The following is a 72,089-nucleotide window of genomic DNA, read 5'->3' as shown; positions in this document are numbered from 1 at the left end:
AATGAGAAGGCTCTTTTCCATCAAGTTAAATAAGACGCATACGTTCTGCTCAGTTGTGTCATTGGCAGTTCTCTCCTCGTGTTCAGGAGCATGGCACTGAACAGTGTAATCATGTTGGGCTGAAGAAACCCTGTTTCCAGCAGCTCTCCGCCCTTTTCATCACAATCCCGCCTCCCCTTTCCTCTTACTTCCTTTGACCCATTGACTCATACTTGAAGTCTTTTGCATTCCCAGCAATATTTAAATACTGCAGTTCTTATTCTCTTGTACTTCCCTAAGCTACACTTCTGACAAGAGAAAGAAATTCATCAACAATTGTCATGGTGTAGGTCAAGATCAAAATGCAAAGACAAATACCCCAAAGATTCACACTCTATTAACATAAACCACAACTGTTTGTATGTGTACAAAAAAGCTGTGGTGAAGTAGAATGCCTGTGTCTGGGTTAAATGATACATCACCTTGGATGGAAAACAACAAAGACTGAATTGAATACAGTCATGATGCATGTTATAGATTCAATCAAAAGTATAATAGAACTGATGATAAAAGGTTAAAAGCAGTGAAGTAACAGTACAGGGCACTGTATGAGGAGATGAAGAACTATCTAAGGACAGTGGACATGACTCAAGACAGGGCTAAAGGCAGATGAATGAAGGCAGATGAATGAGATGTGGTTGAACCTGGTGTAGGTTTGTCCTTGCCATTGTGATTGTGTGTAAGGACAGGCCTCTTGCTGTCTGCACCAAAAAACAACTTTATTTTGCAGAGCTCCTCTTCTGAAAGTAGAAACCCATGTTTGATGTACATAATAAATGAAAACTAGGGCACTGAAGTGAAAATGTAATACTGTACAGTCTCTGTTGTGGAACACTAGGAAGGAGCCCAAAACAATACCATTTTTTGATTGTTGTTTTCTTTAGCAAAAGAAAAGATTCATGTAGAAACAAGCAATGTTTTGCATTTGGATATTTTTCCATCACCCTTTACCTTAAAGCTAAAAATGGTAAATAAAACTCACCCTTCAAAATGTTGTTTGCAGAAAGTCACTAATGAAACAAAACCTAATTGGAAAGGATTTAAGTTCTAGCAATACGCACACTATATCAAGTGTACAATTTGTGTCTTTGATTCTAATAAAATACTTTTAAAAATCCATAAACATTTCATATATTTATCTTTCTTTTGGTATATGGATCCAAAAATAAACATTTAAATCATAAAGGGGAGTTGGGGGAGAGAAATAAAAATCTAAATCTACGAATGGTTGTCCTCCTTCCCTGGAGAGATGGGGGACACTGGCCAAGCTATACAGCGCAGTATAACACCCACTTTAGCTCATTATACACGTACAGTCGTGATCAAGGCACAGGGATCTTCTATTTTTTCAATAAAGTTGTACAAAATAATACATTTTACAGTCTGTACAAGAATAATAGTTCAGCAGTAAAGTAAAGACAGACATACAAATAGCCTTGGAAGGAAGGGGTGGAGGGGGGGTTGACCACATGAGTAAAGAATAGAATCCCATTTATTATCTTCTTCCTTATTTTTTTTTTTTAATTTCAGGATTACTTTTTTCTTTAAAAACAAAACAAAGAGCATTGCCAGTAAAGTAACAGTGCAGGGTATGAGGTGAGGTTAAGAGAGTGGACAGGGAGGAGGGGTGATAAGAGAGAGAGAGGGGGGCACAATGGCACAACAGTTTACACAGACAAAACAACTGGAGACTGAAACAGGGCTGATCGGACTTCTCTTCACTTATATGGTACTGTATATGTTTTTTGCACTCCATTGAGTTCTGTGAACGTTGGCCTTTTTCCTCCCGCTGCTGTACAAACAAGGCAAAGTCATGTGACAATCCTGTGAGCGTCATGGTGTCCAAGCTCCACCAAATTGACATAGATATTCCCCTCCCCCCATGCCCTGCCCACCACGATGCTTCTCCGGTTCATTGTCAGTCATCAACGTTGCTCCTAGTAGGTATCTTGGCTGTGAAGTCATTGAAAGCACTGAGCCAGTCAATCTGTGGCTGCAGACAGTAAGCAGCTAAGACTCTGAGCTCACCCAGTCCAGGACCATGTAGTCGAGTAAAAGCGTGTTCTTTTTCAGAACAGCAAGCAGTTATCGGAGGGTACATTTGAGAGCATGTGTGTCTAAGTGTGTGTGTCTCAAAATATAAACTAATGGTGTGAAAGAGAGAGAGTTCGGTGTTATGTCAGCGTGTACACGCTTGTGTGTGTGGTGAAATGGGTTTGAGTCCTGAGCTCAGTGCTAAAGTGCAGTTCAGCTGATCTGGCTTGGATGTATTCTGTGTTTTGCAGTATTTCAATAGTCTTTCCAGGTTACTCTGTAGCTCATGTCTAGTTTGACTTCAGGAGTCCCCAAGAGTACACCGAGTTAGGAACAGGTCGACAGGGGTGGGCTTCAGGGAGAGACCGGAGGTGAAGGTTCAGAGTCTGTGTTGCAACCCCCTCCCATCACAAGAGCTCGTACTGCCGAAGGTGCATCCTCTGAATGATATCCCGACAGTCGTTGAAGACCCGGCGGATGTTTTCCGTGTCGACGGCACAGGTAAAATGGGGGTAACAATAGTGCCTGCCGTCTCCGCTGGCTGTGCTGATCCTCTGAAATCACACAGTGAAACACAATCAGACAAAGAAGAATACTACCACCATCAGGACATCATCCACTTGACTCAATAACAAATCTAACATGAAGACAATGCTAACATATCCAATACATGCAAGTCATCTCATTTGGCATCTTTGGTTTTGATTGGATCCTATTTTATAATCAATACCATAAGATTCTATATAACATTAGCAGGGGAGACATGGTATTTCTGCACTTACCAGGAACTCATCTCGTATGAAGTACTTTGCCCTCGTGACGCGTGGATCCTCCCCTGGTTCTGGTGTTGCTATAGAATAGTAAGTGACTGATGATGAGTGTTATGATTGGATTCTAGTACACCATCACACATTTTCAGTGTCACTGATCACTATGATGATGACTTATCAGCCACAGGAAAGAACATTCAAGAGCCATCTACCGTGGTTAAAAGCAGAAGCACTGTGTGTGCGTGTGTATCGCCATGTGTGTATGTGTGCGCACCGTGTGTGTGTACAGTAAACATCCAGTCAAGTGTAACAACTTCTCACCATCGTCCGGTGTGGTGTAGCGTGCAAACTCTGGGAAGTACTCTTCAATTTTTGATTTCCCAGCCAAAACCTTCTCTGCTAGCAGGTCCTGTTTGTTGAGGAATAGGATGACAGAAATGGTCCGCAGCCACCTAAAAATAGAAACCCACGCACACAGAGAGGCTAGCTAAATACACTGGTAACAACAGGCTAAATACACTGGTAACAACAGGCTAAATACACTGGTAACAACAGGCTAAATACACTGGTAACAAGCAGTCAGTGGTCATTTACAGCTAGCAAATTGTACATTATTATGATGAGAGTATTTCAATAAAACAGAGGAATAGAATAAAACTCCATTGATTCCATAAATGTTTGTGGGGAGGGGGTGTCATGGGTTGTGCTTGTGTCACCTGTTGTTCCAGATGTTCTTGAATAGATTCAGAGCCTCCTGCAAACGGTTGGTCTGATTGTCCTCCCGGATCACCATGTTGTAGCTGCTACTGGCCACCACGAAAATAATGGCTGTTACATCTGTGGGGAAGACAGAGGGAGGAGGAACTCAGACAACCTGGTTTTGTTAAGCGAAAATCAATGACACAGTCAAAAGGCAATTAGCTTTAAGGCTAAGGCCGAAACACACAGTAATGGCAGAAAAAGCAAAGGTGATAAAATACAGGAAACCTTTAGTGGAACAGGGCTACAGACTATGGAGGACCTGTCTAGAACCCCCCAAAAAGTATCAATGAGAATGAATTGTGTTTGTGAGTGATTCTCTATTGGGTTAACCAGATAAAATGTCAAAACAAATGTTACCGTTAAAGCACTGGATCCATTTCCGACGTTCATCCCTTTGACCACCAACGTCAAACATGCTGTGGAAGAGATGTCAATGCGATAAATATACCACACACACTACGACGTTGTGGCGTAGTAATGAATCACATGTAAGCTGCACTGTATGGACTCATACACGTCTAAAGGGCTGAGTTGGAGATTGATCTTCAGGTCGTTTTTTTAATCTTTATTTAACTAGGCAAGTCAGTTAAGAACAAATTCTTATTTTCAATGACGGCCTAGGAACAGTGGGTTAACTGCCTTGTTCAGGGGCAGAACGACAGATTTGTACCTTGTCAGCTCGGGGATTCGAACTTGCAACCTTTCGGTTACGCTGCCGCCCCAATATATAACCAAATCGGATGATAATCCTGGGTTATACTCACTGAAAATTGACTTTGTCCACCTGAAATCTGGTCTCAAAGATCCCAGAGGTGAGCACTCTGCATCTCAGTAGGTCCTGAGAGAAAGACGGGAGTCATTCATCTGTGTTATATTTCATCAATATTATGAAAGGAAGTTGATGGAGGACAGTAGGGATGTGTATCAAATGGAGGACTTTGGCCAAAAGTAGTGCACTATAGAGGGGATAGGGTGCCATTTGAGACGTATCCCTGGGCCTCTGATGATGGTGGCTTTGAGACCACGGAAAGTCACCTGATCAGTGGGAGTGTAGTCACTCCGTTTCACAATGTCAATCTTGTCTAGAAAGCTGAGGAGAGAAAAAAAAAACAGATTTAGAAGGATGACCAGGACAGAACAAAATGGCTGAATTCAGTCAGCAGGGGCAGAGAAAAAGCATGATGGGGAGCTTGTCTTGGTTTGTGGACAGGTAGAGACCACTGAGCTCAATATAATTATATACACCTGCGTTTGGCCAACTGTTTTGTAGCAGGGAGGGACTGACCTGTGGTAAGCCATCGCTCCTTCCTCTTTGGAGGACGACTTAGTTTCTTTCTAAGACTTGAGAACGGACTAAATCAGTGTCAGCTAACTAAATGAGCAGCCAGTTAGTAACATCCCAGGGACCAGCGTCCGTCCAGGAACAAGGCGGTTGACAGAAACACCAAACATAGACATCATTGGTACAGACACTTACAGCTGAGAGGAATAGCAATGGTTCTGGAGTCATACTGACTTTGAGACTAATGTCCAATTCCATGACATACACGGAGTATACCAAACATTAGGAACACCTTTCCTAATATTGAGTTGCACCCATGCTGACTCCAATATTTCCCAAAGTTGTGGGAAGCATTTGGCTGGATATCCTTTGGGTTGTGGACCATTCTTGATACACACAGAAAACTGTTGAGTGTGGAAAAACTCAGCACACATACAGAATCCAAGTCTCAATTGTCTCAAGGTTTAAAAAAATCCTTATTTAACCTGTCTCCTCCCCTTCATCTACACTGATAGAAGTGGATTTAACAAGTTACATCAATAAGGGATCATAGCTTTCACCTGGATTCACCTGGTCAGTCTGTCATGGAAAGAGCAGGTGTTCCTGTCTTACTCAGTGTAGTTTACAACTGTTTTACTTGGGTTTAAACAGTACCTACAGAGTGTCTAATACAACTGAATGCCACAAACTGTACCAACAGTGTGTGACAGCTGTATTCCGGTCTCCCAAGCATACTGAACACAGAGGAATGCCAAGCCTCTGGATAACCAGGAATGTGACGCGGAGGGGTGAAATGTGACAGGTCTAAGTACAGGTAAGACATGGCAGGAATGAGTCGGCACTCACTGGGAGAGACAAAGGGACTAGGAGAAACACAGAGAGATTGTGTGAGTGTGTATGTGCTCATGTGCATTTACCATTCTTTGTTATTAACTCTTACTCTTTCCTACACGTTACTGAAGAATGTTGTAAAAGTTCTAACAGTAAGCTTTCCTTCCACAAGGGTTCACACTCACAAACCTGACCTAGCCCATCAGCCTGAACCAAAACAGACATATACACATCTCTAAATTAGTCTCTGGCACAGGGAGATTGAACGAGTGTATTAGAGTGAGTGGGAAGGATAGAGAGAGAGTGGGAGGGCGATGGAGATTGAGGTAGGAAAGGCGTAGAGAGAGATGGGAGAGGGAGGGGGATAGGTAGGAAGGAAAGGGTGAGAAAGACAGAAAGTGTGTGCATATGTGTGTGAGAGAGAGAGAGGGGGAGAGAGAAAGAGTAGTCTGACATTACAGAGCAGATTCAAAAATAGCTCCCTAGTGCCCTGGCCTCCAGCATGGTTGCCATGGAGACAGAACCACAGGCTCTATAAATAGACTATCAGCTCAAAATCTTGTGTGACTGGAGTAGGGCCTGAGAGGGGGAGAAAGAAAAAGAGGGAGAGAACCAGAGAAAAAATGAGAGGGAGCAAGAGATTGAGAAAGATGGACTGGGAGAGAGGAAGTGGGAGGGAGAGAGCAGGAGAAAGGGAGTGGGAAAGAGTGAGAGAGAGGGAGGGAACAAAAGACTGGACTGGACCATCTGAACCACCTGAAGGGGTTGTCCTAGACTGTTAAGTAACACAAATCAAATAAACAGCACTCTTCAAACATTAGCTCAATATGCATTTTTTTATACAATCCCTCAAATCAAACACCACTATAACAGATTTAACTCTGAGGCTCCAGTCACTGTGTTTTACTTCCCCCCTCCTCCCCTGTTCCCCTCCACCCATCCAACCGCTGGTGAAATCTCTGTCTCTCCCTTTTATGACTCAGGACCTGCCATTTTTGGTCCCTGTTGCTGCAAATATCCTACATCACAGATGCGGAGCCACACGACAGTTGGAAAACTAAGCAGAGGAAGAGAACGTGTGTGAGAGAGAGTACGAGGGAGAGCGTGCCAGAGAGATAGAAAGAGAGCAAGAGAAAGAAAGTGAGGAGAGAGAGAGTGAGCGCGTGAAAGAGAGAGGCAGAGAGAGACACATAGCCAGAGGTGGCAGTGTTGATGCAGAAAGCTCTGGTGATGTCATACTGTGGTGTGTGCACAGACACGATGAGGAGCTGTGGAGGAAGAGTATGACTTCCATGACACAGAGCTCCACTACCACACATCATTTTCAGGCAGAATACTTGCCTGTTATCTTGCCATGTTGTCATTGAAAATCAGAACGGGTCTCTCTAGGAAATTGCTTTTTACAATAAAGTTTGGATGAAATTAAATACATTTTAGATTTGGGGTTTATAAACTTTAACTGGTATTTTATCAGCCTGCTAAACCTGAGCATGCCAGCCTTGAACTACAGTCCCATGTGTGCCCCTAATCGTTGGCTTAGAGTGTTTGTTTTCAACAACACAGGCCTGTACAAGGGCACTGTAGCTATTCAAGACAGTTGGTCCCATCTCGGCGGTGCAGTGCAGTGCATACTTACTACTGCGCACAGTCGATCAGCTGGTACTCATTGGATCTCTCAAAACACGCCCTCACGCCCTCATCCTGCCAGAGAGTCTTTGCATTTTCATAAAACTCCTGCGAGAGAGATCAATATAAGGAGAGAGAGAGAGAGAAAGAGAGAGTGAACGAAAGAAGAGGGGCAGTGGAAGAGAGAAAGATGAAGCGATTAATTCACATGGTACAATAACAATACATCGACTAAATTAAAGCAAGTAGAAAAGGAGGACACTGTCCATCATCCATGTCATGCTTGAGGGCACTGTGATGTACCACATCTTTTTTTACATTTCAACGGGGCAGCACACCTATTAGAGATCTAGCATTTATTGACAGGACAACAGGTTCTGTGGCCAGTGAGGGTAACTGCCAAGGGGAGTTTCAATATAGGAAAAACAAAGTGGCAGGTCAGGCTGTTGAAATTAAAGTATGTGCCTTTAAAAATAAAAAAAGGCATGTTTTTATAACCTTTTTCAACATTTCCTTTAAATGAGGAGAAATAAAGATTACATATGGTCGACAGGCTAGGGAGGGTCAGTTGACTCATAATCACGTCAAAATCTCATAACATTGAATGAATCATATTTCATTACATTGATTTAGCAAACAAAAGCTATGCGGGTGTAATGATTCCAGTCAACTAGCATATCTAAAGGCCAATCTGTTACTTCCTTGTTTGATATCTGTTGCATAAAGTGGGAATGTCCACATAGCTTATTAAGGACCAGAATGACGACCCCATGGACAACATTCAAAGGGCTAAAAAGCACATAGAAAGGCAGATATACTCATCTCCCTCCATCGCCTTCCATTTGGACCATGGAACAAGAAACCCTGTCATGTATAAAACAACATCTTCTGGACAACTGGACCTTTGTGGAACAATGCGTCTGCACACACTTGCATAATGTTTAGGTTTGCTGTCCGATATATTTGTCCCACCGTTCTGCTGGCTTGGGTTACTTGAAAAGTTATAAGAATCCCTGCATCCACTCCATAAAAGAGCACTCATTATGTGTCTTAGTAACAGAGTCCTCCTTTATCATCAGTCATGCGCTTAAGAGAAAAAATTAAAACTCCTCTCTAGGAACTGCTCATTGCATTACAGCAGCCGACCCAGAATCCTTTGGGGCTACAACTCAATGCTATATTGTTTCTCTCTGCTCACTGGCTTGTCTTTTCTTAGTTTTTTTCCATAATCATTTCCATTTCATCCTTTGGTATGGCCTTTTTTCAAATACACAAAGGCTTGTGTTGTTTTGCTAAGCATATCACAGGGAGTTTGATCTTGCTTTAAGTATTATTATTTTTTTTAAAGCAACTGGTTGCCTTTTCCTGGTTAATAAACAACCATCTATTACGTTCTGCACATGATCATGTGCTATGTAAAATGCATCTGAATGGGAATGTCCCCTCTGGCATTCTAACTCTATGGTCAACTCCACTACAAAAGCGTCATGTAGCCAGAGACAGGATAAGGAAGTGAGGAGCCTGGTAGCTTTGAATTTGAGAAAATTTACATTTTAGTGGCGTTAAGAAAAACAACCTATAAAGCAGAGGTCGGCAACGGGCCGAAACCATTCTAATCAGTCGATTAATCAGCAGTCTGAAAACAAGTCCCATAACACAACAACGCATTTAAACATGAAATGAACTGGACGTGAACAGCCCAGACAGTAGATATCCATACGAACGTCCCCCACCTCTAGCCACCCTCTGTTTTTTTTTCTATCTGTACTCTGAGATTAGGTGACCAGTAGAACCGGTTCCCCCTCAGCCCTGGGGGGTGCCAGAGAGGAAGGAGGGAGGGAGGGAGGCTTTGCCAACAGTATTACACTGTCTGACCTTTGAGTCATTCAACTCTCCTCCATCAGGAACGAAATCGCAGACATTCAAACACCACAGAGCAAGACAGCAGTCAATCACATCCCTTTCACACGTAGGCCTACACACCCAAACTCAGAGAGAGAGAGATGTTATGGCAGGTGTACTAGGCCCAGAAGAAGGACAAAGCAATCTTCAATGACAGACTATTGCGCAATGGTAGAGAAGAAACTATTCAACTGTAATAGTTCATTTTCTTTCAGCCAAAGACTCATAAGGGGATCTAAATTAAAGCATAATAACAGCTAAATAGATGTTTTCATTTTGTTGAGTGGCAACATGCCGTCTGTCCTAGAGATAAGTAAAACTATCTCTAGGACACTATGGGCCCTATTCAATAAAAAAAACGTTAACAAGGTTTCTGTGATCAATATAAAACAAAGTTATTGGATGCACTTATAAATCCATTATAAATTCAATGGATTATGTTTATCCAGAAACCTGGTATGCGTGAATGATAGCCTTCCAGCCAAGTACAGCTACCAGCAAGCACCCTGTTGTTTAGATGGGCATCCCAGTGTGACACAGAAACATGTGGGTACCAGAGAGAGGTATTTAGGGGTGTTACAGGCACAATCAGTGTAAACCAGTGGTACTCAGAGACCTCCAGGCCTTCCCTCAGGGCAGTCAATTAGCTAACAGGCATCGCATCGAGGCGCTACCCGCTAATTTTGTATTTTATTTTACCTTTATTTAACTAGGCAAGTCAGTTAAGAACAATTTTCAATGACGGCCTAGGAACAGTGGGTTACCTGCCTTATTCAGGGGCAGAACAACAGATTTTTACCTTGTCAGCTCGGGGATTCGATCTGCAACCTTTTGGTTACTAGTCCAACGCTCTAACCACTAGGCTACCTGCCACCCCATCAATTACTATACCACAACCCACAGAGATACCAGTACCATGAGGCTTGCACCTGCAACAGGGACTACTGAATGGGCATGCCAAAGGGAACATATACAGTACCAGTCAAAAGTTTGGACACACCTATTCATTCCAGGGTTTTCCTTTATTTTTACTATTTTCTACATTGTAGTAATAGTGAAGACATGAAATAACACACATGGAATCATGTGTGGCACCAAAAAAGTGCAAAACAAATCAAAATATATTTTATATTTGAGATTCTTCAACGTAGCCACCCTTCGCCATGATGACAGCTTTGCACACTCTTGGCATTCTCTCAACCAGCTTCATGAGGTAGTCACCTGGAATACATTTCAGTTAACAGGTGTGCCTTATTAAAAGTCAATTTGTGGAATTTCTTTCCTTCTTAATGCGTTTGAGCCAATCAGTTGTGTTATAACAGAGTAGGGGTGGGTAGTATACAGAAGAAGCCCTATTTGGAAAAAAAACAAGTCCAAATTATGGCAAGAACAGCTCAAATAAGCAGAGAAACAACAGTCCATCATTACTTAAAGACATGTAGTCAGTCAATCTGGAAAATTTAAAGAGCTTTGAAAGTTTCTTCAAGTGCAGTCGCAAAAACAATCAAGCGCTTTGATGAAACTGGCTCTCATGAGGACTGCTACAGGAAAGGAAGATCCAGAGTTACCTCTGCTGCAGAGGATAAGTTCATTAGAGTTAACTGCACCTCAGATTGTAGCTCAAATAAATGCGTCATTGAGTTCAAGTAACAGACCAATCTCAACATCAACTGTTCAGAGGAGACTGCGTGAATCAGGCCTTCATGGTCAAATTGCTGTAAAGAAACCACTACTAAAAGGACACCAATAAGAAGAAGAGACTTGCTTGGGACAAGAAACACGAGAAATGGACCATTAGACCTGTGGAAATCTGTCCTTTGGTCTGATGAGTCCAAATTTGAGATTTTTGGTTCCAACCGCTGTGTCTTTGTGAGATGCAGAGTAGTTGAACGGATGATCTCCGCATGTGTGGTTCCCACCGTGAAGCATGGAGGAGGAGGTGTGATGGTGCTTTGCTGGTGACACTGTCAGTGATTTATTTAGAATTCAAGGCACACTTAACCAGCATGGCTACCACAGCATTCTGCATCAATACACCATTCCCATCTGGTTTGCGCTTAGTGGGACTATCATTTGTTTTTCAACAGGACAATGACCAAAAACACACCTCCAGGCTGTGTAAGGGCTATTTGACCAAGGAGAGTGATGGAGTGCTGTATCAGTGTCACGTCTATTCCTGCTCCTCCCCTCCTCCGTTCGACGTCGCTGGTTTACTAACCACCAGTGCTGGAAACCATCATCACGCGCACCTGTCATTCATCATTAGGCACGCCTGGACTCCATTACCTCACTCATTACCTCCCCTTTATCTGGCACTCCCTTAGGTTTTTTCCCCAGGCAGTATTGTTTTCTGTTGTTCATGTCTAGACGTTACTCCTACGTTGTATCATTCCATGTTTCTTGTTAAATTAAATTTACCACCTTCACCTGCTTCTTGACTCCCAGCATCCACGTTACAATCAGATGACCTGGCCTCCACAATCACCCGACCTCAACCAAATTGAGATGGTTTGGGATGAGTCAGACCGCAGAGTGAAGGAAATGCAGCCAACAAGTGCTCAGCATATGTGGGAACTCCTTCAAGACTGTTGGAAATGCATTCCTCATGAAGCTGGTTGAGAGAATGCCAAGAGTTGCAAAGCTGTCATCAAGGCAAACGGTGGCTACTTTGAAGAATCTAAAATCTATTTTCATTTCTTTAACAATTTTTTGGTTACTACATGATTCCATATGTTTTGATGTCTTCAATATTATTCTACAATGTAGAAAATAGTTAAAATAAAGAAAAACTCTTGAATGAGTAGGTGTGTCCAAACTTTTTACCGGTACTGTACAAATGCTCACTCACACAGGTGTGTACATACATTAGAGCCCAACTGATATATTGGTTCACTGATATTATCGGCCTATATTGGCCTTTTAACGCCATATCAGTATCGGCCGATAATTCAACCGATATTAAATAAATATGATGAAAAAAGGGAATCGCATGCTTACCTGAGCACTTGCGGCCATTCTCAGTATGTATCATTCATTTTACAATATAAGAAATGAACATTTGAGGCATATTTTCTTGACCAATTGCTGTTTTAGATGGCAATTTCTGAGAATTCCGTGTGTAAAACTTTTACTTTTTAATTTCCCCGGCGTAAAACAGTATATTGGCAGATATCTAGTTATCGGTAAGTTTTGTCCCCTCAAATCATATTGATCGGGCTCTAACATACGTTAATGCAAAGACAATGTCTATCTATAATGATTTGTGTGTGTGGTAGAAACATTGTCATACTCACAGATGTGAATTCAAAGTCCTTCTGATTGACTAGGTTGAGGACGTATTGGATTCGGTATTGGTTGTGTTGACTGGCGAGCTGAACGGGAGGCGTCAGTGTACTCATAGCTGCTACTATGGTCTAAAGAGCGACACAAACACACACATTCAATACAAATCAAGTGACAACACAGGATTGTCTTGGGGTATCTTATATACAATGATAAAATATTCATGATTCATGCTTAGCTGTTTAGAATTTTTTATTCTACATAGTACCTACCTACAGAGACATGAACTACAAAGATTCAAACCTGAAAACTCACCTCAATAGCTTCTTTAATATTATTCTTGATATCATGAATTTTCTGCTTCTTCTCTCTGCAAAAAAACAAAAACCTCAAAACTCAATCATCCATGTTGTAAAAAAATAGAAATATCATTGTCATACACAACAGACATGCTGATAATACAGCAAACAAAAAACAAATATGTATCTAGATAATAGTCCAACAGCTGGCATACAGCACAATTTCCCAATATCATTCCTTCTGAACCTGACAATGTTTATGACTGTGACACGTACATCTTCAACTATGTGAAACTCATATCTTTAACAGGTCCCAGTCTCCCAGTGCCTACATTGGACTAATGAAAATGCTCTCCCTGCCATGATAACTACAAATGATCAGACATCAAACATCACCCCACCTTTATAGAGTGGTAACTGAGCTGCAACAACCCATCAGTAGACTACAGTATCAGCTATCAAGTCAAAAGCAATGAGTTTAACAAGCAAAGGTGGAGTGCGCCAAACTGTAGGCTATGGGAAGCAACAGTGAGGGTCCTCCAACTGTCTCCAAATCTTTTTTCTGATTCAGATGATGCAAAGAGAGATGTATTTTGTAGCGGGAAACATTTCACTAAGTTAAACACTGCCACTGATGTTTAGTTTATCCCAAGAACACAAACTGCATTTAAGTAGAGTAAGAGAGAGAATGTGTGTCAGAGAATGAGGTACATCAATAGAAAAGAGAAAGAAATGGAAAGAAAAAGAAAGACAGAATAGGAAACAGCCAGCAGGAGGGCTTGTATCCCACACAGACACGACGTCTAGTTTATTGGCTTGAGGTAGATTGAGAAGGCCCTGTTTACATTTTCAACATGATAGTCACTTTTTTTTTAAATCACATGGTTCTTACAAAGTAGTGTGTGTGCGCACTTGTATGTGACTGTGTGTGTGTGTATATATGATGTGTGTGGAGAGAGAATACGCAATAATTATATATACGGAGAAAGCATGTGTGATTATATACATCCTTTCCTATCTTTATCTAAGAAGATAAAATATACTTGGTCCAGTGTTTCACAAAGGCCTGGAACCTTATCAATGGAAGTTACTGAATGAAAAAACAACATACTTCAGGATTTAGGGAATCTACCAAAAACCTCCAGCAATTCCTTATATTCCTTTTCCTTGTACAGTATATGTTCCTCCAGTACTGACTACAAAACATTGCTGAGAAGTCACAGACACACTGCCCTGCACTGTATCCATTTGCAAATGCAATCCTTAAGTTTAAGTGATACACAGTACAGCTAAGTTATCACACAGACACAACCAACTAATCAATGAATGCCTGAAAAGTCTAGGATGTGACCAAGTGATGAACTGAGCACAGATTGCTGGACCAACACCTGATTAGAGCCTAAACCTCCAACCAACCTTCTCACCTGAGCCTAAACCTCCAACAACCAACGCACCAGGGCCTTGAAGCACCCGTCACCAAACAACGCACCAGGGCCTTGAAGCACCCGTCACCAAACAACGCACCAGGGCCTTGAAGCACCCGTCACCAAACATCGCACCAGGGCCTTGAAGCACCCGTCACCAAACATCGCACCAGGGCCTTGAAGCACCCGTCACCAAACATCGCACCAGGGCCTTGAAGCACCCGTCACCAAACAACGCACCAGGGCCTTGAAGCACCCGTCACCAAACAACGCACCAGGGCCTTGAAGCACCCGTCACCAAACATCGCACCAGGGCCTTGAAGCACCCGTCACCAAACAACGCACCAGGGCCTTGAAGCACCCGTCACCAAACAACACACCAGGGCCTTGAAGCACCCGTCACCAACCAATGGAACGGGGTTTGAACCCCTTCAGCATTTGTTTCCGAAGGAAGTTTAAGTCCTCGTCTTTACATCTATCCATGCAATCAGAATGATAATTTTTAAATCGAAATCTAAGACTTCACAGTAAAAACTAGGTGAGACACTTAAACAGTACATTATAGTGGCTATTGAACTGAGGAATACCATCAACTGTTACTAGCCTCATCATGTGCTTTGTACAGGTGAATCTAATGTGTGTTTTCTACAGTTCAGGTATTGCAAGGCCAATACTTTTTGGTTCCTTTGGGATTATCCCCCATCACTCTGCTTGTAGTCTCAAACCCTGATCTATGTTCACAGTTGTAGAGCATAGTCTGGAGAAGGAAACCATACTTACTCTGCATTGAAGCCATTCACATGGAGGATCCGCATCTGTTTCACTATGGTGCTCTTCCCTGACTCACCAGCCCCTGTGGGTGGGCGGGGTGGGGGGAGATGGTTAGAAATATTTCATAGAGTACAGAGAAATGCCCTACCCTGACAGCCAACAGAGACGGCCATTTGGAATGTGATGCTCAGAAGTCATCTTCAAAAAAACTAATTGTAAAGAGAGACACGTTCAAAGTGATAGTTCAGAACTTCAAACCTGTGAAATAAACATTAGGAAATATTCTAATTGAAATGGGTTATTATGCCACTTGACCAAGGTCTGACTCAGCACCAGTAGAGGCCAGGATTTGGAGGAAGTTGCCCTTAACCTCTGATCTAGGGTCAGATCATAGAGAATGATAAGAGGCCTCTAGTGGCCAAAAGGCCGTTTTAGCATGGGCAGCGCCATTGAGGTCTTCCACCATTTTAATATGGTCAGCTGGGTGGGACTTCCAATTTCATTGGCTGATTCCTCCTGGTGCCCCTGTTATGTGCAACCAGGTCATCAAGAGGCATGAGTTAATAGTGAAGAAGAAATTGACTACTTCTAAATGGATATAGCTTCAATGGCACTGCCCATGCCGTCAACGACGCCATAATGGCACGGATACAACGATGAGGCCTCTCTCTCTATGGGTCAGATATAGTTTTATCTTCCAGTTGGTTAAGGTCAGGATTTAGGTTTGATAAACTGATGTGGTAAGGGGCAACTTCTACCTTGAGCTTAAGACCACCTGGGTCTGAGTCAAACAACTTACAATAGTGGGAGGTTTGGTGAATCCACACATACAGTAAGATGGAAATAAATAGGTGCAATAGGTGCAATATCAACCTGTTAATCTACTAATGCAATAGTATTACCAGCTTCACTTATAACCAGGGATGTAATGGTAACACAAAGTAACATGTAAAACCTGTCGAGTCTGATTTCTTTTCGATTGGCTAGTTTAGTGCTGTGGACATCCCCATGTGAGAATAACTAAGGAAGTTCTTCATCACAGATCCACTCGAATGCCTGATTCACACTATAGGGACAACCCAAACTGGACTGTGTTGGCTCTGATATTGTCTTTTCACACCGTTCTTTCCAGCACGGTTCTCGTGGTGGATGCATAACTAGGCTAGCTCAGTACAGCTTGGTTTGAACCTATAGTGTAAATCAAGCATAAAGGTGTCAACAATACACACATCTCATTTGTCAAATCAAATAGATGACTAATGATGAAAGTGAAAATCTTCTTTCCCATAGCAGTGATCTCAAATGTTACGAGCTTATCATGGTTGGTTCATGGTCTGATGTTTCTCCATAAACACTGTCCAACAAAATTCTTACTCACAAATAGGCCAACATCTGATAACTTGCCAATGGCACACACAACAAAACTTGTCATATCATATAAAAGTGCAAAGAGCACAGTGCTATATCTAAAGCAGCTTTGTAGTAAAGCTTTTGTTATGGTTAAATGTGAGTTCTGTTCCGCTTTCTTTAGTTACCACAACTTCCTCTCCAACAGAAATACCGCTGTCATTCAATACACTAGGCATCAGGCAAATTCTAATGAGATATTATAATTAAGAGAGGACATTTTGACTGCTTTTACATGATAACAGTACCATGAGCACAGAAGTGTCAGTGGTAGAAATGTTCACCATTCATTAATTCACACATAGGCCCACCTTAGAAATACACAGGCCTATGAATTTGAAAGTTGTCAAGCAGCTAGTAGTTCTGAAAACAAACCCACAACACACATGCAGAGCCTCAACACCCATGTTTGATATAGATTAGGCACGAGCTGTTACAATCACACAGGCTCGAGACTAAATGTAGCAAATGTGAAGAAACAATAACAATGTAGCGATATGTAGACTTCAATTATGTTATTAGAGAATCAAGTCTAACTGATACCCAACTTAAACATCATACTAGCAACCATATTACATATGAAAAAGTTAAATGAGACTAGAGTGTAAGAGGAAGGCCTAGAGACAACAATATCCTATATCACAACATCAAATAGTATGCCATATAGGAATAGAAACAATGTTGCCAATGAGGCCTTGCCTACAACATCAGATTTCCTTCAACAAACTTACCCAAAAGTAGTAGCCTGTGAGTTGCTCTATATATCTGTTTGTCCTTCTGAAGTTGTTTCTCTATCTTTTTGTTTGCTTCTCTTTGTGACTTCTCCTCATTTCGCTGATCTTCAGTCTTGCTGTTGCCCAAACAACCCATCTTCCCGCAAGAAATAGGGTCCAGGGGAGGGGGAATGTGAAAAAATAAATAAACAAACTATTCTAGATCCCTCGGTTGACCCACGGAATTGAGAATAATATTAACGACATATATACAGTCTTGTTGTTTAGTGTTACGTCGAACTAATGAGTTTTAAAACGTTGACCTACCGCGCTTGTAATTATGTGTACATAATGCGTATTTTCAGTAGATCTTGCTGTCAGAGGGTAGGAGACTGTTGATGACGACACCCAGGCCGCCCTCTCACTTGGTCAATTCTGTTAGGGTTTTCCTTCTTCACATATAGTTTTTATATACCGATATTGATGACCATCCACAGATGTTAAGGTTGATTGAGGCTTTTACCACTTTCACATTCAATTGAGGAGGGGATAAATAGCCTATTTTCATCTCACGAACAGCCCGGGTCTCACGTCTCACTGTTGCCTGTGACAGGGACCCAAACTCGGCATGACACAGAAACTCGGCTGTACAATGACATGGATCTTTTTGGCAAAAGTTATAATAAACATATTTTGGGGAAAAGGCCTATTTTCTGTTTATTTCCTTAAAACGGCATTTCTCTACGCATAGCCTATAGATAAACTAGAGAAATAAAACTATATTAAGGCTACACTTAACGAACTACATGTGTAATATTTCCATTGCTTCCGTCTTCATTCAACTTCTTTTATATCCATAAAATGATCCTCGATCTAAACTGTGAGTCCGATTTTCAGTTTAGATCCCCGAAATAATTGATTTTTCCCCGTTTCTGTGATGGCTGTTCTTTGCTGTTTTTTCTCAATCCAAAGGGCCTTCTCTGTCTTTTCTTTTGTTGCTGAAATGTGTACCCCTACTCACATCAGCAAGGTTCCTAATAGCGCTTTGATAGTCCCCAACACATTCTTAAATGGGTTCTGATTCTTCTAAACATGAAGAAAATACAAAAATCCTTCGAATGTTTCCAGTTTCTTGCATATTTCTTTTGAATTCGAATGGTAGGTAGAGCTTACATGTGCATATACATTCATAAATATAACGCGGATTGTAATAACACATTCCACTATGACGGCAGTCCCCTCCTGGGCTGGTGGTGGGAGATTAAACACGGGAATAACCAATTATTGAAGGTATTATTTTCCCCTTTTTCTCCGGGAATAGCACATTGAGATAGACAGAGCAGAATAGATGGGGTGGGGCAAACAGCGCACATTGAACTCTGGGAAGGACCAGAGCTTCATCACATGATTGTACAGAACGTCAGCATGGTGAAATTCTGCGGAGAAAACGGCGCCCTCTTCAATGAAAGGATAGATTGGGACCCTCAGCACCGGCCACTCGAATAACTGGGGCCTTTCCATTTCCCGATGTTTTGACGCGCAGTGGCACTATATTACCCAATTGATTTTAGAATATATGATCCCAGTGTTTGTTATTATTATATATATAAAAAAAGAATCATCGGCAAACAGGTTCGTTTATGCTCCAGAGACATAGGACTTTAGCCTAGCCTAGTTGAGTTTGGTAGTAATTTTTGGTACTGAGTAGACCGGGGTGTTTTTTCAATTGTGAATAATAATTTATTCTTTATTACTGGACTGGAAAAGAAATAGAATGCTCTGAGCACTGATCAATCTCGTACAGTCTACATCTGTATATCCAGGGATTACATAGGCTGAGTTCTGCCACTTCAGAATGGAACTATAGAATTATAATTCTGAATTATAATCCCAATTTTATTCTAATCCCAACTGTATGCTTTGATGGAATACAGCGTAGGCTACATTTGGGAAAGAACATTTGTCCAATTTGGGTGACATTCTTACCCACACGACAAAGTCTTTCACTGACACCCTCTGCCACAATGTAAGACTTTATCATGTCAGATCTCCAAATCTGAATGTGAATCATGATTTCTATTCTGAAATTTGTATTTGGATATCCAATGGGACTCTTGTGTGTGTCACTGTCATTGTTTGGATTGTTTTATTTAATATCTTCCTGGAATTCCATTTGGACAGTTCTCTGTATATAGAATGTCATCAAATATTTCCCTGTCCATATTCTCAGTTTTGACTCAAAATCTCAGTATATAGTTTTTCATCATCCCCAGTGGTTTGAAAGGTATTTAAATGAGATCATCTAGTATGTTCTATGCTCTAGAGATGTATTGGTGTTCACATTTATCAACATCTCATGACTTCCATGCCATTGTCACCACACATTGTGATAATGTGTAGCCTAGAGATCTGTGATGGTTTTAGCCTCTGTTGCTGTCACATCTTCTGGGCACTAGAGGGCAGTAATAACTTGGCTATTAACAAGGTATAATACCATACACTACTAGATTTCACGCTTTATTGTACAAATACAGTTTCAGCATATGGTAAAACACCTTATTCTATCCTTAGAGTAATTCATGATATAATGTACAAATTCATTTGTCAGAGAGTTTATGGAAGATTTGACTATTCTATCTTAAATATGATTGAGAAACACTCAATTTATGTCTGAACATTGTAGACTTCAAATTGTAAATTCACCACATTTACCTGTATTTGTAAAGGAATTTTATCCCTCAAAAGCGTATGACTTGTAGGAGAGATTTTGACCTACGTATGTGGTTATTGTGTTGTGTTGTCAACAGTTTGTCTGCAAAAATACTTTAAAGTACAACTTAAGTCGTTTTTTGGGGTTGTCACGTGTGCGCTCTCTCCGGCCTCTAGGTCACCAGGCTCGTTATGGCGCACATCTGTCACCATCGTTACGCGCGTCAGCACATAATGACACTCACCTGGACTCCATCACCTCCTTGATTACCTTCCCTATATGTCACTCCCTTTGGTTCCTTCCCCAGGCGTCATTGTTTCTGTTTCAGTTTCATGTCTGTGCTTTGTTCGTGGTTCTTGTTTTGTATTATGTTTTCATTTATTAAATGATTCACTCCCTGAACTTGCTTCCCGACTCCCAGCGCACTCGTTACAGGGGTACCTTTACTTTACTATTTATATTTTTGCCAACTTTTACTTCACTACATTATTAATGAAAGTAACGTACTTTTTACTCCATATATTTTCCCTGACACAAAAGTACTCGTTACATTTTGAATGCTTAGCAAGACAGGAAAATGGTCCAATTCACACACTTATCAAGAGATCATCCCTACTGCCTCTGACCTGGTGGACTCACTAAACACAAATGCTTCATTTGTAAATTATGTCTGAGTGTAGTGTGCCCTTGGCTATCTGTAAATAAAAACAAGGTGCTAATTTAAGGAATTAGAAATAATTTATACTTTTGAGACATAAGTATATTTTAGCAATTACATTTCATTTTGATACTTAAGTATATTTCAAATCAAATACTTTTAGACTTTTACTCAAGTATTTTACTGGGTGACTTTTACATGAGTCATTTTCTATTTAGGTATCTTTACTTTTACTCAAGTATGACAATTGGGTACTTGTTCCACCACTGACTAGAGGACACACTTTTGGGTCATAGGTCACTGGTCATATGTATAGGCACACAGGTGATCAGGAAGTAGCGCTACACAGTCGTTACCATGTTCACCAGTAACACTTTTGGAATGCTATGCGCTTACGGTAACTACATCTGCCAGTATGGAATTATTAATGCATTTTGCTGCTAATAAATAGGTAAAAACCCAACCAAAGATCCATGTTTGGAAAGTGGTTTCTTTTGCAAGCATTTATGAACATCTGCAACCCCACCTGTGCCAAAGTGTAGAATTAGTCCTCTTGTGATACCTCCATTGGCTCCCTATTGATAGCCACTACATGCCTAAGTAACCCTACAAACATGAGCAAGTGTGGATGGACTTCTCTGGTGGTGAGTGCATGATAAGCTCCTGAGTGGACCTATACTTACTGAAAGTCCCTAAAAGCCCAGTAAGATATGGTAATCCTTTGGGCGTTAAGGTAGGCTCTGGGGCATGCTGATGCTGCTGATCTGTTCGACTTTGGGGCGTTGGGGTCAATTAGAGAAACTCTCCTAGGAACTGTGGTCCATCAGCAGAACAGATGGGAGTCCCTTTCCGTAACACTTTACCGAAAGCGTTCATATTGCTGTTTTATGGTCTTTATGGATGACATTGGATTTATGAACAGGCATAAGTACTCTATGTAAGTAGTGGTGTAAGTGAAATGATCCAGTTCATGTCATGATACATTCAACGAATGATACCACTGGCACAGACGTCAGTTCAACGCCTAGTTTTGATGGACATTTGGTTTAGTTGTCAACTAACATAAATTCAATGTGAACTCAACCAAAAATGTCACCATGCGATTGGATTTAAGTTAAAACTTGGGTGAAAAAAATAAGAAATTCCTTCACATTGATTACTTTTTGCAAATCCAATCAGTTTTCCACATTGATTCAATTTCATCACCTTGAATGTTTGGGTTGAAATGGTGTGGAAACAACGTTGGTTGAACCAGTTTTTGCCCAGTGGGATTAGTGCCAACCTAAATCACACTGTGTCCTGTGAACTAACTTTGAAGTTTTACTTACTACTACTATTTTCCCCTCAGACATAGAAACCCCTTCATGTCTTCACCTGAGAAAATTTGCAATGGGTAGCCAATGGAGATATCAAATGGCGACCAAGCCATTAACAAAGGTAAAAGTGTAATATCACTTTCTCCAGGGTTGTAGTTGAAAGTCAAAGTATTCCTCCATTATAGCACTTCATGACAGCCCGCTTGGAGTTTGCCAAAAGGTACCACCTAAAGGACTCTCAGACCATGAGAAACAAGATTCTCTGGTCTGATGAAACCAAGATTTACCACTTTGGCTTGAATGCTAAGAGTCATGTCTGGAGGAAACCAGGCACCGCTCATCACCTGGCCAATACCATCCCTATGGTGAAGCATGGTGGTGACAGCACCATACTGTGTGGAACTGGGAGACTAGTCAGGATCAAGGGAAAGATGAACGGTGCAAAGTACAGAGAGATCCTTGATGAAAACCTGCTCCAGAGTGCTCAGGACCTCAGACTGAGTGGCCCAGCCAGAGCCACATCTCTGGAGAGACCTGAAAATAGCTGTGCAGCGACACTCCCCATCCAACCTGACAGAACTTGAGAGGATCTGCAGAGAATAATAGGAGAAACTCCCCAAATACAGCTATGCCAAGCTTGTAGCTTCATACCGAAGAAGACTCAAGGCTGTAATCACTGCCAAAGGTGCTACAAACAAAGTACTGAGCAAAGGATCTGAATACTTATATAAATGTAATATTTCAGTTTTTTATTTGTAATAAATTAGCAAAAATTTCTAAAAACCTTTTTTTTGCTTTGTCGTTATGGGGTATTGTGTGTAGATTGATGAGGGGAAAAAAATATTTAATACATTTTAGAATAAGGCTGAAACGTAACAAAATATGCAAAAAGTGAAGGGGTCTGAATACTTTCCGAATGCACTGTGTATAATACATTGGAAGAGGCACTGTAAATAATGTGTACATAATACCTTGTTCATTTCCCTTTCCATTTAAATAATTGTTTAATGATACGATTCTGTCTAAGAGGCAAGGCTACTTACTCTTACTTGGACAAGACTACTTACTCTTACTTTTTACTTATGCCTAAGAGTGACTATTGTGTCCCAGAGACAGTTCCCAACAGTCCTATAGTAACCCAGGCATCTGCTTGGCCCGTTGGCCTCCTGCTTCCTTCCACATATACTAATAGTTCTCTCAGTCTACTCACAGCACTTTTAACTGCACTGTCAATTAAATATTAGTTGCATGCTCAGCACTCATTGGCGTAATCAATTTAAATCTTCCTCGGAGAGTAATTGAGTGGATTTCTCCTTGGTTAAAGACTTTACCTCCGGGCCTTGTTCTGATCCGGAGCGGCCACTCAAACACAGTTGATTATGTTACCCCGTAGTTTGGTTTATAACATGATTACTATTTCAGCATGTAGTTAAGTTCACGGTAAGTGAATAACTCTAAATCTTGATAAGGTACAATATCTCTAGACTGAATAATTGATAAAGACGCTACAGTTTGCTTACTATATAGCAAAATGCATGTAAGTGATAAATAAAAACCTTACTTTAAATGGGAAACTACCTAAAATAGTAGGATTCTATGGGAGATGAAAGCAAGCTATGAAACAAGAACGACATTTCGGTGTAGATATTGGGGGGGATGAACATTTTAAAACACATTTCCTTCAATTCACAGTTCAACATTGCGTATTATGCTTCTTTTGAGAGGTATTTTTAGGGATATTTGAAGGGGTATTATGAAAAAACAATAATTGGAAGGATAAGTGGAAGGCCTCCCACCCCCATTTTGCCATGGGGCAGAGAGAAAAATGTGCTGTTTTATAGATCTCATGCTATTCTTCACAGTTTGCCATGAGAATGAGAGAACATTTTGCAGTTTTAATGCTAATTTCCTGCTACTCTACACATTTTGCCATGAGGCCGAGATAACATTTTGCTGTTTTAAAGTAACTATCCAGTGAAAATGGATATGCTGTTAACTCATACCCAAATAATATTGTTGACTCATCCTATATTCCTATTGGTGGCCAAAGCATAAATTAAAGAAAAAACACTTCAAAAACCTGACCTCAAACTTGTATCTCAAACAGACCATTTCAAAAATGCTTGCTATGTCCTTATAGAGGATGATGTCATCCGCCTCAGGAGGATGAGCTGGCCAATCAGCGGTATACTCGCCTGAATATTTTTTATTACCGATATAAGCCCACACCATTCCAACACAGAAGAGCTGTTTTATTTTTTTATGTTCGGAAACAAAACTATTTCACTCATATTGTAACTAATTATAGGTCATATTTCAAAGAAATCTGGAAATCTGGAAATCAAATCAAACTTTATTTGTCACATGCGCCGAATAAAACATGTGTAGACCTTACTGTGAAATGCTTACATACAAGCCCTTAACCAACAATGCACTTCAAGAATGTGTTAAGAAAATATTTACCAAATAAACAAAAGTAAAAAATTATATAAGTAACACAATAAAATAACAATAACGAGGCTAAATACAGTACCGAGTCAATGTGCGGGGGTGCAGGTTAGTTGAGGTAATTTGTACATGTAGGTAGGGGTAAAGTGACTATGCATAGATAATAAACAGCGAATAGCAACAATGTAAAAAACAAATGGGGGGGGGTCAATGTATATTGTCCGGGTGGCCATTTGATTAATTGTTCAGCAGTCTTATGGCTTCGGTGTAGAAGGTTTTTAAGGAGCCTTTTGGTCCTAGACTTGGCGCTCCGGTACCGCTTGCCATGCGGTAGCAGAGAGAACTTGTGTGACTGAAGTCTTTGACAATTTTTTGGGCTTTCCTCTGACACCGCCTAGCATATAGGTCCTGGATGGCAGGAAGCTTGGCCCCAGGATGTAATGGGCCGTGTGCACTACATTCTGTAGCGCCTTACGGTCAGATGCCGAGCAGTTGCCATACCAGGTGGTGATGCAACCGGTCAGGATGCTCTCGATGTTGCAGCTGTTGAACTTTTTCAGGATCTGGGGACCCATGCCAAATATTTTCAGTCTCCTGAGGGGGAAAAGGTGTTGTTGTGCGCTCTTCACGACTGTCTTGGTGTGTTTGGACCATGATAGTTCGTTGGTGATGTGGACACCAAGGAACTTGAAACTCTCGACCCGCTCCACTACAGCCCTGTCGATGTTAATGGGGGCCTGTTCGGCCCGCCTTTTCCTGTAGTCCACGATCAGCTCCTTTGTCTTGCTCACATTGAGGGAGAGGTTGTTGTCCTGGCACCACACTGCAGGTCTCTGACCTCCTCCCTATAGGCTGTCTCTTCATTGTCAGTAATCAGGCCTACCACTGTTGTGTTGTCAGAAAACGTAATGATGGTGTTGGAGTCATGTTTGGCCACGCAGTCGTGGGTGAACAGGGAGTACAGGAGGGGACTAAGCACGTGTTGAGAATCAGAGTGGCAGACGTGTTGTTGCCTACCCTTGCCACCTGGGGGTGGCTCGTCAGGAAGTCCAGGATCCAGCTGCAGAGGGAGGTGTTTAGTCCCAGGGTCCTTAGCTTAGTGATGAGCTTTGTGGGCATTATGGTGTTGAACACTGAGCTGTAGTCAATAAACAGCATTCTCACATAGGTGCTTCTTTTGTCCAGGTGGGAAACAGCAGTGTGGAGTCCGATTAAGATTGCGTCATCTGTGGATCTGTTGGTGCGGTATGGAAATTGGAGTGGGTCTAGGTTATCTGGGATGATGCTGTTGATGTGAGTCAGGACCAGCCTTTCAAAGAACTGCATGGCTACCGACGTGAGTGCTACGGGGCGGTAATCATTTAGGCAGGTTACCTTCGCTTCCTTGGGCACAGGGACTATGGTGGTCTGCTTGAAACATGTAGTTATTACAGACTCAGTTAGGAAGAGGTTGAAAATGTTAATGAAGACACTTGCAAGTTGGTCAGCGCATGCTTTGAGTACAAGTCCTGGTAATCCGTTTGGCCCCACAGCTTTGTGAATGTTGACCTGTTTAAAGGTCTTGCTCACATCGGCTATGGAGAGCGTGATCACACAGCCATCCGGATCAGCTTGTGCTCTCATGCATGCTTCAGTGTTGCTTGCCTCGAAGCGAGCATAAAAGGCATTTAGCTTGTCTGGTAGGCTCGCGTCACTGGCAGCTCGCGGCTGAGTTTTCCTTTGTAGTCCGTAATAGTTCAAGCCCTGCCACATCCGACAAGTGTCAGAGCTAGTGTAGTAGGATTCAATCTTAATCCTTTATTGGCGCTTTGCCTGTTTGATGGTTCGTCTGAGGACGTGGCAGGATTTCTTATAAGCGTCCGGATTAGTATCCCGCTCATTGAAAGCGGCAGCTCTAGCTTTAAGCTCGATGAAGACGTTGCCTGTAATCCATGGCATCTGGTTTGGTTATGTATGTACGGTCATTGTGGGGATGACGTCGTCGATGCACTTATTGCATTCCACACTGCCCTTTCCCACCTGGACAAAAGGAACACCTACAGTATACATGTGTCACGACTTCCGCCGAAGTCGGGTCCTCTCCTTGTTCGGGCGGCGCTCGGCGGTCGGCGTCACCGGTCTTCTAGCCATCGTCGATCCACTTTTCATTTTCCATGTGTTTTGTCTTGTTTTCCCCCACACCTGGTTTCAATTCCCTCATTTACTTGTTGTGTATTTAACCCTCTGTTCCCCCCATGTCTTTGTGTGGGATTGTTTATTGTAGTGCTTGTGCACGTTCCCCGTGAGCGCGCGACAGGTTATCTTCGTGCCCATTTATCTTGTTGTTCTGGATGCCGTTGGTTTTTGCTTAATAAATCTCCGGTTAATACCCAGTTATGCTCTCCTGCACCTGACTTCTCTGCCTCCAATTACGCACACAGCTACAGAATCCCACACCAAACATATGGAGTCAGCAGTAGCAGGTGCCCCTGGAATAGGGGTGGAGGAGTGCATCCGGGAGCACGCGGCGATGCTCCACCATCTCGGCACTGCCATGGACCGCGTTGTCCAAACTATGGACCGGTGGGAGAGACGGGGAGTTCCTCCAGCGCCTCCACCAGCACAACCAGGGTCTCCACTACTCGCCCCCCCCTTCACCCGGTCCCAGTGGGATTCGTCTCGCCCTTCCCCGGGAGTACGACTGGACGGCTGCACGCTGCCAGGGTTTCCTGTTGCAGCTCGACCTCTACCTGGCAACCGTCCACCCGGCTCCTTCAGGCTGTGAGAAGGTGTCCGCCCTCGTCTCGTGCCTCTCTGGGAAAGCCTTGGAGTGGGGAGAAGGAGATGCGGCGCTGGACCATTTCGAGGATTTCACCCGCCTCTTCCGGGCAGTCTTCGACCACCCACCCGAGGGTAGAGCGGCGGGTGAACGTCTCTTCCATCTGAGGCAAGGGACGAGGAGCAACCAGGAGTTCGCCATGGATTTTCGGACCCTGGCCGCCGGCACGGGATGGAACGATAGGGCCCTGATCGACCACTATCGCTGCAGTTTGCGCGAGGACGTCCGTTGGGAGTTGGCCTGCAGGGACACCACCCTCACTTTCGACCAGCTGGTGGACCTGTCCATTCGGCTGGATAATCTGCTGGCTACCCGCGGATGTCCAGATCGGGTTCTATCGGTTCCATCCCCCAGCACCGACGCTCTGGTACCCATGGAGCTGGGAGGTGCATAGGGAGAATGGAGGAGGTTCCGTCTCGTGCACCATCTGTGGCCGCAGAGGTCACACTGCCGGGCGGTGCCGGGTTGGTTCTTCTGGGGATCGAGGCAGCAGGCAGGGCACTCTGGCGCCATGCCAGGTGAGCCGGCACCATTCTCACCCAGAGCCCTCTGTTGTCCACATGTTTTTGTATCTTACTTTTCCTGATTTTTCCCCGCATTCTCAGCATAAGGCGCTCGTCGATTTAGGCGCGGCTGGGAATTTTATAGACAGATCGTTCGCCCTTAGTTTAAGGATCCCCATTGTTCTCGTGAGTGTGTCCTTCCCCGTTCACGCCTTAGACAGTCGACCATTAGGGTCAGGGTTGATTAGGGAGGCCACCGCTCCTCTGGGTATGGTGACGCAGCGGGGTCCCAAGGAGAGAATCAGTCTCTTCCTCATTGACTCTCCAGCATTTCCTGTGGTGCTAGGCCTACCCTGGTTAGCTTGTCATGACCCCATTGTTTCTTGGCAATGGAGGGCTCTCACAGGGTGGTCGCGAGAGTGCTCGGGGAGGTGTTTTGGGGTTTCCGTGGGTGCTACTACAGTGGAAAGTCCAGACCAGGTCTCCACCGTGCGCATTCCCCCTGAATATGCCGATTTGGCTCTCGCCTTCTCCAAAAAGAAGGCGACTCAATTACCACGCCATCGACGGGGCGATTGTGCGATAAATCTCCTGGTAGACGCTGCACCTCCCAGGAGTCACGTGTATCCCTGTCACAGGCGGAGACGGTGGCTATGGAAACATATGTCTCCGAATCCCTGCATCAGGGGTACATTCGGTCCTCCATTCACCCGCCTCCGCGAGTTTCTTTTTTGTGACTATCGAGGTCTAAACCAGATCACGGTGAGGTACAGTTACCCGCTACCGCTTATCGCCACAGCGATTGAGTCAATGCACGAGGCGCGCTTCTTCACCAAACTAGATCTCAGGAGCGCTTACAACCTGGTGCGTATCCGGGAGGGAGACGAGTGGAAGACGGCATTCAGTACGACCTCAGGGCATTATGATTACCTCGTCATGCCGTACGGGTTGATGAATGCTCCATCAGTCTTCCAATCCTTTGTAGACGAGATTTTCAGGGACCTGCACGGGCAGGGTGTAGTGGTGTATATAGATGACATTCTGATATACTCCCACTACACTCGCCGAACATGTGTCCCTGGTGCGCAGGGTGCTTGGTCGACTATTGGAGCATGACCTGTACGTCAAGGCTGAGAAATGCCTATTCTTCCAGCAGTCCGTCTCCTTCCTAGGGTACCGCATTTCCACCTCGGGGTGGAGATAGAGAGTGACCGCATTTCAGCTGTGCGTAATTGGCTGATTCCCACCACGGTAAAGGAAGTGCAGCGGTTCCTAGGGTTTGTCAATTACTACCGGAGGTTTATGCGGGGTTTTGGTCAGGTAGCGGCTCCCATTACCTCACTGCTAAAGGGGGGCCGGTTGTTTTCAGTGGTCGGCTGAGGCGGACAGGGCTTTTGGTCACCTGAGGGCTCTGTTTACTTCGGCTCCTCCACTGGCCCATCCGGATCCCACTTTGGCATTCATAGTGGAGGTGGACGCATCCGAGGCTGGGATAGGAGCCGTGCTCTCTCAGCGCTCGGGTACGCCACCGAAGCTCCACTCCCTGTGCCTTCTTCTCGAAGAAGCTCAGCCCGGTGGAGCGAAACTATGACGTGGGGGACCGGGAGCTGTTGGCTGTCGTCAATGCTCTGAAGGCATGGAGACATTGGCTTGAGGGGGCTAAACACCCTTTCTCATCTGGACTGACCACCGCAATCTGGAGTACATCCGGGCAGCGAGGAGACTGAACCCTCGCCAGGCAAGGTGGGCCATGTTTTTCACCCGTTTAGTTTTTTCCTTTTCCTACAGACCATGTTCCCAGAACGTGAAGGCAGACGCAGTGTCCCAACTGTATGACACAGAGGAGCGGCCCATGGATCCCACTCCCATACTCCCGGCCTCCTGCTTGGTGGCGCTGGTAGTGTGGGAGCTGGACGCGGACATTGAGCAGGCGTTACGTGCAGAGCCCGCTCCCCTCCAGTGTTCCTGCTGGGCGTCTGTACGTGCCGTCTGCTGTCCGTGAACGGTTGATCTATTGGGCCCACACGTCACCTTCCTCTGGTCATCCTGGGATCGGTCGGACGGTGTGCTGTTTGGTTGGGAAGTACTGGTGGCCTACCTTGGCCAAGGACGTGAGGGTTTATGTTTCCTCCTGCTCGGTGTGCGCTCAGTGTAAGGCTCCTAGGCACCTGCCCAGAGGGAAGCTACACCCCTTACCCGTTCCACAGTGGCCTTGGTCGCACCTGTCGGTGGATTTTCTTACCGATCTCCCCCTCACAGGGAAACACCACGATCCTGGTCGTTGTGGATCGGTTCTCGAAGTCCTGCTGTCTCCTCCCTCTGCCCAGTCTCCTCCCTCTGCCCGGTCTCCCTACGGCCCTACAGACTGCGGAGGCCTTGTTTACGCACGTCTTCCGGCACAACGGGGTGCCTGAGATATAGTGTCTGATCGAGGTCCCCAGTTTACTTCGAGGGTCTGGAAGGCGTTCATGGAACATCTGGGGGTCTCGATCAGCCTTACCTCGGGGTTTCATCCGGAGAGTAATGGGCAGTGGAGAGAGTGAACCAGGATGTGGGCAGGTTTCTGCGGTCGGGGGTGTGGGCAGCGTTTGTGCCCTGGGCCGAGATGGCTCAGAACTCGCTCTGCCACTCCTCCACTAACCTCTCCCCCTTCCAGTGTATACTGGGGTACCAGCTGGTTCTGGCGCCTTGGCATCAGAGTCAGACCGAGGCTCCTGCGGTGGACGACTGGTTCAGGCACGCTGAGGAGACATGGGACGCTGCCCATGGTCACCTCCAGCGGGCCGTGCTGCGCCAGAAAGCCAGCGCAGACCGTCACCGCAGTGAGGCCCCGGTGTTCGCACCGGGGGACCAGGTCTGGCTCTCGACCCGAAACCTGCCCCTCCGCCTGCCCTGCTGGGCCCGCGGTTTGTGGGGCCATTTAAAGTCCTGAGTAGAGTGAACGAGGTTTGTTATAGGTTACAGCTTCTCCCCCATTACCGTATTAACCCCTCGTTCCATGTGTCTCTCCTCAGGCCGGTGGTGGTTAGCCTGCTCCAGGAGTCTGAGGTGCAGGAGGTTCCTCTGCCCCCTCTGGACATCGAGGGGGCCCCGGTGTACGCCGTTCGATCTATACTGGATTCGAGGCGTCGGGCGAGGGGCCTTCAGTACCTCGTGGAGTGGGAGGGGTACGGTCCGGAAGGAGAGGTGCTGGGTTCCGGTGGAGGACGTGTTGGACCCTTCAATGCTGCGGGACTTCCACCGTCTCCATCCGGATCGCCCTGCGCCTCGCCCTCCGGGTCGTCCCCGAGCCCGGTGTCAGCACGCTGCTAGAGCCGCGCGTCAAGGGGGGGTACTGTCATGACTTCCGCTGAAGTCGGGTCCTCTCCTTGTTCGGGCGGCGCTCGGCGTCGCCGGTCTTCTTGCCATCGTTGACCCACTTTTAATTTTCCATGTGTTTTGTCTTGTTTTCCCCCACACCTGGTTTCAATTCCCTCATTTACTTGTTGTGTATTTAACCCTCTGTTACCCCCATGTCTTTGTGTGGGATTGTTTATTGTAGTGCTTGTGCACGTTTCCCGTGAGCCCACGATGGGTTATCTTTGTGCCAATTTATCTTGTTGTTCTGGATGCTGTTGGTTTTTGCTTAATAAATCTCCGGTTAATACCCAGTTCTGCTCTCCTGCGCATGACTTCTCTGCCGCCAATTACGCACCCTGCTACAAGATGTAGGATCTTAATCTGATCACTCTTTTGTTGCTGATCATTTTTGCTGCACTGCACAGCAGCAAATGCAAACTTGTAGTGTATTTGAGTTTTAAAAAGGCTTCTAAAGTTTGTAATTTCTACTTTGAAAATTCAGACTTCTTTTGCCCTAATGAAAAATGTATCAACCTCTACAAAAATGTTTGTTAATTATAATCCACATAATAATTCACATCTCCTGTTGCTTCAGGATTATTTTCCTGCTGTAGCAAACTGGCTCATATTAAATTCCTACAGCTGTATACACCCTGCTATAGCTTGATAAATATCCCTGCGATAACTGCAATTCTTCCTTATTGCTCCGATCATTGACTAACGGTGAAATGTTTCCCCTCAGAGCTTCACATGTGCTTACAGTATCAACACCATGCTTGATTTACTTTGAAGGGACTCTAGACCTGCTCTATTATTGAGTCAGGGACAGACTAGGACCAGAAATCGGCCCGGGCAGGCCCACTGGGCTAAAGATGGACCCGTCCATCTGGCATTTGCCAGAATTGGCAGTCTGCCCCTTCAGTGAGTTCTCTTCATATTCATGAAATTCCATGATCTCAGTGTTGATCTCAGATTGGATTAGTTTAGAACTCCAATATTTGAAGGTGCACGTTAATTGAATTGGATGACCTGATTAATAAATGTCCCTAGTAAAAAAATAAAAACACAGGATGTGTAGCCTAGTTTCTCCACTGAAAGACAATTTGTTGTGTTCACCATGCGCTGCTGCTGCAGTCACTGGCTCTTAATGGCCTTACGTCCATGAATTTTAGATACACTTCCACTCGCCAGCAAAAAATTATGATGAGAAGCAATAAAATACATGGGCCAGTCAAGAGCTTAAAAGACAATGTGTGAAAAACACATCAATGTCCCGTATTTTATTTGTATTGTATAGCTTGACAATACCAACAAATGGCCACAAAGTGAAGTAGTCTAGCCACATCTATGACTAAGTGTATGATTTTGCTCTGCCTAATGAATACTCAGAGAGAGAGAGAGAGATGGAAAAAGAGGGGTTCAAAATGAGACAGAGGAAAGGAGTCACACATCTGCATCTAAAACCAACAAAACACCATTTAGTTCTTGCTCCTCTTGTCTTGGAACTTCCTATCATTTTGACTGAAGCTCCTCTAATTCAGGACCGCTGAGTGGGATCATTCTTCCAGTGTATCACTGTGCCTGGTCTTTCCAGTCCTGTCTGTCTGTGTGCTCAGGTCTGGGATTCTACTGTTCAAGCCAGTGTGTCTGCAGTAGGGAAATGTGTCAGAGGATGGGAGTTACCTGTAGCCACAGGCAGCCCAGGGAGTAGTCTGATCAGAGAGCTGGGTGTCTCTCACACGTTAAGGAGACATGGCGGGGGATATTGTGGTGGGGATACTCTATAATCTAGTACTACCTCTTCTTCTGCTTGCAGGTAAGTTGGGTTTGGAAGAATGTAAGGTAACAATTCAAGTGTCAGGTAATAATACAGCAGGATGGTGGACTTGTTAGTTATTGAGGTCATAGCAGTGGTTTTTCCAGTTCTATTGAGAGATTTTGCTTTTATAACGTGCTTAAAGAATATTGTTAGAAACAGAATTTTGGATGCTTTACAGAAAGCACAAATAATGTATGTGAGACATGTTGTCTGGGGGAATGTGCAGATTAATCAATTAATTCTTGATTCCCCTGATGGTAATGCTTTGAGTGGACACAGAAACATTGTAATAATGTAATCGTGTAGTCATTGAGTAAATTGTGCCGTAAAACTGTAATGGGAAATAAAATGTTTTAGTTGTTGAATAGTGTGTTTATTGTATTGTTCTGTTCTCAACAGTACAATATTGAGCATATGAGTTCAGAGTTGTGTGTAATTGTGCACTAAAATCAGATAACTTTGAACTTTTCAGATTGTGGAATTTTCACTTTGCCCTCAAATGACATAATTTCCGAGTATTCCAAAGGAGCATGTTGACAACTGGCCATGCCTCTCTTAATGTTATATCAAATAGACAAAATCAGCTCTGACCAAAATATTATTGCAGATCATTTTATGATGTATTTAGCTTTTGTATAAGAAAGGAAAAATAAACAAATAGGGAAACTTTTGCCTGTCACTTTTAAGACACATTTTCCACGTTAATTAATAGTATTTTTTTAAGTGTATTTTCTACCTCACCATCAAGTAAAGCAAATCAAGATTCCAAGTAATTTCAATAAGAAATAAATATAATACTTATTAAATTATACTTTCCTTCATTTGAGTGTTCTGTATTATTAAAAGTTTTAAGTTATAACTAGGATCCATGATTTTGTTGTCAGTGTGTGACCAGTAAGCAGCATTGTTTTTTAGCTAGCTACTTGTTTACTGTGTGATGGGGCTTTGTTCAGTCCAACACGTATGTATTTTGTACTAGTAGGTGCAATGCATAAGAGAATTCTATTACCAATGCCTTTTCTCTTTGATGGATAAAACAGTAGGCTATTTGTTTCTAGCAGTTGTTGATTAATTATTGGTTTCTGTTTCAACTGTGCTTATTTGAATTTTCCGTAAGATGGACTCAACATAATGAACAATCACATAAAATATAGCACCCAATACAAAAATTACAGTATATACCTAGATATTATATTATACATACAAATAAACATCCATGTAAAATCTTTGTTATCTCTCCATAGCGTCATCCTTCCGGTACAATGGTCTGTCTGTGGTGTATTTCCTTTTCCTGCTCACCCTTCCCCTGCTGCCAAACCCCTCTCTCACCTCCATGCAAGGTAAGACCTCAGATGAACACCACTGGGTCTGAAATGGAACCTCAAGTTCTAGACTATAAACAATAAGGCACATTTATTCCAAGTTACACTGTATTTTATTTATGCTACAGGGTCCTCTATACGTTTTAATGTTTGCTAATAAACACCATGTTTGATCAATGTGGCCTTTGGGAGACAAATCATTTTAATGTTCATGTTTATTGTGCTGCCTGTCTATTATTTCCAGAATAGTGTTAAATTTCACTCATATAGGGTTCTTCGGTTTGTCCACATTGGGGAACCCTTTTTGGTGCCAGGTAGAACCCTTTGCAAAGGTTCCTACCTAGAACCCTCTATGTAGGTTTCTTCATAGAACCCCCTGTATAAGGTTCTGCCTGGAACCCTCTATGAAAGGTTCTACCAAGAACCATTTTATAATCTAAAGATTCTTACTAGAACCATCTATGAAGGGTTCTACCCGATAACCCTTTTATCTTTGGAGGGTTCTTCCTAGAACCGTCTATGAATGGTTGCACCAGCTTCATTAGCCTTTAAAATAAAATTCTTTATAACAATAATTACATATATCAAAATGCCTTTATTTGAAGGCCTGCTTATACCCTAACACGTCAGGCTTGGAAGTCACATTATGCTGGTTTGCAAATAGATGTGTAATTCCTACTGGAATCTTGCCAGAGTTAGGATATTCAACAAGTGGATTTTTTTTATCACCTGCAACCTGCATTCAGAATGACTGCCAGGGTAGGGGGGATTGAATATTGAGACTACCTCAATCATCTAAACTGGAACTACATTCCCAGTAACGGGCATAATAAGTTGTGTGTAATAATTACTAACAGATTGGATTAGTTTAAAAAAAAGCTTATTTATCTTTGTGTAGCATAAAATGTATCAACCAATGCAAAACACAGATATTAAAACAAACAATTCTGAAAATAACCCACAATAGAGCATGCTGGGAAATATGGCTCCATGCAGAACCCTTCTTGCCTTCCAAAGAACCCTTCATCCCTTTCAAATCATCATAGGATGTTAAAGGTTCTAGGTAGGACCCTTTGCCTTAGAAAGAACCCTTGTCTTCCAAAAAGGGTTCTTCAGATAAAAACAGTTCTAAGTAGAACCCTATCCCTCCACAAAGAACCCTTTTGGAACCTTTTTTTCTAAGAGTGTTGCAGTGTGTGTGTGTGTGTGTGTGTGTGTGTGTGTGTGTGTGTGTGTATGTTGTGTGTGCAAGTTTGTGTGATTCCTCAACTCATATTGACCAACAAACAAACATGTGTGTGCATTCTATTGTATGTTTATCAATAAAGTTGATGAATTAAAAGATTGGCCATGTACTTTGTAAATGGATGTAGCCAGTATGGCCTGATCTATTATGTATAACCTAGTAATTACATACTGTAGTGGAATGAAATGTTGTGGTGTCAGCGTTTGCGAGATGGTGGCTTGCTGGACTGTTAGCCTTTTTCTCTTTAAAAGCTTTGTTGATCATTTTTCAATCTTTGTCTCGCTAATATGACACCACCCCTGGGTTGAGTGGTCAGGGGTGGGGTGCAGAGATTAAACACATCATACTGAAGCAGAATTGACCGGCCTTCACTTAGTAGAGCAGAAATGAAACAAAGCTTTTAGTAAAAACCCGGGCATCGGAAGCCCATTTGCTGGCTCAGCTAATGCTGCACCATTCCACCAGGCCTCGTTTTCACTCTGCTCTCTTAATTATAGGGGTCAGCCTCTGTTAATATGCCACTGATGTCTTACTGCTCTGTTCTGTTCAGTTATTGCCTACAAAGGTAATTGTTGGCTTTTGTTGGAGTTGAATATTTTAACATTTCAAGAACACCCCCTTAATATAAAAAGACATACAAATTTCAAAGAACATTATAAATCTTTGTCTTCATAGATACGGTATCTATTCGATGTACACACACAATTAAACTGAAACCAAATGTCTTTGTTAAGTACAACTGTTATCTTTTTTTGATTGAATTTGTTCTGCTGTTCAGGGGAATCCAGATCCATGAAGCCTACTTTATTAAACTATCAATCACAGAAACTGCTCTTAAGACACAGAATGACTCCGTGGTTTAAATAGTGCTGTTAGGCATCCTATGGGAAGGCAGAATGTGACCATCCTCGTTTAGTAAGCACAGCTCACTATGTATCTGTAAGTACAGAGACCGATAGTATCTGCATTCCCACAGTAGACTCTACCACTATCCTCAGGCATTAAGATGGGGGAAAATGGAGTAAAAAAAGGCTATTTAAAGTAACAACCTAATTACATGCAGTTTAATTTTGTAATTAAAAAAAATACAAAATTTAACCGGGCAAGTCAGTTAAGAATAAATTCTTATTTTCAATGTTGGCCTAGGAACAGTGGGTTAACTGCCTCGTTCAGGGGCAGAATGACAGATTTTTACCTTGTCAGCTCGGGGATTCAATCTCGCAACCTTTTGATTATTAGTCCAACGCTCTAACCACCTGCTGTCCCAGTGACCCCCCTACGGATGATAACAGAATACCGACTGGCTGATCTGAATACCTTGTATGTGTCTTGGAGGGGTATGGAATACGAAGAAAGACATTATTTGTCACAAAAATTGAAAGTAAAGTTTCCATTCTATTCTATTCTCCCCCCAGTAATCTGTGTCTCTGGTCTTCTATTTCTGAAGGAAAAACAGGGACGTTCCTGCTGCTCATCTGTTCTACCAGCGTGACGTTTCTGGCTCTCCAGTGTTTCATGCAGATCACTTTTGCCTACGTGCCTCAGTATGGTAAGATAACACCAGCCTCTATCAGCTCACTGAGCTACTAACAACAAATACTCAGAGATGCTGCTGGACAGCAACCAAAAGAGAGACAGATGTTTGTTTTAGCCTTTTAATGCACAGAGAGCATAATGAACTTACTCATTCAAGAAAACATTTATGAGGGTGGATGTTGCTTTGGAATTTTGCTGATAAGACGAGACTTGATTTCTATCTGTTGTTCAACAGAGAACGAATATTGGGAGAATATTCTCTACCATCTGGGCATTGTACGGTAGGGCAACATTTTCTTTACTTTTTAAAAACTAACTGGTGTTATTTCTAATGTGGGTGTTGTTAATCACTTGATGTGTGTTGTGTCCCTAGGTTCAGTTTGGTGGATGCAGGGAACATTGTGCGTCTCTTAGCCCCTGATCTGGGGCTATTCCTGTCAGGCCTCTTCATACTGCGCCTGGTCAGGAAGCTGCTGCGCCCCAAGCCCCAACTTAAACAGAACTGTATCGCACCCTCTGACCCTGAGGTATGCACATGGCCAATTTCATCTGCCTCTTTTGTTCAATTCACAGTACTCAGAAGTTTAACCATTATTGTTTTAAATGAGAGCGTTAGAAATGTAGATCATACATGCCAATATGTTGTAAAGAAATTGAAGGTGAGGCGCATCACTTTGTCATGCAGTATTTCAGCACTTCTTCTCTAGTGGTTTGAACATGGAACTCCTTTAGATTAAATCTGTTACAAAGTAAAATGGTGTTATGTCTGTCAAACTAGTGCTCTTTTGACAAGCAGGATGTGGAGATGTCCGACTCAGAGTCTGAGGTTGGCAGTGAAGTCACAGACGGCTCGTCTTATGACAGCTCAGATGAAAGCATAGCGGTGCCCGCAGCCCTTCCTCAGTTTGTCCAGAAGTTCATTGCATTTTCCCTTGGACTGCGCCTCTTGCTGTCCACCATCATGAACACAGCAGGGAAAGTAGTTGTCACCATACTACTAGGGCTGGCAGGTACATCTCAAAAGGATTTCCTTTCCTTGCTGTGGATTGTAATCTAATTCATTGCATTCAAAGAAGTCACTTTGGACTCTTATGTACTATTCTTGCGAGCCAAACTCAAAGTCTTGCATTGGCTCAGCCTTCTCCGCTGTGTAGCCCAGCCAAATTAAGACAACTCATTTACTATCTGCTCCACCACAATACTATAATCTTCTCCTTTCTCCCCTTGACTGGTGCTTATCCCCATGTACCAGGCATTGCTCTGCCCTCCCTGACCTCAGTGGTGTATTTCGGGACGTTCCTGGGCCTGGTGTGGTGGTGGGTTTTTCTCCACTCCTTCAGCTTGCTGCTCTTCGGTACCCTCTGTGTGATGATGGCTATATTCAGCGCCGGTCACCTGTTGAGCCTCTACCTGTACCAGCTCCCCCTGGCCCAACAGATCATACCCCCACAGGACATCTACGCCAGGTAGGGCCATGGGACCAGGATGTAGCATCACAGGATACTGGTTGGACACTGACTGTACAGATACACACAGTCCTTTTTACCATATTGGTTTGCTGGCTGAAACCCAGCCACTGAAAAACCTATTGTATTTATTCATATTGTTGAAATAGAAAATAATTACACACTCTACTACACTGGACACAGACATACACAAATCCCTGTTAAATTTCATAAACTGATACATGCCATCTATCCACTGTGAATATTGTTTGTTAACCGATCTGGTGTATCTCTCTCTGATTTTGTTCAGGCTGTTTGGTATAACAGCGATCATCCAAACCAATGAGACTGAGCCATACAGTCTGGGTCTACAGCCAGACATCAGCTGGCCTGTCTTCACCAACCCCATGGTACTGCTGCTCCTTTATTACACACTGGTGGCTCTGCTGCACAAGTGGGTCAACATCACCGAGGAAGAGGAGGTACTTTAACTAAGACTAAGGCGCCAATGCAACTAAGAGGCCTAAGTTATTGATTGCGTCCGAAATGGCACCCTATTCCCTATATAGTGCACAACTATATGACTAGGGCTCTATATAGTGAATAGGGTGCCATTTCATATGCAGCCAATGACTTGTTGATGAAAGAAAAATGGGGTTGAAGCTGCTGGCTTATGCTTTATTGGAGGTGTTCATTGTGTGTCAGCCATTTCATGGTGCTGTCTGTGTATTTCTGCCAGGATACTCTGGAGAAGTCTGAGAGTCCAGTAGAAGCCCTTGAGGATCCCCCCAGCTTCTCCAAGATCTTATTCATCTCAGGAGACAGACTGGAGGTGTTAAAACCTTCTACATTTCCAAATCTAGCCTCTTGAAGTGTTACCAACATGATTTTCTACAGATTTCTTGAACAGTTGTCTTTCTTTGTCTATCACAGCTACTGACCAGTACGGATGATGAAGCGTACATGCCAGATGAGGAGGTACATGAACTATATTCTGCTCTCCCAATGTGCCCCAAAGTGTTGTTGTTATAACTACTTTAAAGAGACTTTAAATGTCTGGTTAGACACTGTAAATTTGATGTGCATCACTTTTCTTCAAAGACAAAATTCATAGTAAACAGTTTTTCCTCTGCAGCCAATGGTTTTACTGATGAGCAGATCATGGCATGATCTGAGAGAACAGGAGATGGGGTCACTGATGGGAGGGCCAGCGGCAGGATATACAAACTGCTACGCTCCACCACAATATGAAGGAATAGACTTGGCACCCTCACAAGGTAGATGACGTATGGGAAGTATTATTGGTCACATTTTATTTGGATAGTCCGGAATGCTCATATGTAGATGCATAACTATCTGTTGACAAGCAACTGCTTGCTAATGTTATGGTTAGGGTTATGGTTAGGTTAAGAATAAGGGTACGGGTTAAGGTTAGGGCTAGTTTTAGGGTAAGGGTTAAGTTTAGGGTTAGATTAAAGGTTAAGGTTAGGGTTAGAGCTAGGGTTAGGATTAGTAAATAGTTGAAATGTTACTGTAGAGAATCTACAGATGGACTATCCAAATAAAGTGTTACCGTATTATTTATATCCACCTGAATATTTTGATCTTACCCAGTCATGAATAAATGGTAGTAAACTGATAGTGAATAAATATCCCTCACTAGTGTAGAAACTGACACGGCACAGTTTTAAAATATGGCAATTATATGGAATAGAAACTCTTCTAAACTCCTTCCTCCAGCTGTTTCTCCTCTCTCAGAGTCAGAGGAGTTGAAAGAGATGAGTGAGGAAGAGAAGGAGAGGAGTGAGGTGTCGATGAGTGATACAGAGACTGTTCCCACCTCTCCTGGCCCCAGTGGACTGGTTGTGTTCGGCTTGTTCATCATGAAGCACAGCTACGTCAGCGCACTCATCATCATGATGGTAAACCACTTTAGTCACTGAACAATTCACTTTCTGAAAACAATTCCTTTAAAAGTCAAACTGAATAGAGATGAATTACCTTCACATCTCTGTAACATAAACATGGTTATATAACTATACTAGGAAAAAAAGTGCTGCCTAAAAGGGTTCTTCAGATGCCCCCATAGCAAAACCCTTTGAAGAACCCTTTTTGGTTCCAGGTAGAATTGTTTCGGGTTCCATATAGAACCCATTCCTCAAAGGGTTCTACATGGCACCCAAAAGGGTTCTCCTGTGGGGACAGCTGAAGAACCCTTTTGGAACCCATTTTTCTAAGAGTGTATTTAAGATGTGTATAGTGTCAGCGGCAGGTAGCCAAGTGGTTAGAGCATTGGGCCAGTAACCGAAAGGTTGCTGGATGGAATCCTCGAGCTGACAAGGTAAAAATCTGTCGTTTTGCCCCTGAGCAAGGCGGTTAACCCACTGTTCCCCGGGCGTTGAAGATGTGGGTGTCGATTAAGGCAGCCCCCTCACCTCTCTGATTCATTCTGTTGGATAACTGACTAGGTATCCCTGTCTGCTGTGTTCCTTCAACCCCTCAGGTGTGGAGCATCACCTATAACAGCTGGCTGACGTTTGCCCTGCTGGTGTGGTCCTGTCTGATCTGGATAATGCGTGACCGTCGGCGCTATGCCATGATGAGTGCTCCCTTCCTGGCAGTGTACGGCACCGTGCTGCTACTGCTTGCCTTCCTGAGCAGTCTGAGGCTGCGGCGGGACGAGCTTTACCCTGACCTAGCCCACGCCGTGCTGGTAGACTTTGACATGGCCACTTACCCAGCACCCTGCATCCACCTGGGAGCCAAGGTGTTCTACGCCTTTAGCTTCTTGCTTCTGTTCCGTCAACAACTGAAGGAGAAACAGGAAGAGCAGGATCTGAAGGAGTCAGAAGAGTCTCTGGATGAAGTCAAAGTGCTACCACGTCTGGACTCTTCTCCTTTTATGCATACTTTATGGATTCAAACTGATAAAGTCACATTCTCTAATACAGTAACACATGCATTAGAAATGAAAATGATATTGTACCCAGGTGTCTGTAACATTCTTCACTTAACAGTGCTCTAACCCACAGAGGTGTTTGACCCTTTGAACCAGGTCTACATTGTGTTTGACCCTTTGAACCAGTTCTATGTTGTGTTCCTCCTCTCCCTTAGCGGATGAAGGTGACACCTCCCTCATAATGGAGATGCTGGGTTCAGCGGTCAAGGGAACCCTGGTGAAGTACTGGATCCTGTTCTGCTGCTCCATGTTCTTTGTGGTCAGCTTCTCCGGGAAGGTGATGGTCTACAAGATCCTCTACATCGTGCTGTTCCTCTTCTGTGTCGTCCTCTATCAGGTGGGCCTCATACTTACTTCTAGATAATGTTAAACCAATGTTGTTGTGTATACTACATAGGAAATACCATATGGATTGTGCTATATAAATAAAGTTTATATTATATAAGATTCTATATACAATGTTATTAAAAAGAGAAGGGAATTAACAAACTGAGTGAAAGATTGTGTCAAATGAAAAGGAAAACGGCTGGGAAATTGTTTGATTTAAGAGCCATATAATCTAGTTGACCAAAAAGTTAATTTCAGACCCTGGCTCTGTAAATACGGAACCTTATCACTGACCCCACTCACCCTTACACAGTATGATTGTCTCACACCCTAGTGACGCTACTGATATGGTAATTAACTAACTAACTAATAGTCATCATTAGCTGTTTACGGCACTTAAGAAGCGAAGAGGGTCAACAAAACATTATGACACATTTACTGCCCTTTGCGTCCAATACTTCAACGACAGCTCGAGACTCTCATCAATACAGATCCGGTTATGAATATTGATCCTACTTCGTAAACACAGACACAAAACATTTATGCTGCTGTTTTCCTGGTTTCCCTCCCCATCTTGTATTTCTGCTGACCTTTTAGCTCTGAGCACTTACAGAAGCTTAATGGCTTAACTACTACCTCACACCACACATACTGTAAGGAAGCCAAGATGACCCTTTTGTTTATCATTGCCAGCAGCATCGATGTTTCACATACAGTCTGACTGAGGGGAAATATATATTGCGTATATTGCTGCATTACATTTAATAATTTAGTTATTATTATATAATTAAATTGTGAATGCGTAATTAACATATGAAGACAGGGGACACATTCTTTTCACACCACTTTGATACAGCTACAACTGGGAGTGATTTTCATAGCAGGTTAGGAGAGCATTTTCGCTAACCCTAATCCTTTTCCTAGCCTAACCTAATTCTCCTAACCTGCTAAGTTAATTCTCCCAACCTACTGCGTAAGTTTTCCTAGCCTGATAAAAAAGTAACTTCCGGTCGTACACTCTTAGAAAAAAATGGGCTAAGTAGAACCATAAGGGGTTCTTCGGTTTGTCCCCGTAGGGGAACCTTTTTTAATGCTGTGTAGAACCCTTTGCAGAGGGTTCTATCTAGAACCCTCTATGTAGGGTTCTTCAAAGAACCCCCTGTATATGGTTCTACCTAGAACCCTCAATGAAGGGTTCTGCCTAGAACCCATTATAAATCGGTTATCATCGAAAGGTTCTTCCTAGAACTGTCTGTGAAGGGTTCTACCGAGAACCCTTTTATCTTTGGAGGGTTCTTCCTATGAGCGGTTCCAACAGCCTTATTAACCTTTACAATTGCATTATTTATGATAATACATTACATATATCATAAGGCCTTTATTTGAGGGGCTAATAATACCCTAACATAGTGATGTTGCCATATCAGGCCTGCAAGTCACATTATGCTAGCTTGCAAAGTGATGTGTAATTCCTATTGGAATCCAGAGTTAGGAATTGTTAACTTCTACGGGGGCTAATGTGATTAGCATGTCAACATGGGGTTGTAAGTAACAAAACATTTTCCCAGGACATAGACATCTGATATGGGCAGAAAGCTTAATTTCTTATTAATCTAACCGCGCTGTCCAATTTACAGTAGCTATTACAGTGAAAGAATACCATGCTATTGTTTGAGGAGAGTGCACAATTATGAACTTGAAAATGTATTAATAAACCAATTAGGCACATTTGGGCAGTCTTGATACAACATTTTGAACAGATATGCAATGGTTCATTGGATCAGTGTAAACCTTTGCACATACACTGCTGCCATCTAGTGGCCAAAATTTAAATTGTGCCTGGGCTGGAATACATTATGGCCTTTCTTTTGCATTTCAAAGATGATGGTACAGAAATAAACCTCATGTTTTTTTCTTTGTATTATCTTTTACCAGATCTAGTGTGTTATATTCTCCTACATTAATTTCACATTTCCACAAACTTCAAAGTGTTTCCTTTAAAATGGTATATCCTTGCATCAGGTCCTGAGCTACAGGCAGTTAGATTTGTGTATGTCATTTTAGGCGAAAATTGAAAAAAAGGGTTGGATCCTTACCTGCAACCTGCATTCAGCTCCGTGTAACATGGAACCCAAACCGTCTGAGCGCGTGCGCCATCGTGCATACATTTATTTTGTCCCCCCACACCAAACACGATCACGACACGCAGGTTAAAATATCAAAACAAACTCTGAACCAATTACATTAATTTGGGGACAGATCGAAAAGCATTTAACATGTATGGCAATTTAGCTAGCTAGCTAATTTGTCCTACTTAGCTAGCTTGCTGTTGCTAGCTAATTTGTCCTAGGATATAAACATTGAGTTGTTATTTTACCTGAAATGCACAAGGTCCTCTACTCCGACAATTAATCCACACATAAAACGGTCAACCGAATCGTTTCTAGTCATCTCTCCTCCTTCCAGGCTTTTTCATCTTTGAACTTATATGGTGATTGGCATCTAAACTTTCATAGTACTACCACGACGACCGGCAACAAAGTTGTCTTTCAATCACCCACGTGGGTATAACCAATGAGGAGATGGCACGTGACTTCTATTTTAGCCCTTGGCAAAGCAGATGCTCGTTGACTCGCGCGAGCAGTCTGGGCGCAATAATTGAATAACGTAGATTTCAAAATTTATTTTGCAACGCCTGCGCACGCGATGCTCCCGGTGTGGTCAGCCTATTAAAGGTTTACTGTCTTCTAAAAAGGGTTCTTCAGATCAAAACAGTTCTTGGTAGAACCCTATCCCCCTGCAAATAACCTTTTATTCTAAGAGTGTAGCTGTATCGAAGTGGTGTGAAAAGACTGTTTCTCTCGAAGACTGAGATGATAAATGGGTTTGAAAAGGCAACTTGTTTTGTGGACGCCTGTTGTCATGAAATGTGGGTAGTAATTGAGGGAAATCAGAGCGCTTGAATGATCTTTCTAAAATAACATATTTTACTGTTAACATTGCTCCCTGTGATTAGTATTTGTAGAGTGATTTGACCTTGATTATCATGGTATTGATGTTACCGTTCCTCAGATCCGTTATGACGTATGGAGGCGAGTGCTAAAGTACTTCTGGGCGGTGGTGGTGGGCTACTCCATGGTCGTCCTGATAGCCATCTACATGTACCAGTTTAAGACAGTGTCTGGCCTGTTCAGACAGATCATGGGCATGTCTGAGGAAGGGTGAGTGTGTATGGTGGCACTGTGGCCAACCCTATACATTCACAGTGCTTCTTATGCCTCCATATTGTTGTAGTCACCCCAAGACTTTAAAGTGCTACAGTGTTAATTGATTCATTGGCCAGAAATTCCTCATATCTTGTATTCTGTGTCTGAAAGTCTCCCTGACGATCCATGACTAATAACATACTGTAGACATCCCAGGAGGTTGCTGGCACCTTAATTGGGGAGCACGAGCTCTTGGTAACGGCTGGAGCGGAATCAGTGGAATGGTATAAAATACATCAAACACATGGTTCCCATGTGTTTGATGTCATTCCATTAGCACCGTTAGCACCACTGGTAGATGTTATATGCTCAGTGCTGTCCCTGTCCTCTGTCCTCTAGTCTGCGTGATCTGGGGTTGGAGCAGTACAACACTGTGGAGCTGTTTGCTCGGATCCTCCTCCCTGCAGCCTTCCTATTGGCCTGCATCCTGCAGCTGCACTATTTCAACCAGGAGTTCCTGGAGCTCACCAACCTGGACAACATACCTGTCCGCCAGGGACAAACCAGGTGGGACAGCTAACCTGATCACAACCCCTGGGATACTTAAACAATAAGACCCGTGGGTTGTGGTATATGGTCAATATAACACGGCTAAGGGCTGTTCTTACGCACAATGCAATGTGGAGTGCCTGGATACAGCCCTTAGCTGTGGTATATTTGCCATATACCACAAACCCCGGAGGTGCCTTATTGCTATTATAAACTGGTTACCAACATAATTAGAAGAGTAAAAATAAATGTTTTGTCATACAACGTATACGGTCTGATATACCATGGCATTCAGCCAATCAGCATTCAGGGCTCGAACCACCCAGGTTATAATGTGCTTTATATCAGGGAGGAGGGAACTGTTACTAGTCCATCAAAGTGGTCCTTTCATGTCATTTTCATGTCAACTGGTATTTTTAGAGGCATTTTCTTAAAGGTCCAATGCAGCTGTTTTCATCTCAATGTCAAATAATTTTTGTGTAACAATTAAGTACCTTTTTTCCAATGAAAATGGTCAACAAGAAACAAAAAAAGCTTCTTAGCAAAGAACAATTTCTCAAACAATAATTTTGCTAGGACTGTCTGGGAGTGGTCTGAGTGGGGAGGTGAAAACAGAAAACAAGCTGTTATTGGCAGAGAGGTTTGGAACTCTCTTTCTTATTGGTCTATTTACTAATTTACCATCTAGTGATGTCTTCCCACCAAAACAGGTTGAAATTTCAGGTGGTCTTCTCAAACAGCTCTTACACTAAATGGGCATTATCATAATTTTCACAATTTCATGCTATTATTCCAACCTCATATTGTGGAAATATATTTAATAATGTTTTGACTGCACTGAGCCTTTAATTTAAAAAAAGATGTACAATGTATCAGTATAATCTAAAAATTGAAAACGGAGTAAATTAATGTAATGATCTGATTGCTCCAATTATGTTTAATTCTTTGGGAAAAACATGCTGTCATTCTTCACTCATCTCTATGTTGTGTCTCATCTATTCTGTCCATCTTTCTTCATCCAGAGAGGAAGAGCTGAGAAAATCAGTCAATGTGATAGCTGACATGTAAGAGCTGCATTTCTGTCTCCGTGAATGGCATGCTTCACACACCGGGGTTTGCCTAGTGTTTCAGAAATCTTAAACACCCTTAGTCAGGCAAACTTAAAGTATAAAAGGAGTCAAGCTCATGCTTTGATAATGCGTTGCAGTAATATACAGAGAAGGCAACCCCATTTTATTGGTCAAAAATATATTTGGGTGATATCATTTCATTCCATCAGTCCATTACGAATTCTTAAAAATGGTAATGTAATATTTTTCAGATAATTTAAAAGAATGTTTGCATTCTAAGTATAGTGTTTAACTGATTTGTATCTTTCCTCAGAATTAAAGAAAACATTGAAAAGTTACAGAAACGGTACATTTTTCCATACATTTCCTTCCTTTACATGTATTGTATCATTATTATACAGTATGTACTGTATATGGTGTATTACTTATTATATGACTTGCCTATCGTCTCCCTGCTAGGATGGCGAAGGAGCAGAGTAAGCAGATGAGTGGGGAGTCAGGACGTGTGGGGAGTCAGCACACGTTGGACAGTGACGGACTGTCTGCCTCATCAGAGAAGATATCTGAGGAGGAGCGGGAGGGAACAGGTGTGTGCCACTGAGATTCAGATTCTAATTTACTGTACCAAAAGTAAGCTAATTTTAACAGCACATAGACAATACAAACAAATATGCCACATAAACGAAACAGTCTGCGAAATATCACATCTTTTATCTGACCCTGAGTCTGGTGTCCTTGTTGTGTCCGGTCGGCGCCCCAGAGGAGCGTCTGACACAGTGGGGGTTGTTGGTGGACCGGGCCGGCCTGCTGCTGCTCCAGGCTCTGGCTGTCTTCCAGAGGGCTCAAGAGATAAGTTGGAGGCTGCTAGAGCTCCACAGCCTCAAGATCGTCTCTACCGGCATCATCTGGGTGTCCCTGCAAGAGGTCAGAGGTCTTTATGTGACCCTGAAACTCCATGTTGTCATTGTACCTTTACCCCATTTAGAGTACATTTTATGGTGCATCTACTGCATTTCACTGCACTGATTTCACCACAAACGCTGTGTAGGGGGTCTGCACTAAACATGTGCTTTCATGCTTTGCGTTCCTTTGCCCAAGGTGTCTCTGATGAACTTCTTGTTTCTGGTACTGTGGGCCTTTGCCCTGCCCTTCCCCCGGGTCCGCCCCATCGCCTCCAGTGTGTCCTCAGTCTGGGCCTGTGTCATGGTGGTGTGTAAGATGCTGTACCAGCTCAAGGTCATCAAACCTCTGGAGTACTCCTCCAACTGTACCACTGTGAGTTTACTTACCGCTAGAATGCAAAACACTGACCAAATACTGAAAATTAATTATTCTGTAGCATCAATATCTACTTGGCAATGGTTGGCTCCCAAGGGAATTATGTCATGTTTGCGTGCATGTGTGTGTGTGTGACTATCTACATTTACAGTAGTATGCATCTCTGTTTGTGCAGAGCCTGGTGTCAGTTAATGGGACAGGGCTGGAGCTGGAGGGGAACATGGCAGAGCTGCTGAGGAGGTCTGTACTTTATGTGAAGCCTGTTGACCCAGCCATATGGTGTGGAGAGCTGCGCAAGTGTGAAGACAGGATCCTGCCCTGTCTCAGGGTAAGACAAGCTTTTTGCTCAGTGTCTGTGGTTATTTAGTAATATTGTAATAATGTCATTTGTCAGTCATGCCATGCACTGTATGGCCATGAAAACCATTGAAAGAGAGATATTGAGATGTATGCATTTTAATAACAGATTAATACATAATGGTAAGTATGGTACATAGAAATGAATATCCTATTATTAGTGTGGTAGCTTCATTAATCTGTGGTTCTATCGTCTGAGTGTTCTTTGGTTGTGTTTTTTTTCTTGTCAGAACCACCTGATGGTGCTGGGGCTGCTGGTGTTTGAGGTGACGGTCCATAGACACCAGCTCTACTATCGCCTCCACAATGACCTCAAGGTCCCCACCTTCAGCATCATCTTCCAAGGCATCACACGCCAGCACCTGGACCAAGGCATCCTGCCCTGCATCAAGTACTTCATCAACTACTTCTTCTACAAGTTTGGCCTGGAGGTACAGTAGCTACAACCAATATAGCTCTTTTACTGTAGCTTCTATTTGAGATTTTGTGCTGTTAATCTATATGTTTTCATTTTGAAGGATCATCATGTCACAGTGGTTGCATAGCTCTTTGAGATGGTCTTCCTGTCCCTCAGGTGTGCTTTGTGGTGGCGGTGAATGTGATTGGCCAACGGATGGATTTCTACGCGCTGCTGCACTCCTGTGCTCTGATGGCTGTTCTGTCACGACGACGCAGGAAGGCCATAGGGGAGGTGTGGCCTAAGTACTGCTGCTTCACTGCAGGACTCATGGTGCTGCAGTACCTGCTCTGTATCGGCATCCCTCCCGCTCTCTGTGTCGGTAAGGAGAGATATCTGGAGATTACAATGTACTACAGTAGTAACTACACAATAATTGATGTGTGATTAGGATTTGAGTCACACGATTGCATATTACATAGGCCTCATTCTGGAGTTACTGCCATTAAAAACATGTGTAGTTACCCTGTGATAGAATAGTAAATAGTTTCTATCACTGCTTTCTTAATTTTCTCCTCTATGTGTCAGATTATCCATGGAGGACCTCAAGTCAGGCCCTGACCTCTAACCTCATCAAGTGGCTTTATCTGCCTGACTTCGCCATGCGTCCTGCCCCTTACTTCATTTTCTGTGAGTCTCTCTGTCTTCATCCCAGCCATTTCCAATTTCAGTAATTTGGGGGAAATCTCCTATTGACATTCTTTCTTGATTTACATGAAAGTATGAATGCATATCTCAAGGATTCAGGCCATTGACTACTATACAGTGCATTTGGAAAGTATTCTGTCCCCTTCCCTTTTTCCACACTTTGTTACTTTACAGCCTCATTTTAAAATGGATTAAATTTTTCAAAAGTCCTGATCAATCTACACACCATACCCCATAATAACAAAGCGAAAACAATGTATTTTTATTTCAGCAAATGTATTACAAATAAAAAATAAAAATACCTTATTACATAAGTATTCAGACCCTTGCTATGAGACTCTAAATTGAGCTCAGGTGCATCCTGTTACCACTGATCATCCTTGAGATGTTTCTACAACTTGATTGGAGTCCACGTGTGGTAAATTCAATTGATTGGACATGATTTGGAAAGGCACACACCTGTCTATATAAGGTCCCACAGTTGACAGTGCATGTCAGAGAAAAAACCAAGCCATGAGGTGGAAGGAATTGTCCGTAGAGCTCCAAGACAGGATTGTGTCGAGGCACAGATCTGGGGAAGGGTACCAAATAATGTCTGCAGCATTGAAGGTCCCCAAAAACACAGTGGCCTCCATCATTCTTAAATGAAAGAAGATTGAAACCACCAAGACTCTTCCTAGAGCTGGCCGTCCGGCCAAACTGAGCAATTGGGGGAGAAGGGCCTTGGTCAAGGACCAAGATCCTGATGGAGATGGGAGAACCTTCCAGAAAGACAACCATCTCTGTACCACTTCACCAATCAGGCCTTTATGGTAGGGTGGCCAGACGGAAGCCACTCCTCAGTAAAAGGCACATGACAGCCATCTTGGAGTTTGCCAAAAGGCACCTAAAGGACTCTCAGACCATGAGAAACAAGATTCTCTGGTCTGATGAAACCAAGATTGAACTCTTTGGCCTGAATGCCAAGCGTCTTAACTGTTCTTAATGGACTTAAATAAAGGTTAAATAAATGATGGTGGCGGCATCATGCTGTGGGGATGTTGTTCAGCAGCAGGGACTGGGAGACTAGTCAGGATCAAGGGAAAGATGAACGGAGCAAAGTACATAGAGATACTTGATGAAAACCTGCTCCAGAGCACTCAGGACCTCAGACTGGGGCGAAGGTTCACCTTCCAATAGGACAACAACCCTAAGCACACTGCCAAAACAATGCAGGAGTGGCTTCGGGACAAGTCTCTGAATCTCCTTGAGTGGCCCAGCCAGAGCCCGGACTTGAACCAGACTTACCCGAGAGACCTGAGAGACCTGAAAATAGCTGTGCAGCAACGCTCCCCATCCAACCCGACAGAACTTGAGAGGATCTGCAGAGAAGAATGGGAGAAACTCCCCAATAACAGGTGTGCCAATCTTGTAGCATCATACTCAAGAAGACTCACGGCTGTAATCGCTGCAAAAAATGTGATTCAACAAAGTACTGAGTAAAGGGTCTGAATACTTATGTAAATGTAATAGTATAGTTTTTAGTTTTTATGAATTTGCAAAAAATTCTACAAACCTGTTTTTGCTTTGTCATTTTGGGGTATTGTGTGTGAGAAAAAAAACATGTGGTGAGAAAAAAAAAATTTTAGTAAATTTTAGAATAAGGCTGTAACGTAACAAAAAAAAAGTCAAGTGGTCTGAATACTTTCCGAATGCCCTGTATATAGTGTGTAATGTAAATCCCTTCATACAACATCAATTTGTATCTCCTACATACACTATATATATTAGTGGATTCGGCTATTTCAGCCAGACCCGTTGCTGACAGCCATGCAATCTCCACAGACAAACATTGGCAGTAGAATGACCTTATTGAAGAGCTCTGTGACTTTTAACTTGGCACCGTCATAGGATGCCACTTTTCAACAAGTCAGTTCGTAAAATTTCTGCCCCGGTCAACTGTAAGTGCTGTTATTGTGAAGTGGAAATGTCTAAGAGCAACAAGACCACAGAACGGGACCGCCGAGTGCATAGTGCATCAAAAGATTGTCTGTCCTCAGTTGCAACACTCACTACTGAGTTCTAATCTGCCTCTGAAAGCAACGTCAGCACAATAACTGTTCATCGGGAGATTCATGAAAGGGGTTTCCATGGCCGAGCAGCCGCAGACAAGCCTAAGATCACCATGAGCAATGCCAATTGTCAGCTGGAGTGGTGCAAAGTTCACCGCACGCTTCACCATCTGGCAGTCTGATTGACGAATCTGGGTTTGGCGGATGCCAGGAAAACGCTACCTGCCCCAAAGTTTGGTGGAGGAGGAATAATGGTCTGCAGCTGTTTTTCATAGTTCGGGCTAGGCCCCTTAGATCCAGTGAAGGGAATTCTTAACGCTAGAGCATACAAGAGTGCTTCCAACTTTGTGGCTATAGTTTGGGGAAGACCTTTTCCTGTTTCAGCATGACAATGCACAAAGTGAGGTCCATACAGAAATGGTTTGTCAAGATTGGTGTGGAGGAACTTGACTGGCCTGCACAGAACCCTGACCTCAACCCCATCGAACACCTTTGGGATGAATTGGAACTGGCCAGGCCTAATCGCCCAACATCAGTGCCCGACCTCATTAATGCTCGTGGCTGAATGGAAGCAAGTCCTCGTAGCAATGTTCCACCATCTAGTGGAAAGCCTTCCCAGAAGAGTGGAGGCTGTTATAGCAGCAAAGGAGGGACCAACTCCATATTATTGCACATGATTTTGGAATGAGATGTTTGACGAGCAGGTTTTCCACATACTTCTGGTATTGTAGTGTAAGTGATCAAGGCAGCCATTTTGTTTTTCTGTGTGTCCAGACGACCACCTCCTGCTCCTATGCTCCTCGCTGCAGTGGAAGGTGTTTGAGGAGGAGAACCGTGCCGCGGTGCGCCTTATGGGGGGGGAGAACGTGGAGATCAGCCGCAGCTTGGACCCACGCTCCTTCAACCAGTACATCCCTGTCAACAACTTCCTCCACTGCAGGTCAGAGGACTCTCTAAGCTAGTGTGGTCGCAGACCTGTAAGTGCTTTAGACAACTCTTTTATAGTTTTCATGAAACAACTTACAGCCTACAACTAGGGCCCAGAGTTTTTTCCAGTCTGGTCACATGGTATAGAAAAATTCCTGCACCTACTCAATTGGTAATATGGATGTGTCTCTCCTTCCCTCAGGTCCTACCTGGACATGGTCAAGGTGTTTGTGTTCAGCTACTTCTTCTGGCTGGTGCTGTGCCTCATCTTCATCACAGGCACCACCCGCATTAACATCTTCTGCCTGGGCTACCTGCTAGCCTGCTTCTACTTCATGCTGTTCGGGGGCAGCCTGCTCATGCAGCCTGTACGATACATCCTCAGGCTCTGGGACTGGCTCATCGGATACACCTGTTTCGTTATCGGCATGAAGAACCTGTTATCTGTATGTTAGCTCGATAATCACTCACTGTCTCAGCTAGCCTATCCTCAAACCTAGCCTATCCTCGTTGCTGAAAGGGATTTTTCATTCATATACTATGTGTACCACATTGTATTATGCTAATAACACAGTCGGTTTTAATCACTCATCAATGCTAACAGCCTGTTCTGTGTTACTGCACTAATCTAGTCTTCATTCTTTGATGCTAATGTAACAGCTTCACTTACTGACTATCACTGTCTCATGTCCCGTCTTATGTCTCCTCTGAGCTATCTGTCTTGCTGTATGTGTGTGTCCACAGCTTGGCTCATGTGCTTATCTGGACAGCCTGTTGAAGAATGGTTGCTGGCTCATTCAGGCCTTCAGCATGGTCTGTACAATCAAAGGCTATGATCTCCGTAAGTGTGACTGATAATCACATTAACACACTGTGTGTGTGTTGTTGTGCATTTATGTAGCCTGTTCTATCTGTGTCTGTGTGTGTTTAGCTACGTGCACACCTGCGTGTGTGCTTACATATGTGTATATGTGTGTGTGTTCCCAGCTGCTCCTGATGATGAGTGTGAGCTGCCGGAGGGGGAGGCGGGTATCGTGTGGGATGCGATCTGCTTCACCGTGCTCCTGGCTCAGAGGAGGGTTTTCCTCAGCTACTACTTCCTGTATGTGGTGTCTGACCTCAAGGCCTCCAAGATCCTGGCCTCCAGGTTAGAGTTATCTAGTTACTGACCTGACCACTTCCTTACCAGTAAAGTTTTGAGATGACGGTTTATTCATCTATTGAATGAAACCAGCTGAATGTATGACCACATAGGTTGTTTTTCTTTCATATTTCAAGGGGTGCTGAGCTCTTTGAAGCCAAAGTGAAGAAACTGGTTGCTGCAAGACTGGAGATGGAGAAGAAGTCTGTGGAGACGCTGAAGAAGCAGTAAGACTTATGCCACAGCAGTTTGTTTGTTCTCATCTAGTGTTCAGTCAAAGTGGTTTGCTATTGTTGCATTGTTTTAATTCACTGTGCTGAACCCTTTCTCTAGGATGGAGAAGATCAAATCCAAACAGAAGAGTAAACCTGGCCAAGGAGACGTAGCAGCGCCCCCTACTGATATAGTGCCAAAGGGTGAGCGTCATGGAGCTAGTAGAAGTTGTCCATAACCACTGACGAAGGGTCCGTTCTTAAACGTATACTCTGATATTTGTATTTACCCCTACTAGAATTGGGAGGTAAGATAGTTTGATCCTAGCTCTGTGGTTAGGGGCAATGTTTACCTCCAGCTTTAATATTAGATTCAATAGCACTAGACTATTAAAACTGCTCAAATCGCTTTACATTCTAAGGTGGGGGGAGACTCAACTCATTCTTCTCATTCTCACTGAATGAAAGGATACATTTACGATGGAGGGATGGGATGAATGGGTGAATATATTTTCCAGGTGAAACTGAGAAGGCAGAGAATGATCAGGAGAAATGGTGGAAACCATGGGTCTCACGGCCTGGTGGTAAGTGTTCCATAAACCTAAGTAATAAGATTCAGATTTGTTCAGTTACAAACAGAACTTCAATAGGGGGAAATGGTTCAATCATTTTCATTTAATCTCATTATGAATTGTCATTTTTTAAATTCAAATTCAAGTAATTTTAAGTGATCAAAACAGTTCACATACTGCAATAGTATAAAGTAGAATGAGCAGGAGTTCATGTCTTTGTTGTTTTACACTTCTGTCTTTCCTCCAGTTGAGAACAACTGTGGCTACCATCTATTTGAGAGTGACAGTGAAGAGGAAGAGGAGGAAGTCCAGGAAAAGAAAGAGGAAGAGACACTAACAAAGAAGAAATCTGCTTTTCAGGTGAGGGACATAGAAGACAAACTACAAAGAGTTGTAAAATAGTCGTAGGGTACGTTGTTGAATGTGCCTCCTTTCTCCACAGTTAGCCTATGAGGCATGGGTCACAAGCTCCAAAGCAGCCCTAAATCTGCACAAAAAAGAAGAGTCGAAGATGAAAAAAGAGGAGAAGAGGAGGGCAAAGAGACAGCTGCAGAGACAGCAAGGTAAGAGGGTCTGGTATGTATGGGACAGTTTGCATAATTTTGTCATAGAGACAGAATAACTAAAATGTTATTTTGTGTCATCATGATTTTAATTGTCTGATCCAAGGCATTGAGAGGGTCGAGTCCAGTGAGGATGAGTTGGAAGAGGAAAATGAAGCGGAGGAGAAAGGTCAACATTCCACCTCAACAGACCCTTCATGAATATACAGTAGAATAACTCTAGAAGTCTGTGAACTGCCACTAACCTGATACAATGTTTCTGTCTTCTCACAGAAAATATATTTCAGAGGATTATCGACTCGCTCAAGTTTTTATGGGTGTTTATCCTGTCCCTTCTGGATGACCTCACTGAGGGCCTGAACTCCTTCTGCAAAGATGGCCTGGACATCTCCAAAGTGCTACGTTTTGAAAGGGCTCTTCTAGGCCAGCAACAGAAGAAGGTGAAGTAACATTCATCCACAAGGGATACGTCATTTGACTTGTAAAACTCTGTTTTAAGTTATGTCCTCCCTGCAGTGTTGACAAAAATAAAATGTTCCTTTTACAGGGGAAAGAGGTGTCACAGGAGAGCGTGAAGCGATTCTATAAGAACTGGATGTCCAGACAGAACACCCTGTCCTCCCTGGAAGACCCGGAAGACATAGTTCCCCCTGTCTCCTCCCCTCCACCTGTACCGTCATCAGCGCGAGGTTACTCCAAGCTGAAACACACCCACTCCAAAATATCCTGGGGTAGCAGCTTGTCCAGGTCAGCATTGATGTAACACCTATAGAGTCTTGATTCGTTAATTCATGAAATTCGTTACCTATTCCATTAGCAGGCTGCATGTATTATACAGAACCGATCAGTTTTAAGTGTATTATTGATTATTTCTACTATTATGCTATTCTGCATTATAACCTCTTTTTGGAGGCTTTATGAATGGCTTCATAGGACCAGGATGGTCAACATGTTTCCCTGTCATCATGTCTTAGCTGCATGACGGATGAGACCCTGCTGGGGTCTCGTCAGCCCACTCTGGATGAGCTGGATGACCCTCCTATACTCCAGGCCGCTGCTGACCAACTCAGACGGAAACTACTGAAAACTACCAACCTGGACCTTGACTCATTTGACACTGAAGACCCTCCACTAAGGTAATGGTGACACGTATGCACTTATGGTTTCCTCTGCTCTTTATACCGTACACCATTATTCAAGATGGCACCAATAGAGAAGGTGGCCGTTTTGCCAGCTCCTCCTCAACAAATAAACTCTTATTTTATTTGACTTACTGTATATTTGGTTTCATATCTACTAACTCTCTATACCACTCTATGAACTCATAGTTTGTTTGACTCCATCTTATATCCATCTTTCTTTCTGAATTACATTTTTCATCAGCCATGATGATACTGTTCCCAATAAGGAGGACAGTAAAGAAGGAGAGGATGCATATGAAGAAGAGGAGGGGAAATATAAAGTGGAGGAGGAGTATAGAATGGAGAAGGAGGAATGGAGGGAGGAAGAAGAGGAGAGGGAAAAAGCTGTGATGCTTTCAGGATCCATCTCCCTGGACTATCTGGAGTGTGATGAGAATAGCGAAGATTTCCCAGACTCCTCCAGGCCTCTTAGTGAGACCAGGAACCTCACGGCCAGCGAGCTACTGCTCAACAAGTCAGTCATGGGAGATTGGGACTTGGTTTTTCTTGTTACAATCGTGGTATAGTCAAGTGTACCCATTCAGTTGTATCACAGTACCTTATAGTAAAGTTGAGTATCACAAAAAAAAAAAAAATTCTCACGTACTGTGATTCTCCTCTATTGCAGCATGTTTGGTAACGAGGAAATTGAAGAGTCTGATCAGTTCTTCCAGTCTCTCCCGAGACACCTGAGACTGGTGTTTGCCCTGTACAACACCATGGTGTCTAAGTCAGAGATGCTGTGCTACTTTGTGATCATCCTGAACCACATGGTGTCGGCTTCACTGCTCAGTCTGATCCTGCCCATCCTTATCTTCCTCTGGGCCATGCTGTCTGTGCCACGCCCAACCAAGCGCTTCTGGATGGCTGCCATCATCTACACAGAGGTACGCACAGCAGGCACCCCCAACGGAGTGATATGTTGATTGATTGGTTGGCTGGATGATTATTTAGATTGATGGTTAATTATATATAATATACACTATAAATACAAAGGTATGTGAACACCTCTTCAAATGAGTGGATTTGGCTATTTCAGCCATACCATTGCTGACAGGTGTATAAAATCAAGGACACAGACATGCAATATCTATAGACAAACATTGGCCTTACTGAAGAACCCAGTGACTTTCAAGGTGGCACCGTCAGAGGATGTCCCTTTCCAACAAGTCAGTTAGTCAAAAAGCTGCGAAGTAGTAGGCCACACAAGCTCACAGAATGGGACTGCCGAGTGCTGAAGCGCATTGTGTGTAAAAATCGTCTGTCCTCGGTTGCAACACTCACTACCAAGTTCCAAACTGCCTCTGGAAGCAACATCTGCACTTGAACTGTTCGTCGAGAGCTTCATCAAATGGGTTTCCATGGCCGAGCAGCCACAGACAAGCCTAAGATCACCATGCGCAATGCCAAGCGTCGGCTGGAGTGGTGTAAAGCTTGCCGCCACTGGACTCTAGAGGAGCGGAAACGCGTTCTCTGGAGGGATGAATCAAGCTTCCCCATCTGGCAGTCTGACAGACGAATCTGGGTTTGGCGGCTGCCAGGAGAACACTACCTGCCCGAATGCATTGTGCCAACTGTAAAGTTTGGTGGAGGAGGAATAATGGTCTGGGGCTGTTTTACATGGTTCGGTTTAGGCCCCTTTGTTCCAGTGAAGGGAAATCATAACACTACAACATACAATGACATTCTACGATTCTGTGCTTCCAACTTTGTGGGAACAGTTTAGGGAAGGCCATTTCCTGTTTCAGCATGACAATGCCCCTGTCCAGAAAGTGTGGTTCATACAGAAATGGTTTGTCGAGATCGGTGTGGAAAAACTTGACTGGCCTGCACAGAGCCTTGACCTCAACCCCATCGAACAATTTTGGGATGAATTGGAACACCGACTGCGAGCCAAGCCTAATCGCCCAACATCAGTGCCCGACCTCACTAATGCTCTTGTAGCTGAATTGAAAGTCCCCGCAGAAATGTTCCAACATCCAGTGGAAAGCCTTCCCAGAAGACTGGAGGCTGTTATAGTAGCAAAGGGTGATCAACTCCATATTAATGTCCATGCTTTAGGAATGAGATGTTGAACGAGCAGGTGTCCACATACTTTTGGTAATGTAGTGTGTATATCTATATATAATGATATAATAATATATCCCATTTAGCAGACGCATTTATCCAAAGTGACTTACAGTCATGCGTGCATACATTTTATGTATGGGTGATTGATGATTCCTATCTCTTCCAGCTGATTGTGGTGGTCAAGTATTTTTTCCAGTTTGGCTTTTTCCCCTGGACCACCTCGGCCTACCGAGGCATCAATGCGGACCGGCCCTTTGCTCTACCCAACATCATTGGGGTGGAGAAGAAAGATGGCTACGTTCTCTTTGACTTGATACAACTCCTGGCTCTGTTCTTCCATCGCTCCATTCTAAAGGTACTGACGGGAATGCTGGTTTTTGTGTTACATCACATAAAAGATAATAAAGCACAATTTTGCTAAACTTCTTCTTCTCTCCGTAGTGTCACGGTCTTTGGGATAACAAAGAGGTTGAGATGCCGGACTTCTTCAAGAAGTTAAAGAAGAAGACTGAGAAGAAGAAGATGAGTGGAGGAGACAAAGCAGGGGATCAGACAAAACTAAGACTGCCCTTCCTTCCTCTACAGGCCTCAACTGCATCCTTGTTTTGCAGACGGGGAAAAGCCAACTCCACTGAGACAAACGGTACATACATTCAGTAGCCTAAACAGTGCTGAACTATTCAGTTTGTTTGAGAGTGTATTATAGTTGAAATGGGGTGTTGCCTGAACAGATGGGAAATGTTACCCAACCTGAATATACTAATGTATCTTGATGTAAATGGGATATTCTTGCAGATGATATGCAGCTCAAAAAGCGCCACTTGAAGAAGAGGCACCACAATAAAGTTCCCCTGACCAGGAAGGAAAGGATCAAGAAGCTGATCAGAGAAAGGATGCTAGAGGCTAAAGCTGCTATCATAGAAGTGTGAGCATTTAGCACTCTATATTTACGGATATTCATTGTAGGTGTATTCTGTTACTTTCATTCCATATCCCCGGTGACAACTGGCAGTTTACAAACAAATCCTGGAGGCAGATCTTTTGACGGGACATGAATGCATCTTTATGTACTGGTTTAAAAATGAATGGACATTTTCAGCCATGGTCCTCTTTTGTCTTCGCAGTGCCCTGCACATATACCTACCTATCAGGCAGTTCTTCTATGACATCATTCACCCAGAGTACAGCCCAGTGTGTGACGTCTACGCTCTCATGTTTCTGATTGACGTGGTCAACTTCGTTGTCATCATATTTGGATACTGGGCTTTTGGGGTGAGAAAAGAGAAAAAAGAGAATACCTGTCTTGAGTCACAATTGAATTTGGAAAGCTATTTGGCCTACTTGTTTCAAGTGGATTTCTTCCACTGTTTTCTTTTTGTGTCGGAACAGAAACACAGTGCTGCTGCTGACATCACAGATGCTATTGGGGAGGACCAGGTCCCATCGGCCTTCCTGGTCATGCTGCTTATCCAGTTTGGGACCATGATAGTGGACCGCGCTCTCTATCTCCGCAAAACCCTCGTGGGAAAATGTGTCTTCCAAGTGGTGCTGGTGTTTGGTATCCACTTCTGGATGTTTTTCATACTCCCTGGGGTGACTGAGAGGTCAGAGTTAATGTTCATTAATTTACAGTTTAATTACAGTGTGAATAAATGTGTAACCATGAAAAAAGGAGCTGCTTATTGACCTTTTTCATGGTCATTCTCTTGTGTTCTAGGAGGTTCAACATGAACCAGGTGGCACAGTTGTGGTACTTTGTGAAGTGCATCTACTTTGGCCTCTCAGCCTACCAGATCAAGTGTGGCTACCCAAATCGTGTGCTGGGAAACTTCCTGACCAAGAACTATAACTACCTCAACCTATTCCTCTTTCAAGGGTACAGTCAATGCTCTATGATAGATTAACAAAGGCCAGAACATCCCATAATACCAGAGTTGTCCCACAGAGATAGTGAGGACTCTAGGGCCCAGTTTTAACATGGGCATCGCCATTAAGGACTTCCACTATTTTGAAGTAGTCAACTGAAGTAGTCAAGGATCACATCATGATCGCACACACACACACACCCACACACACACACACACACACACACACACACACACACACACACACACACACACACACACACACACACACACACACACACACACACACACACACACACACACACATACACACACACATACACACACACTACATGTTCATGTTTTTAAATGTACAGTTGAAATCGGAAGTCTACATACACCTTAGCCAAATACATTTCAACTCAGTTTTTCACAATTCCTGACATTTAATCCGAGTAAAAACTCCCTGTCTTAGGTCAGTTAGGATCACCACTTTATTTTAAGAATGTGAAATGTCAGAATAATAGTATAGAGAATGATTTATTTCAGCTTTTATTTCTTTCATCACATTCCCTGTGGGTCAGAAGTTTACATACACTCAATTAGTATTTGGTAGCATTGCCTTAAAATTGTTTAACTTGGGTCATACGTTTCGGGTAGCCTTCCACAAGCTTCCCACAATAAGTTGGGTGAATTTTGGTCCATTCCTCCTGACAGAGCTGGTGTAACTGAGTCAGGTTTGCGGGCCTCCTTGCTCGCACAAGCTTTTTCAGTTCTGCCCATACATTTTCTATTGGATTGAGGTCAGGGCTTTCCAATACCTTGACTTTGTTGTCCTTAAGCCATTTTGCCACAAGTAGGGTCAATGTCCATTTGGAAGACCCATTTGTGACCAAACTGTAACTTCCTGACTGATGTCTTGAGATGTTGCTTCAATATATCCACATAATTTCCCTTCCTCATGATGTCATCTATTTTGTGAAGTGCACCAGTCCCTCCTGTAGCAAAGCACCACCACAACACAATGCCGGCACCCCCGTGCTTCATGGTTGGGATGGTGTTCTTCGGCTTGCAAGCCTCCCCCTTTTCCTCCAAACATAACGATGGTCATTATGGCCAAACAGTTCTAGTTTTGTTTCATCAGACCAGAGGACATTTCTCCAAAAAGTACGATCTTTGTCCCCATATGCAGTTGCAAACCGTAGTCGGGCTTTTTTATGGCGGTTTTGGAGCAGTGGCTTCTTCCTTGCTGAGCGGCCTTTCAGGTTATGTCAATATAGGACTTGTTTTACCGTAGATATAGATACTTTTGTACCTGTTTCCTCCAGCATCTTCACAAGTTCCTTTGCTGATGTGCTGGGATTGATTTGCACTTTTCGCACCAAAGTACATTCATCTCTAGGAGACAGAATGCGTCTCCTTCCTGAGCGGTATGATGGCTGCATGGTCCCATGGTGTTTATACTTGGGTACTATTGTTAGTACAGATGAACGTGGTACCTTCCGGCATTTGGAAATTGCTCCCAAGGATGAACCAGACTTGTGGAGGTCTACAATTTTTTTCTGAGGTCTTGGCTGATTTCTTTTGATTTCCCCATGATGTCAAGCAAAGAGGCACTGAGTTTGAAGGTAGGCCTTGAAATACATCCACAGGTACACCTCCAATTGACTCAAATGCCATCCGTTTTGTCACCAAAGCTCCATATACCACCCACCACTGCGACCTGTATGCTCTCGTCACCAGACCCACTGGCTCCAGGTCATCTATAAGTCTTTGCTTGGTAAAGCTCTGCCTTATCTCAGCTCACTAGTCACGATAAGAACACCCACCCGTAGCACGCGCTCCAGCAGATATATCTCACTGGTCATCCCAAAAGCCAACACCTAATTTGGCCGCCTTTCCTTACAGTTCTCTGCTGCCAATAACTGGAACAAATTGCAAAAATCGCTGAAGTTGGAGACTTATATCTCCCTCACTAACTTCAAACATCAGCTATCTCAGAAGCTAACCGATCACTGCAGCTGTACATAGCCCATCTGTAAATAGCCCATCCAATCTACCTACCTCATCCCCATATTGTTTTTTTTACTCTTTTGCACACCAGTATTTCTGCTTGCACATCATCATCTGCACATCTATCACTCCAGTGTTAATTTGCTAAATTGCAATTACTTCACTACTATGGCCTATTTATTGCCTTACCTCCTCACGCCATTTGCACACACTGTATATAGACTTTTTTTTCTATTGTGTTATTGACTGTATGTTTGTTTATTCCATGTGTAACTCTGCGTTGTTGTTTGTGTCGCACTGCTTTGCTTTATCTTGGCCAGGTCGCAGTTGTAAATGAGAACTTGTTCTCAACTGGCCTACCTGGTTAAATAAAGGTGAAATAAAAAATAAAAAAATAAAAAATGATGTTAATTAGCCTATCAGAAGCTTCTAAAGCCATGACATAATTTTGGGTAATTTTCCAAGCTGTTTAAAGTCACAGTCAACTTAGGGTATGTAAACTTCTGACCCACTGGAATTGTGATACAGTGAATTATAAGTGAAATAATCTGTCTGTAAACAATTGTTGGAAAAATTGCTTGTGTCATGCACAAAGTAGACGTCCTAACCGACTTGCCAAAACTATAGTTTGTTAACAAGAAATTTGTGGAGTGGTTGAAAAACGAGTTTTAATTACTCCAACCTAAGTGTATGTAAACTTCCGACTTCAACTGTATGTAAATTGTAAAGTCTTTTGTCTCTTTCTTTTTTGTTACGTGTCGGACCCCTATAAGACTAGCTGTCACCATTGGCGTAGGCTAATGGGCTCCTAATAAAAAATCCAGGTCATCAGGAGGGATCAGCCAATTAATTATACTTGTGAGAAAACATTCCATAATTGCAGGTGGCAGAAAATCACCAACCTTGGCTTTATACCTCTAGGTGGCAGTATACAACCTTTCAGTTTGTTTTCCAACTCATAGTTGTGAATAATAAAATGGACTACTTTAAAACGAAGATGGCCTCAATGGCGCTGCCATGCTCTCATAGACGCCATAATGGGACATATACAAGGTTGTGTCCTCTAACTATCTCTATGGGTTGTCCCTGTATCCTCCTCAGGTTCCGCCTGGTTCCGTTCCTTATAGAGCTGCGTGCCGTGATGGACTGGGTCTGGACCGACACCACCCTCAGCCTGGGCAGCTGGATCTGTGTCGAGGACATTTATGCCAACATTTTCATACTCAAGTGCTGGAGGGAGTCGGAGAAGGTAACTGAGATGCCGAACTGCCAATAGGCTGGTAGTAGTTGTCAGTCTCAAACTCACCTCCATAGAGAGTAGATCTGACTGATAGTTGATGGTGAATCACTGTAGAATTAAAGGGGTTTTATCTGTCTTCATGTATATTTTATATATATCTATGAACACTAGACTAAGAATTATTGTATCAAGAACAATTGTGGGCTAATAATTACAACTTGAACTGACCGAAATTGTGTTGAACTATGAATCATATGTCTCTTTAATTTGTACAGAAATACCCACACACCCCAGGGCAGAAGAAGAAAATGGTGGTGAAGTATGGAATGGGCGGCTTCATCATATTCTTCCTCATCAGCGTAATTTGGTTCCCCCTCCTCTTCATGTCATTGGTCAAGTCAGTGGCTGGGGTGACCAATCAGCCTCTAGATGTCTCCATTCAGCTCAGCATAGCAGGATATGAGGTATAGATGACCCCAGAAACTCGCAATCTTTCTATTTTGGTCAAATGTTCTCCTTCTGTGAGACTGTTTCTGATGTTTTCTGTGTACGTTTTATACAGCCACTGTTCACAATGAGTGCCCAGGAGCAGAACCTGATGCCATACTCAGAGGCAGGCCTCAACCGGCTCACCAACCTCTATGCCACTCACCCGGTAAGAGGATCTTGTTACAACAAGTTGCAAGTTTGAGGGACTGTGGAATTGACCCTAAGGACCTCTGACATACTCCTCTTTCTAACTCTCTCAGTCAGCCATGCAGTTCCTTGTGAACTACATGGCCGAGGACATTGTCATTGCAAAGATCAAGAGTGATGCCAGTCTACTGTGGAGCATCAGCCCTGCCAGCCGTGATGCTATGATCCATGAACTCAGCAACTCCACCCACATCTACATCACCCTGCGATGGGTACTACTCAGGTACAATGTAGCAGGGTTGGATAGGGCTCTAGGTTGGAGACATGTGAAAGGGGTATATAACGCCGTTAAGGCTTGAGGTTTGACTTTTCAACCTTGTGTCAAAGCTAAGATTGTATGGTTTGTGCTATGAACATATGCCATATGATACATCCATAATGAACAACTTAACCAGTTAGTGATAGGAGTAGTGATTTCACTCTGTGTATGTGTGTGTACGTGTGCCCCTCCTCCCCAGAAATGCATCTCTGTCGATGAATGTGGAGACTGTGGGGGAACACACTGTCAAGTATGAGGACAGGGCCTTGAGGGACCAGATAGTTCAGATGCTCAAAGGGACACGCAGTGACTCTGTGTGAGTCTCATCATCACAGCACTCTCACTACATCATCAACTGTTACTAGAATTTACAGCCACAGTCAACATGACATAACTGTCAATAAAATAACCTACACTCTGAAAGCTAGTTGTAGAGGAACCTATTACATTCAAAAGAACTCCACATACAAAATATATGATCACAATGGTAATAGAATGTAATAGAATGTTATGCTGTCATTCATTCTCTCTGCTAGGGTCATTGAGTCTCTCCTACCCAAGTTCATCAGAGGTCCCGGAGGACTGGAGTCCAAGATGGCCACCCGTCTGGAAGTAGGTAAGTAACCCTCTATCCAACCATCATACTGGTCAGAGAATACATTTAACAAATGCAGATGCATGAATAACCATGGATCTTAACCAGTCAACTGAAGGTCATGGTCTCTGCTTCTCATTTATTCAAATCTTCCCTGTCCCATCTCCAACACCCCAGAACACTCAGATAGGCCTGAGGACCTGCAGATGTTGGCCTTCTACCGGCCCCTGTCCATCAAACTACAGCGGGCAGAAGACAGTGGAAGTGCAGAGGGGGGTCAGTGGTGGATGGTGGAGGAATGCACTCCTGGACAAGGGCACGTCCAGAGCAGCTGTCACAGCATTGAGATAGTAGTGTTTAACGACAAAGTCAGCCCCTCCAGCCTGGGTGCTCTAGCAGGACAGGGGTAGGTAAAGAAAAACACTCAATGCTTCCCCAGGAGCTATTTACATTTTAAGAGAACTATCCCTTCAAAGTGACAATCAGCAGTTGATACAGCCAGTTTTGGACTTATAAATTAATACTGTATGTACCCATTGACTCTTGAAGAATATAACTTAGAAATGCCTTATGAGCTTAGTTCAACTGTCGTTCCCCATCAGAACCCAAAATATAAGCTTGTTTTACTAAACAAAATGTAAACAAACACTATATAGCCTCAAAGCATGGTTAGAACTATAATTTTGATATCGTAGATGATCAGTCCTTGCGTCCATAGCTTTGTCTATGAATTTCAGTGGTTACATTTCTCCAGCCCCATCACTCAGCTTTTTACCAAACCCGGGGCAGGGCGATTGATTTGTTATTGTTTCTACTGGTGATTGACGCTTTGACTTGTTCTCACTGCTAAATAAACTCTTTGTCCTCTTTTCCATGAAATCCCATATGCTTATGTTGCTTGTCTGACCTCGACCTGCAACCTGATACCACCTCCTGTGCCATTCCACCTTGCTACGGTAGAATCGTGGGCCTGTACATGTCTGTGGTGCTGGTCGTTGGAAAGTTTGTCAGGGAATTCTTCAACGGGATATCCCGCTCCATCATGTTTGAGGAGCTGCCGTGTGTGGATCGGGTGTTGAAGCTCTGCACGGACATCTTTGTTGTGCGAGAGACTGGTGAGATGGAGCTGGAGGAAACACTTTTTGAGAAGCTCATTTTCCTGTATCGCTCACCGGAGACCATGATCAAGATGACCAGAGAGAAGAGAGACTAGAGAGCACAATGACATTTTAGTTACGAAAAGGACGATTTGTTTGTTTGTGTTCCTACTGTACAATGCATGCATTTTGAATCACTGACTACTTTTAAATGATTCAAATTTTTACAAAGGAAGACCGTAGGCCATAATCATAGAAATGTGCTCCAAGTGTGAAACTATTTAATTGAAGTTGAGATGCAACATTATGCAGTTTTAGATACAAATGGCTTGTATCGAGCTTACAGATGCACGTCTGCTCTACAGAATGTATTGATCTCAACATTCTGCAACTTTACACATCCCACTGAACACGACCCCGTTTCATTGCACTGAAAAGCTCATCTAGAAGTATTCACTCTCATTTCACACTGCACGTCTATGTACAGCATTTAATTAAATGAATAAAATACAATTCAGAGATTATATCCTACTTTTACATAAGACTCCTGAAGTGTTAATTTATGAAGATCCACTCACAGTCCATGTTGCCAGGTAAAGTACAGTGCTTTGCAAAAGTATTCATCCTACTTGGCGTTTTTCCTATTTTATTACATTACAAACTGTAATTTATTTTTATTTGGATTTAATGTAATGGACATACACAAAATAGTCCAAATTGGTGAAGTGAAAAAAAGAACTTGTTTAAAAAAATAAATTAAAAATTAAAATAGAAGTGGTGAGTGCATATGTATTCACCCCCTTTGCTATGAAGCCCCTAAATAAGATTTGATGCAACCAATTCCCTTCAGAAGTCACATAATTAGCTAAATAAAGTCCACCTGTGTGCAATCTAAGTGTCACATGATCTGTCAAATGATCTCAGTATATGTACACACACCTGTTCTGAAAGGCCCCAGAGTCTGCAACGCCATTAAGCAAGTGGCACCATGAAGACCAAGGAGCTCTCCAAACAGGTCAGGGGCAAAGTTGGAGAAGTACAGATCAGGGTTGGGTTATAAAAAAAAAAATCAAAAACTTTGAACATCCCATGGAGCACCATTAAATCAATTATTAAAAAATTGAAAGAATATGGCACCACAACAAATCTGCCAAGAGGGAAGGTGAACTAAAACTCACAGACCAGGCAAGGAGGGCATTAATCAGAGGCAACAAAGAGACCAAAGATAACCCTGAAGGAGCTGCAAAGCTCCACAGCGGAGATTGGAGTATCTGTCCATATGACCACTTCAAGCCTTACACTCCAAAGAGCTTTACAGAAGAGTGGCCAGAAAAAAGCCATTGGTTAAAAAAAGAAAAAAAAAAAGGAAACATGTTTGGTGTTTGTCAAAAGGCTTGTGTGAGACTCTCCAAACATATGAAGGTACCCTGGTCAGATGAAACAAAAATGTAGCCTTTTGGCCATCAAGGAAAACACTATCTGGCACAAACCCAACACCTCCATCACCATGGTGGTGGCAGCATTATGCTGTGGGGATGTTTTTCCATAGGCAGGGACTGGGAACCTGGTCAGAATTGAATGAATGATGGATGCCGCTAAATACAGGGAAATTCTTGAGGGAAACCTGTTTCAGTCTGCTAGAGATTTAAGACCGAGACGGAGGTTCACCTTCCAGCAGGACAATGACCCTAAGCATACTGCTAAAGCAACACTTGAGTGGTTTAATGGGAAACATTTAAAATGTCTTGGAATGGCCTAGTCAAAGCCCAGACCTTAATCCAATTGAGGATTTGTGGTATGATTTAAAGATTGCTGTATACCAGCAGAACCCATCCAACTTGAAGCTGGAGCAGTTTTGCCTTGAAGAATGGGCAAAAATCCCAGTGGCTAGATGTGCCAAGTTTATAGAGACATACCAAGAGACTTGTAGCTATAATTGCTGCAAAAGGTGGCTCTACAAAGTATTGACTTTGGGGGGGTGAATAGTTATGCATGCTCAAGTTCTGTTTTTTGTCTTTGTTTGTTTCACAAAATATTTTGCATCTTGTGGTAGGCATGTTCTGTAAATCAAATGATACAAACCCCCCCAAAAAATATATATTTGAATTGCAGGTTGTAAGGCAACAAAATAGGAAAAATGCAAAGGGCGAATACTTTCGCAAGCCACTGTATGCCTTTACAAAACAGGGGCAAACAAGAGTCATGGATGCAAACTTAAGTAATCCAGCAGACAACTTTTAGATAGGAGTTTTAATTCATTTTCTTAATTACAAATTAAAGGAAAAACAACATTTCCATTCTGTTAAGTCCCCCGTCTATCCACAAATCTAGATTTAACCCTTGCATTTTCATCCATTCACAAAGACAGACATGTTGGCCGGGACTTTGAAAAATCCTCTTGGCCCCGAAGAACATCCACCACATGTATTCAGATCCTGCAACATAAAGAGAGGAAAACATGTCAAGTTAGACTGATCTTAGAAACGTTGAACTATTGATGTTATCTAGCTACTTGTTCTAGTTGCTTGAGAACTACAGATTATGAAAAGAGTAATGCCCGTAGACAATAAAACCATATATAATTTATGGTGATTACTGTCTGTTGATAATCTGCAGTGTTCTACATCTATGATAATGACAAATAGTTGACTTGCCTAATACATCAGACTGATTTAGTAGGCAAATACTTGACATGCTTACTTGGCAGCTGCAGTAAATAGAACCAATATAAATCAGGTGTGATAGCCCAAGCAGCAAGAGTACATGATGCAATATTGTGTGATGGTTAGGAGGTGGTAGATGGATACAATTATTATAAAAAAATATTGTAGTGATTTGTCCTTTCAATACTCACATGCTATAGCCTTTGGGACGTAGACTTTGACGCTGGATTCTGCAACTTTCATTGCCTCGACTTTGAACTGTGGTTTCAGTGCCGCTCGCACTGCACTCGCACAAATCGCAGAGAAGCGAATGTAGCTGCAGTGGACACAGAAAGAAACAAAATAGAAGAAAAAAAACTGGTCAGGTGTATTCTGGATGGTTTGGACATTAAATTAACACTCAATTCTACAACTTTGTAACAGATTTTTGGAGGGGATGAAATTAAAGTTCTTAGCTGGTTTGACACTTTATTCAGACAGTAATGAAATGTGATAGGGAAATGGGAGAAACAGTGGGAAGGTTGGAAGCAGGGATTGATTACTGTTCTCAGGTGGAAAGTTGTATATGACAAGTGCCCGGGGAGTGTTAGCACTACACCAAGGCTCTGCACAGGAAATATTCATGGTTGATGACAGTGGGTAACCAAATCATAGATTGCAGTCTCCTTGTCAAGAGACTCCTTTCAAGGTAAGGACAAACATGTTGTATCTTTCAAATAGGACTGAAAGAAAATCCTTCTTGCTCTCCAGGAAGGTTGGCCACCCCTGATCGGTTTCCCAAGCACTGGGTGTTTGAAAATGTTCTTGCTATAACAATTAATTTCTCAAAATCACCCAACCTTTAAGAAAATCTAATGAATATCAACATTCAGGTAGTTTATGCCTACTAGTGGAAGATCCTTGCCATTATCTTACTCTACATTGGATGTGTTTACAAGTTGTGAGTCCCCCTACCATCACTGCCTAGCATGTACAAAATACTACAATGTCAGATTATATTTGATTCTTGGAGCATTTAATATCCCATGCTTATTTATATAACTGATTCAAAACTGTCCATGAATGGCTGCAAAAATATATAGCCTCAATTCATTTTCAAAGCCAAGTAGGCATATCAGTTTTCAAACACTGAAAAAATTGAAGAAGCCAAATAAAATAAGGGTGGGGAATAACAGTAGTGATCTTGCAGACAAATCAGTAATTACTCTATTTTAGCCCCTTGTTAAGAATGAGAATTGTTCCACTCAGACAAAGTAAATAGATAAAATCTCCTGAAGTCAAGATGACATCAATTAGCCCCTACACCCTAACCAAATTTGTCGACGTATTGTTCCCCCTCTAGAATCCTAACGTACAATTCTGGGTTCACAATCTGTTTGACAGTATTTTTTTTTTTTTTCATAGTTACAAATCAGGTCACCCTACCAAACTTCCCTGCTTACATACTGCAGGTCTCTGCTGCCTTTTCGTTGTCACAGCCTAAATTTCAATCACCAAACAAGGGAACTAATGCTAGTATGGATTAAATCGACTTTAGAACAAGCTGTCAAAGGCTGCATTCTGCAATAGGGACGGGAGTAAGAGCAACCTCATTTTGCTCACCACATTGTACATAAAACAGCGCTACCATGCGGCTCTTTTTACAGTTTATTAACAGCGGATAACGTTCTGGCTCTCCATTCTGCGCCACTCTAATCCTGAGGGGTGTTTCTTTTTAAAAAATGCATCCAATCCCCTTGATCCCTTACGTAACTAGACCAATCATATGCTTCAATGTGGAGCGGTTCACAGTGTTGAGGCAAGCCAGGACAATGATAGACGTTCCGCTTATGATGTTAAATTGCAATCGCAGATGCTCCGACTTCAACACGATTTGGAGCAGTTGAAAAGTTAACGCACTGACTATACAATGGCTAATTAGAAATATAACTGCAGTACTTTTCAATGCGTTAGACATGAGCCGTGCGCCATGAGCGTTCAAGATGCGTGTCACGGCCAACACCTGAGTTGCCAGCTCTGCATTAAACAGACTGAGGATAGCATTTCGATTATACAAATTTCTATGAATTTTGGACCTAAAAATAACGGCGATACGTATGAGAGAGTGATATCACAGTTAGTCACACCAATTATATGAGCAATTTGATTATAACTCACGGGAAACACGCTATATTAGCTAACTTGTCAAGTTCGTTGAACGTTTATAATTTCGTCTAACTAGCCGCTAGCCGGATATCAATCACACCAGAGCTCTCAAGCAAATATGCAACTTAGTAGCTACATCGTTTAAGTGCATGACCTTACAATCGGAATACAGTCAAAATGTGACGTTGTTCAATATTGAATAAATTTACCTAAGGCCCGCTTGTCTCCAGTATGCAACCATTTTGCCAGTGATGTTCCGCTCAAGGACAACTCGGATATGTGTATAATAACAGAGCGGAAGAGGCGAGAATGACGTCGCTAGGGTTGACACGCTTCCTGGGGCGGGACTTTTAGTCTGCGCTTTGTGATCGACAGCATGTGAAATCTGATAAGTAACGTTTTTTACGTTATGTTGCTAAGGGTATTTGAGTTCTTATTTATGCCACATTTGGCTTTGTTCGAAATAAGGTGCACTCTCTCCTCTGAAATACGCGTCAGGAATATTCCAGACATTTCAATGGATGTTATTAGGTAATTTTTCACTCTGAAGGACCAGGGAGGGTCGGACGTAGTGATGGGCATTCCGGCTCTTTTCAGTGAGCCGGCTCGTTCGACTCCCAAACGGCTCTTTAAAAAAAATATGTTTTGTATTTTTTCAAGTCAAACAGTTTGCGATAGTTTGACTATGATTGGTGTTAAAATAATTATAATTAAATGATTACATTAAATCATACTCTACCTTAACCACAATGTATTTAAAAATGTATTGGTTTGTTATGAAAAAGAATGCTATATAGTATAACTTTTTAATGTATATAAACAAAGTGCATATAAATCTAACCATTCAAAACGAATAGAATCTGAACAACATAATAATAGAATATTGCACCATATCAAAGAAAAATAAATAACAATGTGCAAAACTGCAGCATCCCACTTAAAACATTAAACTGGTCCCTCTTTTCTCTCTCTTCTTTATTGCCATGTTATAACCAGCAGCACACAGCAATGCTGACCATATTTTGCATTCAGATTTGCATTCAGAAATGCAAGCTGCCTCACTTTCGAGGGGCTGATGCGGTTTCTTCTCTCAGTAATTATTTGTCCCGTTTTCAAGAAGACCCTTTCAGAGGGAACGGATATGGCCACTATGCAGAGTCTCCCTGTCATGACTTTAGTAAGCCGTGGGTAAACAGAGGCCTTGTTCTTCCACCAGCTCAGAGGATCTGCAGATGTTTGCAGGGGCTCCTCTAAATAGGATCGGACCTACATTATGGCATCTGCTGAGGGATTCCTTCGTGCTGCATCCCCAGTTGCTCTCTTGTCAAACAGCATCCAAACAGCAGACGTTTGTGGCACTACTGCTGGTGCTTTTGCTCCATCTGATCCCTCTTCTTCCTGTTGCCCTGGTGTCTGAGCCAGCTGACTGCTGGGGCTGTCCCTCCCTGCTGCTGAGGTTATTCTTTGAAGGGTAACTTCTTAAACATGGGGTCAAGTGCAGTGGTTTCTGATAGCACGTGATTATATTCCATTCTGTGGAACTTTCTGTCCATTGATGAACATAGGGTGTCCAACTCTGTCACATGTCCTGTGGTTCCATTTGCGTCTCTCTGGCAGCTGGCTGTGATTCGCTGCAGACCCTTACACAGGAGTATCATTTTTGAGGC

At 43.0% G+C, this 72,089-nt stretch overlaps 2 protein-coding genes across 2 annotated transcripts; one reads left to right on the top strand and one right to left on the bottom strand.

Moving 5' to 3' along the window:
• Nucleotides 1-736: 736 nt before the first annotated feature.
• Nucleotides 737-18,508, bottom strand: LOC106566693 (guanine nucleotide-binding protein G(s) subunit alpha). Its single transcript, XM_014134981.2, has 13 exons — nt 17,470-18,508; nt 17,161-17,299; nt 15,032-15,104; nt 12,844-12,898; nt 12,540-12,659; nt 7,355-7,452; nt 4,641-4,695; nt 4,370-4,443; nt 3,963-4,021; nt 3,560-3,680; nt 3,165-3,295; nt 2,856-2,923; nt 737-2,627 (listed from the first exon to the last, which is right to left on the bottom strand). Exons 2-13 carry the CDS (start codon nt 17,297-17,299, stop codon nt 2,481-2,483), a joined length of 1,140 nt encoding a protein of 379 aa, XP_013990456.1. The 5' UTR covers nt 17,470-18,508; the 3' UTR covers nt 737-2,480.
• Nucleotides 18,509-37,662: 19,154 nt separating this feature from the next.
• LOC106566694 (piezo-type mechanosensitive ion channel component 2-like) lies at nt 37,663-66,145 on the top strand. Its single transcript, XM_045692730.1, has 46 exons — nt 37,663-37,867; nt 38,110-38,323; nt 38,613-38,784; nt 39,042-39,134; nt 39,236-39,245; nt 40,061-40,224; nt 40,806-41,320; nt 41,388-41,598; nt 44,661-44,809; nt 45,194-45,361; nt 46,873-47,000; nt 47,174-47,337; nt 47,512-47,688; nt 47,867-48,019; nt 48,279-48,479; nt 48,623-48,827; nt 49,034-49,135; nt 51,979-52,144; nt 52,334-52,577; nt 52,876-52,972; nt 53,119-53,278; nt 53,410-53,499; nt 53,606-53,688; nt 53,784-53,792; nt 54,304-54,416; nt 54,499-54,619; nt 54,726-54,788; nt 54,893-55,059; nt 55,167-55,366; nt 55,594-55,755; nt 56,003-56,275; nt 56,429-56,687; nt 58,037-58,225; nt 58,312-58,513; nt 58,666-58,795; nt 58,995-59,142; nt 59,260-59,474; nt 59,588-59,746; nt 62,829-62,976; nt 63,243-63,431; nt 63,530-63,622; nt 63,717-63,886; nt 64,122-64,238; nt 64,459-64,538; nt 64,695-64,923; nt 65,478-66,145. Exons 1-46 carry the CDS (start codon nt 37,663-37,665, stop codon nt 65,728-65,730), a joined length of 7,560 nt encoding a protein of 2,519 aa, XP_045548686.1. The 3' UTR covers nt 65,731-66,145.
• The last annotated feature ends 5,944 nt before the right edge of the window (nt 66,146-72,089 follow it).

The sequence above is a fragment of the Salmo salar genome, chromosome ssa13 (assembly GCF_905237065.1).
Source record: "Salmo salar chromosome ssa13, Ssal_v3.1, whole genome shotgun sequence".
Taxonomy (NCBI): Eukaryota; Metazoa; Chordata; class Actinopteri; order Salmoniformes; family Salmonidae; genus Salmo; species Salmo salar.
The sequence above is the reverse complement of the archived record's forward strand: the minus strand, read 5'-3'. Positions and strand labels throughout refer to the sequence as shown.

Coding starts and splice junctions, on each gene's coding strand:
- LOC106566694 (XM_045692730.1), top strand. CDS start 37,663: ATGTCCGACTCAGAGTCTGAGGTTGGCAGTGAAGTCACAGACGGCTCG. Junction 52,578..52,875: donor GCATGAAGAACCTGTTATCT/GTATGTTAGCTC, acceptor GTGTGTCCACAG/CTTGGCTCATGTGCTTATCT. Junction 58,514..58,665: donor CAACTCCACTGAGACAAACG/GTACATACATTC, acceptor ATATTCTTGCAG/ATGATATGCAGCTCAAAAAG.
- LOC106566693 (XM_014134981.2), bottom strand. CDS start 17,299: ATGGGTTGTTTGGGCAACAGCAAGACTGAAGATCAGCGAAATGAGGAG. Junction 15,105..17,160: donor TCACAGGCTACTACTTTTGG/GTAAGTTTGTTG, acceptor GCCCACCCACAG/GGGCTGGTGAGTCAGGGAAG. Junction 4,444..4,640: donor ACTACACTCCCACTGATCAG/GTGACTTTCCGT, acceptor TCTTTCTCTCAG/GACCTACTGAGATGCAGAGT.